Source organism: Coloeus monedula (genome assembly GCF_965178545.1).
Source record: "Coloeus monedula genome assembly, chromosome: 13".
Lineage (NCBI taxonomy): Eukaryota > Metazoa > Chordata > Aves > Passeriformes > Corvidae > Coloeus > Coloeus monedula.
In genome coordinates this window covers 17,538,165-17,610,253 of record NC_138793.1, presented here as the reverse complement: position 1 = coordinate 17,610,253, position 72,089 = coordinate 17,538,165, and the positions used below count along the sequence as shown (strand labels likewise).

Sequence of the window (72,089 nt, the reverse complement as noted above, 5' to 3'; positions counted from 1 at the left end):
ATTGATTTATCCCCAGCTCTGAGGCTCGGCCACATGTGCCAAACCCATGGAATCCTAACTGTAACCTCACGCTTCAAGTAATAACCTAAGTGGAAGAGAATATGGGATTGAGTTTGGAAGTTACATAGTATTTATGACTGTCACCATAGGCAAACTTCAGAGAGTCCAGTGCTTTTTTTTAGTTGATAAAAGCCAAAGTAACCACAGATTTATTTACCCACACCCCCTTGCAAGCAACATGAAAACATGAGAAGGGAAGGGAAGGGAAGGGAAGGGAAGGGAAGGGAAGGGAAGGGAAGGGAAGGGAAGGGAAGGGAAGGGAAGGGAAGGGAAGGGAAGGGAAGGGAAGGGAAGGGAAGGGAAGGGAAGGGAAGGGAAGGGAAGGGAAGGGAAGGGAAGGGAAGGGAAGGGAAGGGAAGGGAAGGGAAGGGAAGGGGCAGAATCATGAAAGAGGTTTCCAGATACAGAGTAGGGTTTAATACCCTCATTTTCCCCTTTATGCAGGAACAGTGCAATACACAGATGTGAAATGTGCACGAAAAAGCAGATTTGAACTGGCAGATTAGCACTGTGCAGCCAAACATAAAATCTCATCACAGCTACAAGGTGAGACTCTGAACATCTGTACAGCACATCATGGTGCTCCTCAGCATCAGACAGTGGGAATATGGATACAACAAAGCGTGGAAATCCATGGGGACGAGGGAATTTGAAAGGTTTTCTCATTCCTTGAGGCAACAAGGGTAAAGCTCCAGAACAGTTCCAAAAATTATTGTTAGCAGAAATAAGACATTGGCACATTCAGGTGAGGGCAGAGGGAAAATTCCATCATGTTTGAGGGGAGGTGGGATAGAAGAAAGAAAACTGCCTCCATCTTAAAGCTGGAGAAGTTTAACATCTAGGGAAGAAAAAACCTGGCAGATTAAGTAAAAAACCTAGTTTTGATTTGCTCATTGGGAGCTCTGCGAGGCCAGGACCTTGTCAGAGCTGCCTTTCTTCTTTAAATATGTGAGAACCCAGCCACAGAATGAGGAGGCTCAGATTTGCTGGGTCAGTTTTGTCTCTTGTTTCTTCCATCATTTAAGGAAGTTACAATGCTCTTTGGTTCCTTGTAACCAAACCCCCTCTAAACAAGGCCCCCAAATTTGGAAGGGAGGAGGAGAAAAAAGTTCTATATATGAAGGAAATGGCATTTCTGAAAGGAAGAAGGAAGCCAAACTGCTTTAAGTGTCAGGCATTAGGAATGCCAAAGCATTTGGGACCCAACCTCAATTACAAGGTTTCATAGAAATATGAATCACAGGAAAAGCTTTCATCAGGATCTCAGTGACATCTACATCCTGGGAGATGTATCCCTCAGAAAAGGTCTCCAAAGTGCAGCTGGAGTGAGATCAAGGACAGAAATTCTTTTCCTCCAAACTGGAGGAGTCACGTGCAGCAGAAGAGTCAAGGGCAAATATTAAACCAAGTTTTCTTCTTCTCAGGGCGATTTAGCTTTTATCCCTGTCCACTGCCAGGCCTGCAACACCCAGCAGAGAAGTTTAGGAGTAGATAAAAGTGAGTAAATGGCCACTTCCCAGCCTCAACGAGTCTGTAGGAGTGATCTAGGGTGTCACATTTCAGAGTTTTGCCAAATAAATACAAGTGGGTTAAGCATGAAGGGCCCGAGTCAGAACCAGGCATTAACAACTGAGCTCTTTCTGTTGTCAGAATAGTCAGGGAACCTGCTGTAAACAAACAGCTTGGAAAAGTGATTGATATCCAACTGATCCAGGGTTAAAAACATTCCTCTGTCTTCATTATAATTCCGGGGTGAAACACCAAAAAATTGCAAAGTCAAAAAATTGCTAAGCCAAACCTTTGTCCATATTGAGTTTCCAAGAACTCATCTGACTCATGTCTATCAGATTTGATATTGATTTAATGCAACAACCTCTGTTTCATTCAAAAAAAAAAAGTGACCAAAGCAGTCCCTTTACAGCTGTGAAACAATAAATAAAGGATCTCAAAGAGGAAAGCCTCTGCTTTGGCTCCTGTCTGTGAAAATAACTTGGGATTGAATACCTACTGCATAATCACTTGCTCCAGGGAAGAAATCCTAAACAAATAGATACAGGTGGGATGTTGTCCACAGGGCAAGCATTTAAAGTAATTCATTAATCTGGGGATCAGCCCAGACATTAATTGTAAGTGGCACAGAAGAAACATTATGAAACAAATGGAAATATGTGAGGAGTAAATCTGTGATGAGGAGCAGCCTTGAAAGCAGCTCATTGTGCCTCAGTGAAGCTGGAGGCTGACAGAAGTCAGTCCTCACTGGGGAAATAGGCAACTTTTCACTTTAAAAACCCAAGATCCTCCACTGAGATAAGAAAACAGTTTCCTTATTCCCCTTACAACGCATTGAATGGTGTCTCTGAAGTGCTCCGAGTTCAGTGAGCTGCAGTTTATCTCCCCAAACACTGTGCAAATTTCTTTTCAAAACTCTCTCAGAAGTTTATTTGGTAAAATAGAAAATAGCAGCCACTTGTACTATGACACAGATATTTTCATCCTTGGTGGAAGACCTGTAGACGTTGATGAGCAAGACCTTGATTTCACCGTGCACACGTCCTTATTTTGCTTTTTGTTTATTTGTTTATTTGTATATCCTTCAAAAGGACAAAGAACATGTTGGACTTGATGATCTTGGAGGCATTTGCAAACCTTAATGATTCTGTGAGAGTATGTCTTAAATACAGATTAGGAATATTACAGCTGAATCAGGTAATTCTTCTCAAATTCACCTTTTGCAGTGACTTTACAGAGTTTAGCCCAAAATACATCTTGGTGCTATTTGATTTTTTCACAATATCCTCACCAGCATTTCTGAATTTAAGTTAAGTTCCTCAAAAAGTGGCAAAACTTTCCACTCTTTTTAAGAGGCCTCACAACCCAAATCACATCAAAAGAAGAAGTGCTGCATTCAGGGAGAACTGGGAAAAGGGATTCTTGTGTTCAGGTGATGCAGTCAAACATTTAACTGTATTTGGAAATAAACTGATAGCGAGGCATCACATCACTCAACTCCTAAATGATAATGCAAGAAGAAAGTGTTTACAAATGACTCCTCCAGTTTTGAATCAGCAGCACCAGATGCACTAACCTGGCAATGAACTCTGGTATTTAAGGGGTAATTGCTTGGTGAAAAAAATCAAAGCATATTTGCATCGATCGTGGGGGCTGTGTGGGGAACACAATTCATTTCAAGAGATAACAGCAAGAAGCTGGAAAGGAGAATTTTAGTCTGCTCCAGTGGAAAAAGAACAAATAACTACAAATAGTCGAGTAATGGAGGAAGCAATTTGCAAATGCCTTTATGATAAAATGTTGCAAATTAGTTCCTTCTATACTTACATTTGTAATGTATGTTTAAATATTTTCTAATAGATACTGGTTTGACTGAAAACATTTATGAACCCTGAAGCTGAAAGAATGGTATTTAATTTAAATACATTTTTAAAATGAGCTTTTTAAGTTTCCATTTTCTTTAAAAAGACTCAATAAGCCAAAATGTAAAATGAAGACCTTTTGAACTCAGTTACCAATCACACAGAAATGTCTGGCTTTGGCCAAAATTCATACTTTGGGGATTTATCTACAAATGCTGTCAATTAATGAGAAATATCAATTAATGCTTTCATATTTCCCCCTCCTTATGGATGAGAGCATGGCAGACTTGCAAGATAAATGACTACATTCATAATTATTTTATTAAGCATCATGATCTTTACTGATCTTGCTCTGAAACAGGTAAAGTCCTCAAGGTCCTTATACAGAAAACATTGCATAAGCCTCTCAGTGATTGGAGAAAAACACCTTTGAGCAGCAGGAATGGAGCCAAGGAGACAATTAATGGAATTACAGCAGCTTGACCTGAAATGACCATGGACACATTGCTCCCACAAACTGGGAATAATTCCTAATTCCAAAGCCACCTAGTGAGGTTCCCACAATCCATCTCCCTGCTGCACAAACCAGCATTACAACCTCTGTCCCCTGACACAGAGGGCTTCAGACCACCAGGAGGAAACTGGAGATTTGGGTGTCCTGGGAAGAAAACATCCCCAAACCTTGACCCAGCACCTCCAGCACAGTCTCAGTGTGGGAGTGTTCAAGCTTCTGATTCACAGCCAAACCACTGGCCCCAAATCCAGCTTTATTTGCAGATGCTGATGAGCCACTGAGCAATGTGAGAGACAGGGATTTTCTCTGGCTCGTGTTCCTCAGTTTGGTGTTTGCTGTTCTCTGCAGAAGGATTGCAAATTATTTATCTTTTTCCCCATCCTGAAGCCCTCTGATGTCAGCACCAACCAAGTGCTTCTCCAGGAGGTGGCTTTAACATTTCCCCACGTCAGCTTTCTGCTGTCACAGCTGGTAATAATAATAATTTATATTCCCTAAAACATCCTTCCAGAGGCCTCAGCCACTTGCAGACGCTGAACCACCCATTAAGGCCACAGAAAGCAGGAACACTGACTCTCCAACTGCACCCCAGTCAAGAAACAGCAGCACATCCTTTATTTGATGCAATTATCATAAAAGTGTGTGGGGTTTTTCTTCCTAATAGTCTGAATGGTTTTGATTAAATGACATTTACTAACGAAGCACTTTCTCACTGGATTGTGGCAGCTTTTCAGTGCTGCTACATCTGTGGAATGGTTTCAAGTTATTCTCTTAAGTAAACATAAGACTATAAAATGTAAACATAAACAGAACAGTTCTATAACAGTAAAAGCATAATTTGAATAAATAGGGAAGCTAATGAAACACCATTACATGTAAAGACTATCATCTCCCTCTATGTGCTAAGCACCGATCTTGCAACTGCAAATTCACAAGTAAAAGAATTCATTTGCCTTAATCTTTTGATTTTTATGTGAGTCACAAAAAAATTTGTTCCTACACATTAGCCAAAGCTACCTTGCAGTTCTGTAACTGTTATTACCTTTTCAGCCTTGACCCACCAACTGAGGGCTGATCTAGGAAGTGAGTAGTTTTTTTGTAAACTTAATCAGGATGCTGGAAACAAGAAATCTCTAACCCAAACTGCAAAATTAGTTGAAATGTAGCAGAATATTTTTAAGGTGTCACCTGGTTCTCCAGCACTGTCCAGGCCTGTCTGCCATGGACAGGACAGTGTTTACAGGAATGTAAAAGCAATCAAGTAACAGCCAGAGAATCACTGGATTAAGGCTGGAAAGGATCATCAAATCCAACCATCAACCAGCAGCACCACCACGTTCACCATTCAACCCTGTCCTCAAGTGCCACCTCCACACATTTTCTGAACATTTCCAGGGCTGGTGACTCCACCACATCCCCATGCAGCCCATTCCAATGCTTGACAACTCTTTCCATGAAAATATCTTTCCCTAATATCTAAACTAAACCTTCCCTGGCACAACTTGAGGGCATTTCCTTTCATCCAGTCACTTGTCACCTGGGAGAAGAGGCTTATGTGCCTTACTCAAAAAATTATAGCCACGCATACATAATTTTTTAAATAAGTAATCATTTAGATTTCATTATGCATTTGGATCAATACTCACGTGGATTTGAGTGCGACAGTTCCATCCTTTAACACATAAAGAATAACTTTAATGTTGAGTCAAGATTACTTTTGAACCTTCCTCTGTTAATGAATAAAAATTCAGAGTTCTCTATTATATATTTAAACCTTTGGTTCAAGTTGTCAGTCACAAGCAGACCTGAAAAGTGACATCTACAAACCCATAGAGGGTTATACATTTTCTCTCTAATAATTCTGCTTCTTCAAGGTATTGATGCTTCTATTTATATTTTCCCAGATGGAAACCACACAGTGGAAGGGAAGTGCATGTGAATGTTCTCCTTACATTTCCTTACAAGAAACTATAAATATGTGGAAAAAGAGAGCATCAGAAGAGTAAGACATCTCACTCTGTTATGAAACTATCAGGATTCTGTGTTACCATGTTTCGATTCTGCTTACAAAGCAAAGTGGTAGAAATCCACTGTTATGGGGACATTTGGGACTGTTTGGGGAAAAAAAAAAGGCATAAACCTGCTACTTTCAGTTAGAGAAAGCAATTTAAATCCTTGGAAATAATGAGATATGAAGCACTAAATATAACTGTTCCTATTGTTTTGATAGCTTTTATCACAGTGATAAATTTGCAGAGAGGTAAGTGTGCTCAAACGGGGTTTTTAAGTGTAACTGTGATTGTCAATTAAAGAAGAGATTATATTGTCAACAAAAGACAAGTGAATGTTTTAAGTGGCAGTTTGCATATGTTTACCTCAAGTGCTGAAGAATCTGAGGCTGGATTCTCCTCATTTGGGTGCTTTACTGTTCAACCAGAATGTAAATTCTAATATGTACTTACCACTGCTTTTGTTGCTCTTTCCCTCGCTTCAGTCTTGAGTCAGAACCATTCCCTACTCATTCCTTTGCTTCCTTTTTTACTGTTTGGATAATTCCACTCCTCCTTTAAGCACAGACACACACACACAAGTAAGAAAAACCTCAGGAAAGGAAAATGTGTTGTGCTGCCTGAAGCCATCCATCACACAAACCCCGTAAAACCTATTGCTCTAAAAGGCAATAAATGCAGCTTTGCTTTACAAAGTAACAGCAGAGAAAAAATAGGAACTATAAAAAAAGTGGAATCTTTGGTACCTTGTTGTCTTTGCAGCCTTGGTGCTTTAAGACAAGTTTAAAGACACTGCTTTATTACTGAATTCTCAAACATGAAATGTTTGCTGTGTAAAACAGGGGAAGGATCTTAACCTGATGAGAAATAGAACAAATCAAGGCAGGAATGACCACCTGCTCCCCGAGACACAAAAATCTTCCCAAGGCAAAGAGCTTTTGCAGAAGATAAAATGCTGACAGTTCCTCAGCTCAGCTGCTGGGATTTCGGGATGCAGAGCCAGAATCTACAACTGCAGCGAGGTTCTGGAACCCAGCTACAGCCCCATGGGCTCTCAGGGCTGCTCAAGAGCCATAAAAATCCTGTTGACAGAGCAGAAGAGGATTGGAGCGCTGATCCCAAGGAGTGGCTGCTGCAGAGAGGAGGCAGATTTGGGGGCAGCCACTTCTTCAGGCAGGGAGAGAGCAGAATTCCTGCCCTTGGGAACTGCTCTGCCTCCTCAAGACAGGCCAGGAATAGCCTGACTTACAGACAGATTAAGGAGAAACTACAAACTCATCAAGCTGAGCAGAAGCTCAAAACTGTTCCTCTTCTCTCTCTGTTTTGCTAGGAAGGTTTTCCTGGCGACAGGAGGTTTCCATTGCAAATAAGACACTGGCCTCAATGTATCTGTCAAAGGAGTAACTTCATTTTTGAAGAGTTCTGAATATTTGTTCAGAGGAAAAGCTGTGGTCAAGGCAATGTTTGCTCTTGGACTTCCCACTGGCTGGGAAGCATGGAAATCCGTGAGAGTGGTGGCTCTGGTTTTTGTATGAATACAATTACTGTAACAGTTGTTTCTCTTCTTTCTTTATGCTTAGGTGACAAAAGTGGATTATTTAGGTTTTGGTTTTTTTTTTTTTCTTTTTTGCTAGCTTAATGCCACTATTTCTACCCATTATATCTTCTTCTGTTGTGAGATTACCACCCTCTGGGGAGACAAATTATAACTCTCTTGCTCTGGTACTAAAACACTTTATGTAAATTGAATACAAGGCAGCTTTTTTATAAGGTATAGTACTTTCTACAAAATTAGAGCAATCATGAAGCAAAGCCTTTCATAACTCACTTGGCTTCACTTCCCCGGCTCTCTCAGGAATATTCTTATTTTTACATCTTTTTTAAACTCTATGCCCATTGAGGCAACTGCTCTCAAACCTTAAAGCCCTTCTGGAGAAAAGTCTGTGAATGTTGCAAATTCTGCTGAAGAGTGATGGTTTATGCCCACCAAATCCACACCTCCATAGGAAAATTAACTGTATCTCCATTCCCAGTACCTGCTCCTCCTGAATTTTGAAGCCCATGACACCTGAGCTGGCAGTGGAGATGTGATTTTACGACTGCCTAAGATCTGTCTGAAGAAAATGTCACTTTTCCCAGTAGAGGTCAGCTAAGCTTCACCTGGCAAACCTTGTCCTTTACTCACAGGGACTCAACACCTTGCTCTTCCCTGTATCAGGAGCAGTTCCTGGCCTGAATCCCAGCAGATCATCCGTGGGATGATTCTGTTTAAAGGAGCTCACTCAGCTGTGGTTTTCTCCTGGAAGTCTCGAACTGGAGATTGTTCTTTTTGTGCAGCCACGATGAAGCTGAATTAACAGTCAATGATCAGATGGGACCCATCAGTTCCCATTTCTCCACCATTTCCATCAGCACAGTGTGCTTCTCCAGTCAGAGGCAACTCTCCTCTGGTGGGATCTCATTTCAGCTGAACACTGAGGAAATGCACATTTATAATTTTTTATCCCAAGTGCACATTAGAAATGATAACATTGGCAATCCCAGTGATGCCCACAGTGGATGCTGACTTTGCAGTGCAGTTCAGTGGCATTTTCACCTGATCTTCCCTGTCTTTTTTTTTTTTTTATTAAGTGCAAAATAATTCATAAAACAAAGAACTTCACAGCAAAGAAGCTATGTGAAGTAAAAAGGACTTTTTACCAGCATTCTCTCTGCTCTATTTAGTGTCACAAAATCCAAGGAGGCCTAATCTGAAGAAGTCATCCCGATGAGACACCATCAATGCACGTTCTCTTTTAGGATCTGCAACCAAACCCAGATTTAAAGTAAACCTGGAAGCATCAGAGACACTTTGGGGCTTCATACTCTTGGTCACCTTAAAGCTCTTCCCTTGCTGGTGTCATTGACTCTGCATTAAGGGCAAGGATCACAGCAAGTGCAGGCAGAGAGGCTCTGGGAGCCACACCTGAAAAGGGCACAGGGGAATTCTGACCTCCCCTAGCCTGGCTTTCCTTCACAATGCTCCTTATCCTGTTGTTGCATGCACTTAATTCATCCAGACACCCTAAATGCTCACTGGCAACCATTGGGACAAAGCTGGCAATCTGTGTTTAAAGGCTTAACCTGATGGCACAGGGAGATACGAGCTCATCCTCTTTATTAGGGCAAGAACAAGACATTGTGCAGAGAGTTAAAAAATCAGAATATATGGGGTTTGTGCTAGTTTAGGGTGCAGTGATTAAGCACTTAAGTACATGGTATTAAACATCAGCAAAAAATGTTCAGCCTTGAGGTTTTGAACTGAGAAAGCTTCCAAAATGGAGATAAAAGAGTAAAGACAGAAAAAGCAATGGCCTTCTGACACTGATGCCACATGGACTTTTTAAATGTTCTTTATCTCCCACCTCTGTTGTTGCAGCCACCCTCCACATCTTTTCAGTTGTCCTGCACACCTTGCTTTCACCTCTCAGCTTTATTAGGTTTGGAAATACCTCAGCTATCTCCTGATTGACTTTTGTTCTTACGTTTTTCCTTTGCACCCACTCAAGATGTAAATTTTATCCCAAGACATCACAAACTCCTGAGGAGCCTCTAGGACAGTGCAACATATTATGGTTTGTAGCCCTGCTCAAAGGCAACAAAAACACCTGTCATGAACCTAATTTTCATTCCAAATCTCCTATAAATTTGCCACTTAGAATTCCCTTTAAAGCTGGCACATTGGGCATTTTGAGTCAAGTGAAACCCTGGATTTCAAGACCGTGTTTTTAAAAGACATAGTATTGAAATTAACACACTTTAGAAAAAAAGAAAAACCCTCCACAAGTTCTCCTTCAGAAATGTTTTGACATTTCTTGAAATCACTCACTTTGACTTCTCTTTCATAACTCCATTTTCCTGAAGTTACTATGGACTCCTGGAAAGTTTCTATTCTGGCAAAACTGGGTTTTTGTTTTGTGAGAAAATGTTCTTGGAAAGGTTTCAGGTACTGATAATTGCACTGTACTTGCCACTTTTTTCTTCTGCTCCTCCAGGTCCCTATTTGGATTCCCGGCTCCAAAACTTGCTTGCTTTTGTAACTGAAGAACCCCAAACCTCACTGAGGATCCCAAAACCCATGTTGGATAAATAAATGCCCATTTAATAATAATAAATGGCCAATGAGATGGGCATGAAACCAGCTCAAAAGTGATTTTAGTGGAATTTATATTAAAAAGACCCAACAGAAAACCAGATTATGGGGGTAGAAAAACAGGCATTGTGCAAATCCAGAGCAATAAGTTCTTTCCCCAAAGTAACATCTCAAATAAAACTGCTTGAAGGGACACATCCATCCATAATTTTGCTGAAATACTGCATCCCCAGCTTCATCCTTTCATTTCAAATAAAAGTGATTAAAGTTCGTGCTTATTCAAGCTTAAATATTTCAGTGTTTGAGGCATTTAAATTTTTTAAAAGTACTTAACTAGAAGAATTAGTTTTAAAAGCTGCCACCTAAGTTCTGAGCTTTCATGCCTCTATAAGAATAACCTATAGAAAATATGCTGTATTTGTTACATGTTGTTGATAAATATCATAAATACAATTAGCAAGGGACCAGGCCTTCTGCTTTAGAGGAATAATATCACAGGATTACAACATGAATAAACAAAAAGACAGAGGCTGTCTGCTCCATTGGCTCTTCTGCAAATACAACATTTTTCCTTTTATAAATCAACAGTTTGTCTTAATCTAATAGAGAAATGCCTATGAATAAATGTGTTTATCACATCACATAAATATCACATTGCCTGCCATGTACTGCACTATCTCTGAACTCCCAAATGCCAAGACGCAATAAATAGCAAACAGTGTTACAGGAATTAATGTCTGTCACAGCCAGAAGGATTTTACACCAGATTTATATTTTTCAGAAGGTTACTTTCATGCAATTGTGCAGAGAAGCTTCTTATTTTATATTGTCATAAGAAGCTCTTAACTGGAGGAGCCATGTCTTCCCCCAGATATGACATCAACAGGGTTAAAATTCTCGTGTAACTGCAGAAAGCAGCTTTGTGAGGCTGCTGAACCCACAGAGAGCAAAAACCCCAACTCGCGGCGCAACAGGGAACGTGTCAGTCCCAGTAAGAGTCACAGCAGTATCCTCACAGCCCTCTGACTTCACTGCTCTGCAGCCAGTGCCTTGATTAGCAAAATCCCTGACCTGCCCTGGGATTAGGGTGAAAAGTCTTCAGCAGTTTGTGCTGCTACAGCCATGGGGTGTTGCTTTTTAGGACTTTGGCATCATTAATCATCCCATGCCACCTACAAAAGCAACAGGAAAATCCATCCAGAATCTCTCTCAGCTTTTACTTCCAGTGTTTTTCAATATCCCACAGTCTCTTCACTGCTGGTTTGTAATTCCAGATGCAACTCCAATATAAACTCATAATATATTTATATATTATAAATTCTGAATTCTTTCAATGTTTGGGTTTCCTCTCACCCAGCACAGGCTGCAGAACATCCAAACCTCTTTCACTTGCCTGTGTGCACCTAATGCACAGTCTGAATGACTGATGGTGATTTCAAATTAACTTCCACGGGGGTTTCATCTCTGAAAGAGCCCCTGACCTCTTTTCTCTTTGCTCTCTTTGCACAGGGATGAAGTCAAAATCTTCTGTTTCTTCTTTGATTGGCCTTGAACTGGAACAATTACAGGTTTTGACAAGAAAGGGGAAGAAAAAAAATGCCCTTTCAAGTAATAATTTTCTACTTCATAAGGATCAAATTCTTAAGATTCCTGCCTTAAAAGAGAGGAACACCACAGGAAAGAACTGAGGTAATGAACATTTCTGTCACTCACCTCACAAACTCATTTTTCTTCTACATTTTATTAGATGTTGCCTTGCTCTCCTCCTTAAACACAAATGACAGATTATATTAGATGCATAAATTATATGGATTATATTTCTGTCACCAGCAAATTAGCTGTTAAATTTAGTTTGCATGCTGCTATTGACAGGCCTCTGATTTAAGAATGTTTTTCCTTTTTAGCAACTTTTTTTCACCTTTTCTTCTTTTCTCTTTCATCAAATTCTCCATCACAGTTTGGAAGAACCCAGCAGAAGTTTCTAATGTGTGTCACAGAGTTACAAGGACACAGAGGCTGCGTTTCTCTTAGAAAGATGGAGAAATGAAGGCTTGTGAGAAAATATTTAAGCCCAGAGAATTTGTGGACTCCCCATCCCTGGAAGTGTCCAAGGCCAGACTGGACGGGGCTTGGAGCAGCCTGGGACAGTGGAAGGTGTCCCAGGGCAGAGGGTTGGAAAGAAGTGATCTTCAAGGTCCCTTCTACACAAACCACTTTGTGATTCTATGATTCTATAAATTAAATAAATATGACATAACCACGCTGGCCGATAAATGCAGCTCTCAGTGCAGTTCTGTGCTTTAGTACACTTATTTTCTTACTTTTTGGCCAAAATTTTCCTAAGCCTAAGGAGTGTTTCTGTCCCAAGTAGGAACCAGACACCTGATACATCTGAAGACTTGTTGAGGTTTAAGCTTTGCTGTTGGCTCCTCAACTCGATTTTGTTTCCAGACCTCAGGGAACAAACCCTCTGCTAAGAAACCATTTCTGCAGATCACGAGCAGCTGCCAAGTTAAAGCACAGTTCATCCAAGCTCCAAAGTTCTGCCATGTAAGGCAGTCCTACTTACTTCAGGGCTGATCCAGAGGGATTTTTACTGGGGCTTGGACTTGCAGAGCCAACACATCCATACCCATTACCACCCATGGTCAAATGTCACCAGTGCTGTATGCATTTGTGTGGTTTGTGTAACTCCTGCCAATTTGTGGCGGTTTGTGAAGTACTTTCTGAAGAGAACAGCCAGAATGTCCCACCCAAAACCCCACACCAGCCCAGCTGGACAATGGCTAAGCCTCAAGCTGCTGTTTCAATAAGTTATCAGGAAGCAGGCAAGCTCTTACAGGAAGAGATGTGATGCCAGATGTGCTCTAATAAGCAGTTTGCTCAAGTTCAGCAACTTGGAAAACCAGATTCTTCGAAAATTTACCAATTCAGCTCACTCTGCACTCCTGTGTTTTCATGCCAAATCTTCAGATCACCTCCCCTTTAATTAAATTGTTGTGGAATCCCCAGGAAGTTATTGATATAATCAAGCTTTGCTGATGTTATTATATTTGCAATCCAGTAGAGTTTCTGTAGACACAAAATTATAACCAAAAGACCAGTTTTGAAGACGCATAGTTTTTCCTGGGGTTCTCTTTATCAAAAATCCTAAGTATTCCATCACAGGAATTAACAAACAGATATTTCATGCTGCTCTTTCTTCACTTGCACAGAAATATTTCTTTTTCCTGGGCTTTCCACAAACTATTGCATAGCCCTAGGGTAACTGTGATTTACAGATGCCACGAAAAAATAGATGTTTTAATGTCTGGGCTGCACTCTGCTCCAACATGCAGTAACAATCTCAAGGCACTTTGTGCTACCTAGAGTTTCTACTCATGGAAACAGCCACATATTCTCAAAAACTTTGACAGCACTGGTATTCCTGAGCAACAAGAGCTGTCAACTGCTCGTGTGATTTCTTGGTGATTCTTGGAACTATTTATGCTGCTTCTGGTTTTCCTAAGAAGGGAAATTCTGTGGCACAGCAGCGAAACGACCAAGGAATGCCCTTGGTAACACACAACATGAAATTGGGACTTTCAGCATCATGATGGAGGAACTGGGCTCCAGGGCTCTTTGTGCAAGGACAGGCAGAAATGCATCGTGGAGCAGTTCACAGGAATAAACACTGGAGGGTGAGAAGGAGTCTGGTTTGGAGCTTTTAAATGAACCTACAAAGGAAACTGCTCTAAAGGTTTGCTCAAGAAGTATTCATCACAAAACCTTTTAAAGTCAGAACCTTAAATGTGGTTTTAGCATGAAATAAGTGCAATAAAATTCTAAAACAAAGCAGCCCAAGTACTGTTGTTCTGTTAATGCTTTCACAAATATTCTACAGACATTTGGCAGGCTCAGCTGTATAAGAATCATCTCTACGCTCTTTTTAGCTTTTATGTTTCATTTTATCAGGAGGTTTGCTTGAACTCTGAACCAGAATACAGACTCTTTTGATCCAGCACAGAAAAACAGGGGCAAACCAGCAGTAACAAGCGCTGATCAAGTCTCTCACCTCATTTAGCTTCCTGATCCTTCACCGTGTTTTACTGGATAAATAGAAACCAACCCCTGCCGTAACCACCCAGGGAGTGAGCGGTGTTTAACCCCTGCAGTTCAACAACAATCCTCTCACTAATGACACACATCCCTTGCAGCGGGTTGGATTTTTTTAGGACTACTCAGATTTTGTTTGGAAGCAGTTCAGCAGCAGAATCCAATTGTACTTGACCAAGAGCCAACTAAAATTATCAACGCAGACCTATAGACAGACATTTCTTAAACCCCTCAAATTTCCACATTGACTCTAATCTTCTCTCAGCAGCAATTTATAGGATGGTTAAAAATAAAGCATGTGTAACTATGAATTTTGAGTCAGGCTCAAGGTTTTGCATTCCCCTTTCACACAAATACGGGGGCATAAGAAAGGAAGCTTTGAAGAGTTTGGCCCTCACAGATGATTTGAAGCACCACAAATTAAAGAGGAAAGCTGAAAGAGAAGAAAAAAAATGCATTTCTTTTGTGCACACGTGGTTTGCTGTGGACAAGACAAGCTTAAAAGAAAGTGTTTCAATTTGCTGCAATTCATGAGAGATACCTGCACATCCTCACTTCCAGGCCCTCTTAAAAATGCTCATCTTTTAGGATTTAAAAAGTAAGTTTTAATCCCGGCTCTGCCAATAATCCTCTGAATGACCTTGAGCAAAACACTTTGCCTCTGTTCTTTCAGGCCGGCTGTAAAGCTGGATTAATTCTCACCCACTCACGGTGGTGTAAAATAAGGATTGTCAGGCACAATTCTGAAGCACCACAACAGGCAAGAGATAAGCAGGACAGACACCAGGCTTTGCATGAACTTTGCAAAGATAAGCTCAGACACCACTGTCTGTGAGGTTTGAAGGAAAAATATCAATATTCTCTCTCAAAAAGGTTTGCATTTTACATTCCAAATGAATCCTAGCTGGAACTCACCCCAGTTTTATTAAAATTTAAGACAGTATGTACACCTTTGATTTGTGCCAATAGGAATGAAAAAACTAATTACCTTTTTTTTGTATTTTATTTCCTTCCTTTCACGACATAAAGCTCTAGATTCACTAGAAGTAGGAAAACATTGAAATAGCTCAATTTTGCAAAACTGGCCATGCAAAGTGAGCACCTGTAGCATGGCAGGACACCAAATGGTGCAGGAGGATGGCGCAAGCATCCACTCATCTCAGTCATTTTTCTAGCCAGCAAGCAATTAATTTATGTTTTGAAACACAGTCACACACTTGTTTTGCAAAATATTCCTATTAAATGCAAAGCTATATTACCTAGTGTTCTCAATAAGAATTTTAATTAAACTGTCAGCTTTTTGAAGGCAGAATTATCTAAAGCCTGTTCTTCCTACTGGTCTCATTACAGCTGGATTTTGTTTTCATTAGTTTCTTTCTTGTGGTGGCTTTATTCTCTGCTCTCATTACAGTGAAGATTCATAGATCAAAATGACACTTTTGCAGGAAACCCCCAGTTCAGCCAAAGCCGTGGTTGCTCATCAAAGATACAAACCTGCTTATCAGGACCTTATTTCCTCTGCATAAATGAACACAGGAGAATCACAGTGACCTGCAGCAGGGGAACCACTAAACATCAGTCATTTGAATGGGCAGAGCCTTGTCCCTCAGGTACTTATCCAAGGGGAATAATGCCCATTCCCACACAGGTGTCTGCAGGAATTTTCATGCCTTTAAGGTGATGATCTTCTGACTTAGCTGTTGTTTGTTTCTAACTAAGAAAGCAGCTGCAGTAAATACCTGAAAAGCAAGCCCAAATTCCCTACACACGTGGGTTATGGGTTATGAAACACAGAGTTTCTCTGCTCACATCTCAGCACACAGGAGGGCCAGAGATTCCAGTTCTGGTACTCAAGGAACTGTTTCACTTGTATTAAAAAATCCTCTCTCAGCCACACTTGGTTCTCATTGTTTGGCTCTATTTTGGTATCTGATCTCAAAACTCACGGATGAGTTATCCTCGGCAGGACCCTGAACACACTCAGGGTACAGCTGTGAGAGTTTACTGAGGGACATGAAAGAAAACTTCTGTAAAGTGAAGAGCTTCAATCATCAGGCTTCATAACAAGTGCATCAAAAGGTCTTAAAACTACCACAGTGACTGAGCAAGATCTCCTCAGTCCCTAAATTAATACAGCTTTTATTTAGAAGTTCCTTTGCCTGATCTTTTCTGTACGAGCCCTTGGGAATAACTGAACACAGCACTGAAATCCTGTGCAGCTTCAGATTCTACTTGAAAGTGTTTTAAAATCTCAAGCAACAGTGTCTCAAGGGAACAGGGCAGAGCCAGCACCAGAATTGCTCTTCTGGCTGCCCCTGAGCTGAGTTTACTGACAAATTTACTGACCTCGGCATCACTCCCTCCCTCCCTTCCCTCCTCTCTCCCCACCTCCATTCCTGCCAAGTGTTACTTTCTTCTCACATCTGCTGATAGAAGCCCTTGAAAGATTGCCCTCTATCATAGTAAATATGATTTTTCTTCTCTTGAAATATAAACTATTTTCCATTCCAACTAGCTGTTGTTCACTTTGAATAGCAACATAAAAAAAATGCAATGGTATTAAATATAAAGTTACAGAAGGGCCAATAATTACACATTAAGGTGCAAAGTTTAAAGTTTTGGGGGCTGAGAGATACAACAGCTCTGTATTTAGATATCCTATGGACTGCAAATTCCAACATTTTTGCAGTGAATGTGGCTCAGCCACACTTTCCATGTGGAGACGCCTCAGGGGCAGCAATAACTGGAACAATTCATCCCTGAAAGGAGAAAAGTCAGAAGGATATTTAGTGTGGAATTCATAATTTTCCAGATGAGGTAATTAGTCTTTTTTCCCCTCCTCTGTATTTGTATTTGTATTCTGTAGAACATAATCAACAAGACGCCATTTGAAGTACAAATATATAAAGAGGAACTTTGGAGACCTCATTACTGCAGAATCTTGGAGGAAGGTGGTGATTTCAAAAGGCATCAAACGAGAGGAAGATAAAACCTTATTGACTTGCTTCTTCAGAAAGCAAACTGAGCCCTGCTCTGGTAAATTAGTTCACTGGGGACACAAGGACGTGTCCTGTGCTAATTCTTGGCCCCAACCTGATGTGGGGACAGGGCTCAGACAATGAGTGAAATGCTGAGCTGGGATTTAGGGGTGCTCTGCTTTCAGCTGCCCACAGTTCAACTGTACTTTCAATTAAGGGGCATTTCTAAAGCCCTGCTGTCACTTGGGGTCAGTGGCAGGAAAACTGGGAAAGTCACCGGGAATCTCTGTGTGCCATCAGTGCTTGTGGCCTCTTGCAAGCTGCTTAAACTGAGCTCTCTGTTTACAAAAGAGCCATTAATTTTCCTCTTAAAGCTTATCTGTGCTAAGCTGCTGAAGACAATGACACTTGGTGATGATCATTAATGTCTGGAAATGTTTTGACCTGAACTTGGTGCATTTTGAGATAAACATTTCAGGAAGAGAACTACCATTCAACTTTACTGCACGCAGGCAGGCAATAATCCCTAAGCAATGTCCTAGGAGAGCTCCAAAGTATGAAAAATGTATTTTTGACATCCTATGTGCATAACTACTTTTATGGTGGCCCTCGAGTGCAGGCATAGTAAACCACTGAACACCTCACAAATAATTTATAGCCAATAAAGGGCTGTGTTGACCTGAACTGCAGCACAAACTTACACGGTGTCCAAGCCTGCTTGCCAAAGCACTGAAACAGTGCTAAAAGTGGTCAAAAAAAAAAAAAAAAACCAAAAACCACAGCTGGTTTCACCAGCATCATAGGAGGGATCCTATATATTTCAGTTTTTTAAGCTTGCTTTGAAGCAAAACCCATGGTTTTTTTCTCTATTATTTTTTAGCTGTGTCTTTGGGCTTGAGCAAAAATAGTCTGTGCGACAGTGAGTTACCACAATGCCCTCGTTTTTTTATATTAATGCAGTTAATGGTGCCTGGCAGTGTAAAAAGAATAAAAAATGGTGCACACTTACGAATTGTTCTCTCCTGTGCAGCACCCAGACCATCTTCACACATTTCAGCCAGCACCACTTCAGAGCTCAACGCAGCCCTCCCTGAGGCCACTTTCCATAGTAACCACCCTAAGTGACGAGGAAAATTCCCCATCAGAGTCAGAGTGAAAGAAACCCTTCTGTTGTTGTTACCATGCTCTGATATATGGCTGGGATGAACATCAACACTAATAAAATATTTAACAGCCTGGATTTCACCTGGCTGGCCATAGGGTGCAGTGAAGCTTTTGACTTGATTAAATATCCCACTTCCAGTGTGGGATGCAGGTTTAGCAGTTTTAAATTCTTCCCCAGAGCACCACGACAGGTTTTCACATAATTAAGTGGGTACATCCAGGCTGTTTACAACTGGCATCCCTGATGGGACTGTTGTCTGAAAACTTTATGTTCTTCTCAAAACTACATAGAGGCTGTCAAGTTCCTTAATAATTTCCCCTGTAGTGGCTGTTCCAGAAAGAGTTTTAAGCAATTTATGATTAAGAAAGCCAAATAGGGAATCCTCTCCCCTCCTTTTTAATTTTTGTTTCTACTTTCTTATTTTATTTTCTGCCACGGGTTAACGGGTCTTAATTACAGAAGTAATTGAGAAAAAGCTAAAACAGAGCTAGCTTAATTTGAGGCATAGAAATGAGCCCATTTTCAATATATTAATCCATGGAATAATTAAAAAGCAAAGGAGAAAACTTTAGTTCACAACTGACAGAGCTACAGCAAAGAAAATTAAGTTTGATACATTAAAAAGCCACTAAATCTGAACCACTGCCACCAAAATACCTGTGACTGTGAGGAAATAATCTAATAGCATATGAAACAGTTCTCTTTTTTTTCCCCCCTGCACAAATTTAATAAGATGGAACAGTTCCTTTATTTACAGGTCTCCATGCTTTAGCAGTCTGCTATCCCCCTGTCATGTCTCGTTAGGATGCAAGCAAAAAAATCAAATGGGAAAGGGGTTTCAAATAAATATTTCATTAAGGAGAGCACAACAGTAGCCAAGGGAGGAAGTCTGTACACAGAGCAAGTCCTGCATTTAGAAAAAAAGGATATTACTGCCCACATTGTCTCTGCTCAGTGACACAGCTGACCCAGCCAGGTGACATTAAGTGAATTTGTTTGCTCCCACACATCTCTTCCTCAGCATCCATGAGGAAACACAGTGACCATGGAATAAATTGCACTTCAATTGCAGGTGATGAATTCACAGCCACAGAGAGGAAAGCAGAGCAGAATGCAACAAACACTTCCAATAAGCAGCAACAAAACATCCATGAGAGAATCACAGCACTGAGCCTTCTTCCTTCCTTCGTGCCACACAAATAATTACACACTTGGAATATTTCCAGAGAGCTTCAGCAATTCCAGAGATGCACTGCTTCCCAACAAGGGTCCTAAATTTCCATGTGCTGATCCCAGCTAGAACATCATGCAGGTGTCAGAATCAGCTGTTCTTCCTACAACCCACCTGGGACATTGGCTTACTGAATATTTTGAAGATAAAAAATACAATGCCATTAACTTTAAAAAGATCATATAATTCATTGTTATTCTGCTACTTAATCTTTTAAGTGTTTTCTTGTCCTGAATGAACATTATAAAATGTACTACACTTCATATTTTCTTCAAACTTCTGTACTAATCTTTGTTAATCCATCCAAACTCACACTGCTGATAAAAGCCTCTACTTTGAAGGAAACATCAAATAGTACAGCAATTAGTATGTAAAACAAGCTTATTTCAGGATCAGCCTCTAGTTCCTATCCCATAAATCACTCCTATCCAGAGCATATGGGCACACTGATCCACACACATCAAAGGTGGATGTAAATATTCCATAGGCAGGAAGGAGATCACTGGGTTATCAATGGGAATTCCTGAGCTCAGTGAACACACCCTGTTACCATGGCCTTGCTAGGGACATGTGCAGCATTGCCCTCTGGAAAGCTGAAAAGTTAAAATCCTGCACTGTCACTGCAGAGAAACCCCAAAAATCCATCAGCCTCAGTCTCTGACCCTTGGAAAAAGTAAGGGCAGGACAACTGCACATCCTCAAGAGCACTGCACATCCTCAGGACCACACCCAATTACAAGGGCAGAGACACACACACACACCAAAACACACAAAATCAGTGCCTTCTGAAGAGGTGCATTCCCCAAAAATCCTTTCCATTTCTAATTTTGTCTGCTGTAAATTGAGGTTGTGGCCTTCACTTATTTTGCTCCATCTCTTCAGAGATTTCACCAGCCACCAGTACAGTATTTGCAAAAAGCCATCTGCAGCACCAGAAAAGTCTCCTGAAGATGCTTCTCCCTCTGATATAACTGTATTTGCTATCACGTTAAATGAAATACAAATCTGCATCATAGAGATTTTTGTGTTCCAGTCTGTGGGTAATTTCTTTGGGGTCAATAATCAATAAAAGCTTAAATGAAAACAATGAACTCTACTCCAGCAGCATTTAGATCTCCAAGCAGTGGCAGAGCAGCACTTTCATAGCCATTAATTTAAATTTCAGAAAATATTCCTTCTTTCCCAACATCCCAGTGCTGCTGAATGCCAGGCTGCTCCTAAACTCTGCTCCCTGTGAAGCACAGAGTGCAGGGCTCAAGGGGAAAAGTGTTCTGGCAACTGGGGACAAGCCCCTCGCATCTGCTGCTCTGAGCTGCTGGAGGAGCTCCTGAGATGGGGAAAAACTGGCTCCAGCCTGACAGCAAATTATTCACAACTCTTGGAAGCTGGCACACTCCAGCACTTCTAATCTCCAAGATGCATTTTATGAGTACATAAACTAGGACGAGATCCGCTGTTGGCAGGGAGAACAAATCTGCTAATTAAGAAAGATGTAAAGGTTTGGTAATAATTACTTCAGCACCCACTGGGCCCTGGCTGATGGATGAGTCCACACCTCCGGTACTGCTTGAGTTCAGCAGCTTTCCCAGGCTTCCTGACACAGCCTCCTCCTCTGGAGCTAAGGGAGAGCTCTGTCCAGGAGCCCTGACTGTGTCCTGCTGATGATAATTATGGGTTTCATATGAAATCCCAGCCCTGACCTGAAGGTGCAAGTGAATCGAGGCTATGTAGTTTGCTTGGATAACACTGACTGCAGAGAGCAGGACCTTCCTACAGTCAGTGGGGACAGAGGAACACATTTAGTGACCTTCTGGAAGAACGTCTTTCCTACCACTAACTGTAGAAATAAACCCAGAGAGATCAGCTGAATGTATTTCCCATTCAGCAGGAACAGTTCCTTTGCAAACATCATTTTAAAAGGTTAGATTAACTGGCCCACAGAGCATTGATTCAGGTTTTTTTTTTTTTTTTTAATTCCACAGTTGTAGAAATGTTAAGAAACTAAACAAGCAGTATGTAGCAAGTGCACAGAAACAACAGAAATGACCAAAATAAGCACCAGCTTTTCCTCACTGTGATTCAATCCTGCAGAACTGTGGGGATAACGTGGAGCCACCTTAGTGGTAATTGAGCTTTTAGAGGGCTTTAGAGCTGGTGACAGATTAATAGGTTGGTCTCATAAATTCTGACATCCTTGCAATTTCTGTATTCCTGGATTTATACACAAACTGAACACTGTAAACACTTCAGTGCCTCGGCTGCAGCATTACACATCTGTTAAGACCACTGGTAACTTTATGAAATAACACCATGTCACAGAACAAGTCAGCGTTCAGCAATTAAACTGAGTCCAGGCACCACAACGATTCCAACAGATAATTTTCCAAAGTAATTGCCTCAAGGAAACTCCAGCAACACTAAAAATCAGGTCTGTTGAAGACAACAGTGTAAAAGCAGTACTTTCATTGCCAGTAGTATAAACACAAGAGATTTTAAAGGGGTTTGCTTCCTGATTATTAAGTTCCATGCTGTGTAAAGCAATTATTACAGCTCTCGATTTCCCAATCTTTGTGTTTATTAAAACTAATGAATACTTTTAGCATACAAGAGACTAAATAAATTTGCATAGGATTATAACAGTCAGCCTATACTCATCCCTGTAGGCTTAAACACTAACTGTAAAAGAAACATTTACCCAGTAAATAAGCAAGCTGAAACCTGAACTCCTCGTCCTTTAACTCAGTCAATGCCTGGAGTTGAATTGGAGTGGGCTGCAAAAATACTCTGATCACGGAGAGACTGGTGATCCAGGGCAATGCCAAGGTCACTCACGGACAATCCAACACTTCCCACATGGTGCAGCTACAAGAAATCAGGCCTTGATGTCCATAAAACACCAGGATTGTCAGTGCTTCAGGTCAGTTATTGCCCTAAGCAGAGCCCAGCTCAGCTCCTCCCTCTGTAATGAGCTATTCATCCACTCCTTTATGATGGAGAAGGTAAAAAAGAGAGAGCAGTGAAAAGTGGAAAGTTCATGTGGGGTTCTGTACTGTTCACAGCCTGAGGTACAGCCCAGGGGAGCTCAGCCCCACAACAGATGAAACGTGATGTCCTTCCCCAAAGGATCACAAACGTTTTGTTGAATTTCTCATCAACTTCAGTGAGATTCCCTCCATATTTGAATCCTGCAGCTTCCTCTTCCTGGTGTCCTCTGTTCATCTTCCTCCTCACTCTCTGCTCCAGGGTGTTTAAAATTCTAATTCTTACTGCAAGCTGGAGAACAGGGAGACAGCTTCTCACTCTTACACCCAGCCTTCTTCCTGTTTCCACAGGCTAGAAGGGAATTTAATTCAGCACTTAGAAACTGCTTTGATGCCCAAATTCACACAAGTGTAAAAATTTGTCTCAGCAACGAAGGAGAAAAATTACAAACATCAATTTAGAAATAACTGTTATAAGGGAGAATTGGCTACTACACTGAATGATTTGTGCTATAAGCATAAAAGTTTCGTGCAGGAGAGAGTAGCTTAATATTCTGCCCTGTAAGATTCTGTCCATCTTCTATTAGAGCCAGACATAAATTAAAAGTATCTGCTTAAATCTTTAGCCTCATTTTCCCCTAATATGCCATCTAAGCCTGAACAGGAATTAATATCAAGGTGCTGAATGAGCTGGTAAATGCTATTAGAAGTTTTATCTGGGAACTGAATCACCAATGAAGACTTTTCCAAGTGAGGAAAATACAAAAGAAGGAAAAAATGAAAGGCCTATTTGTAAAGAGGTGGTGGGGAAACAATTCTGGTTAACATTTACTTTTTATTTTTCATACTAAAAGAGAAATTAGGGATTTTTTGCACTTTTTCATGATACCAACATAAATAGGGGGGAGAAAGAGTGGCTTGAAGCCTCTGTGGGAGCAATCTCTGTGATAATTACAAGGATTCTGTGGTAACAAGGGGGAAGTACACTGACATATAAATTCAAGCACTGTATTCCACTTTTATTTACTATCAACTCTGTAAGAGCAAAATAGAGTATCAGACAATAAAGCAAATAAATTCGAAGTTCATAACAACATTTGCAACTTTCAACATTGTATTTAGGACCCATGGCTGAAAACAAAAAAGTATTAAAATCAGTGTAAATTTGGTAGAAAAAAAAAGACATAGAAACCAGAGTTTTATCATAAAAGTTCTGATTCTACAGAGCCCTAAATAAAAATGCTCAGGTTCATAACCATGATTTCAGACAACTGCTCAAAATAAAGGGATTAATCACTTGAAACAAATATTCCCATGATCTGATCTCTGGTCAGTACCTGGACAACAACTCACTGCAGCCAAATTAAACAAGAAAAACTCAAAGAGCTGGAGAATCAGGAAGGAAATCCTGAACCCAGGTAGCCTTCAAGCAGTACTCTAAAGAAAACTGTGCAGCTGAGAGCACTGAGCTGATTCTGTAGGCTCTGAGTACAAGCCTCCTGTGCTTAAAGCCAGATAATTCTACTAAACAATGTTGTATTTATCTAAAATGAAGATTAAAGCTAAACACTGGCTACAGTGCTGGCGGTGGAACATTGCTATCCCAGTTTAAACACCCAGCTTTGGGAGCTGGAACAAAACCAGCCTCAGAACTGCCTGTTTGGAGGGTCTGAGTAATCGAGGAGCACTAAGTAACTACAGCAAGTTTACTTTTTTCAGTTTCTTATGAGATTTATGAACTCTTCAAAATGGGATAGCCGCTCGTTTAAAGTAATTTTACAACCTCGGTTTCAAGCTATTACAAAATGTGTTCAGAGCTTGCAGCATAGTTTCCCACTCTGCTCTCCCACTGCAAGCACTGCTCATTCACCAACCCTGAAAGGAAAACAGGGGAAGAGACCTTTTATTTCCTCTCATCAGCCTGAAAAGGGCTGTTTTTCAGCTGATCACATAGATATTTAAAAAAAATCTTTGGTGTGAGAACTTAGAAAAAAGAAATCTGTGTATAAACCCCGTTATTACAAGAATAAGCCATCTTTAGGATACGTGGGGAGTGATGTTTCCTGATAAATCTGCCTTGGATGAACACTTTGCAGGCACAAACACAGATTTATTGGAAATCATTGGATCCATCTTGTTTCTTTGAAGTGAACTGAAGCTCTGCTATTCTCTTGAATAATAGCACAGTCAGTTTCTCAGTTCAGACTCTTGTCCTACATATATTTATGTGGCACTCTGCATGTAAGAGCAAATACAAAAAAGAAACAAAACAAACCCCAAGCCACAGGACCGCCTTCATTTCCATCATAAATCAGTTTGTCTTTGCTATAGTGGAATTATTGAGAATCCAGGGCATGTATTTTATTTCTACCTATCATTTGAACAGGTTAAAGAGAAAAAAAAAAAAAAAAAGAGGATCAGATTGACTTGGATCAGATTGACTTTCTATCTTTTATTAGCTTCTCTTTTTGCTCGGAGACAAAATTTACAATTACTGAAGTGCAATTAGGCTCTTTCAATCTCCAGTTTTCTCATAATAACATTCAGTTTTCAAGAATAAACATTTTCAACAGTAAATGTCCCTAGCAGCAAGCAGATCCAGGGAAGAGGGCCTGGAATTTGGGATGAGGGACCCCTGCAGCCCGGTGCAGAAGGGACTCAAACCACCAGGCTGAGCTGAAATGGGGCTCCTGGGCCCAGGGAGAAGGTCCCAGGTGAGGCCACTGACATGTCTTGGTGCCCTCAGGTTCTGACAGAGATGAGTTTTCATTTTCCAAGCAGCAGCTGAAGCAGGTAATGAATTTCCCCGGGTGGAGGGGGGAAAGAAGCAGTGGAAGATTTCAAAAGAAAGGTCTTACTTGACAAAGCCTTACAAGCTGCACCACAGAGGTTTCTGTGGATGAACCACAGTGGTAGCTGGTTTTTATGGCTGTGGGTCATGCAAGAGAGCTCTGCTATTGCAGGAATCCTACCCAAGGCCAATCTGAGAGCGCTGTCAAAATGGAAAGAACAGAAGTATTTCTGTATAGAATTTTTAAAAGGAATTGATCCTGAGGGATGCTGACCATTTTCTGGCAGTTGGAAGGCTTCATCTTCCATCACCACTCTTCCTGTGCTAACATCTCTATCTCGAGCTTTTTGAAATTTCCAGGAATGTCTCAATCAGAAACTGAGCTGGTCCATAAGGTTTCCAATGAATAAAAAGACTAAGTAGGTTCATGTGCTTTTAACACAGTTTTTAGGCTTATGTCAACAAAATCTGCATCAGACTGTAAAGAAGTTTATTATAGAATCCCATCAAACAAACACAGTGGATTTAAAATCATTATTAAACATATAAAAGTTCAATTTCTAGCTGTCCCTTACTAAGAAAAACAACAAGTCTGTCCACCTCTTGTTATGAGGCATGGCCAAAATTGTTTTATTTTAGTTTTCAAATGGAAAAAATTTGTACTTATCTAATGGATCCCTATTTAAAACTGCAGAATTGCTAGGAAGAGTGCATGTGGAAATATCAAGATTTTTGATGAAAGTTCTTACCTACTCCTCTCTCTCCAAAGACATTATCCTGAGAATCTGACATAGAGGCTCTCTTTGGCAGCCCCTTTCCTGGGGAGGTGAAGCAGAAGGACCAACCAGCCAACTTTGAAGGCTTTTGACTTAGCTGAAAATGAAGTTCTAAAGGTGGGAAGGGATTTTCTGAAGCTTAATTCATTGCCAGTGTGATTCAAATGGTTTTTTAAAAGTCTTTTTCATATCTTTTAATGCTTCTGAGTCATATTTTCCCTTTCCTAAGGGTATATTAGCTTAACTTATGACCCCAAATTACCTCAGTTACTGCTCACATGGGGTTTTTTTTCTTTTGTCCCCTTCCTTGGGAATTGCTAACATATTGTTCTAAAATCTGTAATTAGGCAGTGCTCTCTTTTTGTCTCTTCACTGACAAAGAGGGCTTGATTCTTTCCTCAATTCTCATTTCAAATGCTGAGAATCACAATTCCCTGTGCTTTTAAGGACAATTGCTGCTCAATTCTGATCTCGATGACATCAATGTGACCTATGTGTTTTGCTGGTTTAATGTCTAAAGGAGGCAAATACACCTCTGTAAGCCTGAGCTGGGAGCAGGACGGAGATGCTTAACTTCATTCACAAAAGGTCCTGACACACTTGAGAGGACTTTGGCTCATGATGAGTTTTTTGCTACAGGGCCCAAAGGACAGGCTACACTCAGGTCTGTGACCACAAAATTGCACAACCAAATTCATGTGGTTTCCTGCAGTTATTTCAGAGCAAAAACTGCAGCAGGGCTGGCTGGGGCTGTAATCCCTGCCCCTCAGTGCCAGCCAGGTTTCCAGGAGCCACAGCTTCCTCAGGACACGGGGATGCTGCCCAGGAAATTGGAATCATTCCCTGCTGCGCACCAATCCATTAATGACACACTCGAGACACACATGGATTATTTATTTCAGAGTTGTGCAAGCCTGGGTTCCACAAATCCAGCACACCCCACCAGAAAATATGGGAGCCACCGGGGAGAAAGATACAGGAGACAGTGCAAGGTCATAAACTGAGACAGGGGAGGTTCAAATTAGGTATTTGAAAAAATTCTTTCATTGGTTGGGTGGTCAGGCACTGGAATAGGCTGCCCAGGGCGGTGGTGGAGTCACCATCCCTGGAGATGCTGAGGAGGTGTCTCGATTGGGCATTTAAGGGCTACAGCGGCAGCGCTGGGTGAACGCTGAACTGGATGATCCTAATGGTCTCTTCCAATCTTGATGATTCACAGCACCACAAAATCAATTAGGTTGGAAAAGACCTCCAAGATCATCGAGTTCAACTTGTGATGAAACACCGACTTGTCAACCAGACCATAGCGCCAAGTGCCACGTCCAGTGTTTCCTTAAACACCTCCATAGCCGCTGACTCCACCGCCTCCCGGGGCAGCCCAATGGTTAAGAAATTGCTCCCAAAGTCCAACCTGAACCGCACCTGGCGCAGCTTGGCATTGTGCCCAGGGTGATTCTACGGTTCTAAACCGCAGCACAGTGACTTCTGAGGGCCGGGCGGTGTGGGGGGAGCTCCGGGCCATGAGGAACGCCGGCCCCGCCCGGGGAGGGGCGGCCGGTGACCTCGGTGCGCCACACTCAACATGGCGGCCGACACACCCACAGCCCCGCCACACTTTCCTCGCTTCCCATTGGCGGGGCACGCTGTCAGTCTGCGGTCGCAGCCAATCAGCGCGCGCGGAGCGGCCCGGCGGGCGGTGCCGCGGCCTGCGGCGGTGTGCGGGATGAGCCGGCTGTGCCCGCGCCTGGGTCCGCGCTCGCTGCTCTGGGCCGCGCGGGGCCCGCATCGCCTCTCGTCGGGCGCGTCTCCGGGCATGGAGGAGCTGCTGCGCCGCTCGGTGCCGCCGCTGCCACCCTACGAGACCAAGGAGAAGGCGCCGCCGCCCGCCGAGCTCCGCGGCGCGGAGTTCGTGCGGTTCTACCGCGCGCTGCAGCCCGGGCCGCCCCGCGCCGAGCTCCTCACCCGCCTGGCCCGCGACTTCGGCGTGGAGCACGGGCGGGTGGCCGAGGCCGCCGCCAAGGTGCTGCAGGCCCGCGAGCAGCGCAGGGAGCCCGGGGCGCTGCTGCAGGCCGAGGACCGGCTCCGGTACTACCTGAACCCCCAGTACCGCGGGCTCTTCCAGCACCTGGGCCGCCTCGAGGGCGGGCTGCGCTTCCTCGTGGAGCTCAGGGCCGACCTGATGGAGGGGCTGGCGAGCAAGGCGGTGGATGGGGCCCACGTCAAGGTGAGGGCTGGCCTGAGTGTCTCTAGAGGGAGTGTGGGGGGATGTGGTTTGGGGCTTGCTGCTCGTGGTGCTACTCGTGGAGCCACGTTGGGCTGGGAAGTGTCCCGTGAACCCAGTTCACTGTCAGGGTCTCTATGGGTCCCTCAGTTCAGGGAGGGAATGTCAGGAAGGACATTGAAGCGCTGGAGTGGTTCCAGGGAAGGCTTTAGAGGCCAAGACCGATGGAGAGCAGCTGGGGGGGCTCAGCATGGAGAAAAGGAGGCTCGGGGGGCACCGTCTGGCTCTCTGTAGCTCCGTGGCAGGAGGGGGCAGCCAGGGGGGTCGGGCTCTGCTCCCAGGGAACGAATGACAGGATGAGAGGGAACGGCCTCAAGCCGTGCCAAGAGAGGTTCACATTGGACACCGGGAAGAATTTCTCCACATAAAGGGTAATTAAACATTGGAACAGACCCAGAGAGGTGGTGGAGTCCCCATCCTTGGAGGTATTCAAGAAACAACTGCATATGGCACTTAGTTGGTTGACAAGGTGGTGATGGGTCGACGATTGGACTCGATGATCTCAGATGTCTTTTCCAACAAATGATTCCATGATTCTCTAGAGAGACACGAGTGAACACTTTCCCACAGGCTGTGGCACCAGTGAGAGCTGCCCTGTGCTGACGCTCAGGAAGGAAGTGGCCCCTGGTGTGAAGCAGTGGCATTTCCAGAGTGGCAGTGGGAAGTGCTGGCACGTAATACATTGTTTTAAAAGTTAATTTACAGTAATGCTGGGCTTGATTATTTTTCATGATGCTCTTGCAGTTTTTGTCGTGTCTGTATTGTGTTCTTTTCATGTGTTCTGTTCCTTCTTTTCACCACAGGACACTGATTTTCCACTGTCCTTATAAACAGTTGAATTTCTGATGAGCCCTTGCAATGCACAGAGTGAAATTTGCTGAAAATCTGTTTCATGGGTGCAGTCCTTCCTCTTGCTTTTCAGAACCCTCTCACCTGCAACACTTTCTGTGCCACCATTTTCCTCTTGAGATTTGTTACATTTTGCTTGCTTACTTATATTTCAGCCCTTGAAATATGACTCTGGTGAAAAATTCACAACATTATGATTTCAGGTAGCAAATCATCCAGCAATTGCTTTTAAAATATTCTTCATCTTTCCATATGATTTAGAAAAAGTCAGTGAAAAGCTCAAGTTGCTGGCAAAAGATAAGGAAAAAGAGCATTTTTGTCAAATTGATTTCTATATAAACCTGCTTCTGTAATTAAGCAGTGGTTGGAGTGTATTTGTAATCTTGGTCTTGTGTTGGCCTGCTGGAAGACAAGAAGCACCATTATTGTTTAAAGGTTTTTCTATAAGAAAAGTGTTTGCTCTTTGCCTATCAAAAGTCCCGTGTAGCCATTTCATTAGTGCAAAGTTGATTTCAATTCTAACATAAAGACAAATGTGCAACGAGAGTTTTACAACCTCTGTATATTTGTGTCTGCACTGACAAGGAAATGTGGAAATAAAATTAAATGGATCTTCTTGATGCTGGTGGAGAATTACAGAATGCATTATGCGGCCTACTGGGATTTTGGGTTTGCTCAAACTGCCTAAAATATTTCTTAGACAGTCCTTAGTTTTTACTTTGTAATTTGAAAGACCTATTAAAACAAGGATTGCCCATTGTTGTGTTGTAAATATGAAATATTTTTCTATTTCCTCAGCACTATCAGCATAAAAGCAGCTTGGACTGCTCAGATATTGGGTGATGAAGGATTTCTATTTTGTGTTTGTTCAGCAGATTGCAGTAAAATATTATATTTAAGTGATTAAGTCACTTGAAAGTGCTTGAGCACGCTTTACTCATTGTCCAAATGAGCAGAAATGGGGGGGGGGGGGGGGGGGGGGGAGAGAGGGTGAAGAAATAATGGTTTTAATTTTAAGAACAAAATGTCCAATAATATCAACCACAAGAGCTAGGAGAGTTTTCAGCACTGCCATTATCACTGCAGTAATTACTGTTAGCAATAAAAAAGCAGAAACCAGTCCCCTTTAATTTGTGTCACTATTGAATCTTACTTTGCTAGTGGGGATATTTTTGCAGTATCTCACCAGGGATATTCTCTATGTAGATTCTGGAGGTAATTTGTGGGGAATAAAAACTCCGACAAATAAAACCCCCCAAACCCCCTCCCAAAACAAACCCAGTCAATCCCCCCACCACAGCCACCTTCAACTACTTGGCAGTATCAGAGCAGATCTGTAAGTCCCAAATGAAGTAAGTCAGGTTGAAAACTTCAAACATTCCAAACCCATGGGAAAACTCAACTCTTGTGAGGGGTCTTTTATTTAGTAGTTTGAGAGGGAAAGTGAAATAGTTCCCTCATCAGAGAGGCAGCTCTTTGTAATAAAAAAAAATTAATTGGAGTTTTTCATGAGAGTTTTCCCATTTGTTGCCCAAGAAATAGGTACTTGATGTGAAGATTAAAAGGCCTCTAATTTGCTGTCTCCTAGCAAGAACACAGAACGAGAGAAAAATAATCACAATTTATTAGACTTGGCTAATAGAAATTGAAGTATAGCTGGTAATTTGAAATACTAATCTGACTATGTCTCATTGCTCAAATTTAAGACTGGGATGCTGAATAATGAATGTGCTTGCTTTTCTTTTTAATGAAGTGTTGCAGATGTAATTTTTATGACTAAAAAGGCCTCTGAAATGAAAATAAAAAATTACTTACCACTAAGTTTACAAAATAAAAGAACCTGCCACTAAATCTACAAAATAAGAGACCCAGACTTGAGCCTGTCCTTATTGGAGTGAAGCTTTTTGGAAATGTGCTGTACACTGAGATATTAAACACAAGTCAGAATCTTGTTTAGATGACTTGATTTAAACACAGTTTTGGATAGTGAAAACTTCTACGTCCTTCTGCACTAAAAAGTTTTGTCATCACAGAATCATGGAATCCCAGACTGGTTTGGGTTGGAAAGGACCTCAAAGCCCATCCAGTCCCACCCCTGCCATGGGCAGGGACACCTTCCACTACCAGGGGTGCTCCAAGCCCTGTTCAACCTGGCCTTGGACACTTCCAGGGATGGGGCAGCCACAGGTTCTCTGGGTAGCCTGTGCCAGGGCCTCCCCACCCTCCCAGGGAAGAATTTCTCCCTAAGACCCACTGAAAACCTGCCCTCCTTCAGCTCAAGGCCATTCCCTCATGTCCTGTTGCTCCATGCTCAGCTGGGGGTGGACTCAATGATGGTGGCAGGTCCCTTCCACAAGGAGCCATTCAAATTCCTGCACAGTGCCCTGTTGTTGTCTAAAACTTCATTATTTACCACTGACAGGTTGTTTTGAGTTGTAATTCCCCATATACAATATTCCTCCCCAAATCCTTACTGAAAGCACATCTGCCTCACTTGTTTGGTTACAACTGCATGATTTTTCTCCAGCTGCACCCTGGAGCTGCAGTAGCCCTGTCTGAGAACAGCCCTCAGTTCCACTTGCATCCACGTGGAGAATGCTGAACCTCCAAAGGAGCAAAACTCCAATGCTTCCCACTCCTCCATTTTCCATGCAGGGTAACTGGCTCTTTCCCATGTCAATCCGTGCTGTCTGAGCCTTGTTGCTGCCAGGAGATGCAGAGCAGAATGTCGAAATGCTGCCAGCAGCAGTGCAGCCATCCGGTTTCCCCTCTGCCTGCTGGACTGCAGCTGAAACGCTGTTCAAAAAGCACGTGGATGACAAGAGAGCCATAAGGATCTGTTCCTTTGCCCCCACATCTGACAACTCCAGCTCATTTCTCTGGTTTACAGTGTGCCCCTACAAAAGAAAACAAACCAAACAATCCCGGAATGCCTGGAAATTTTCACTACACCAAGGGATATTTGACCGAAGTGATTTATGGTTATTACCTAAAAACTTCAGAGTTGGGCTTCAGAAATGAGAATTCACAAGGGAGGTACCTTAAAGTCAGAATAAAAAAACCAATCAGAATATATTTGTTTAGGAAGAAGGTATTGAAAAAAAATTCATGCATGACAGAGTTGTATGCAAATGAATGTTTCTTCTGGGTTTGAAAATTTTAGTTTTTCTAGTGTGTTAAGGAATAAACCCATTCTTTCATTCAGTCTTGGAATACTTGTAGCAGTTGCTTTGGCCAGCAAAAACCTCCTTTGATGTGTGTCTTTCAACAAGTGCCTCTGCAGCTTTCATCATGGTTAGTTTATAATAGGAAATATTTTTGCTTTTTATGACAGTCCTGAGACTACATCTGAGCTTAATAAAAATGTTTTTGGTTTTCTGATTAGATTTTTTTTTTCCTGTTGTTTTCCTTTAATGTAGCAAGCTAAAGTACATTGGACCTTAATTTTTATCTCTTTTATGTGCAGCAGTAGCTATTTAACAAAGGTTTGAATATAAGATGAAGAGTTTTTGTTGAAGTAAATGGTTACTAAGTTAGTTTCAGGTAAGCCCATGTTTCTGATCAGGCTGTTGGTAAGTTGGTGCTGGTATCACACTGTGTCCTGTGTACAAGGCAAATGGAAGAAAGAAAAACAAGCTCTGGAATCTCTTTTAGGGATATTCATGCTGTGCTGAGTTCAAGAATACTTATTAAATTCAAATAAATTTAGACAGGAAATCTTTAATAATACAGGCAGCAGGAAACTGGTAGGGAATATAAAAATTACTTACAATGATTGTTTCTGAAAGGATTTGACATTGAGTTGGGTTTCATCTCTCATACTGTTCCAAAGCTGGTTTGATTTTTCAGTTCTATTGTCTTATGCTGCTGGTTTTTATTTTACTTGCTCAAAATTTTTCATATTTTTAGAGAAGGAAAATTCTGGAAAGCCCCTGGTTCTGTCTGTATCTTGTTGCAAAATGTTTCCGTGGTATTTAAATCTGAGCAACCGTGCAACTGCAGCCTTGTGGTCAATCAAGGTTGGCTTTACTCACATTCCCATGTTTTACCTTGCTTGTTTAGCAGCTAATTCCATCGTTGTTCTGTTTGCAGGAGATGAATGGAGTTCTCAAGAACATGCTCTCAGAGTGGTTCTCCACGGGATTCCTCAACTTGGAACGGGTCACGTGGCAATCTCCTTGTGAAGTACTCCAGAAAATTAGTGAGTAAGTGCTAGAGGCTGGAAAGAGTCCTTGGTGAAGAGGTGATGAACTGCTTGGGACTGCAGAGATCCACTGTTTTCAGGACTCTGCTTTTCTGAACCATAGGCAAAGTATAATTATGAAATATTTGCATTAACACGCTGTAGAGCCCAATTTTAAAAACTGATTGGAGTAAAGAGTAAAGGGGATCATTTGTGCCATAATTTGATCCTGCAGCTCCCACACTGCACTGGTAGACTGCTGTCTTTTCTTCCAACTTTGTCAGTTTCCCACAGTCCCACATTGCCAGAGGTGCTGCAGTTGTTTTGCCTGGAACTGGTGAGGTGCACAGGATCACGTGTAAATTACATGTGAAGAGAGCACCTTGGTTTTTATACAATGTGCTCTACAACATTGATTCCTGAATTTCTGTCTAATAGTCAAAGTTGTGATGAAGTTGAAAATGACTGAAAGCAAGTTATGTTGTAGGCCACCTTGTTGTATAAAATCTTGAAAAATAATCTCTAGAATGTTCTGAAAGTACGCGACTTAAGTGCTGATGAGGCAAGGAGATCTTGTACAAGCTAATTTTTTTAAAATAAAAATAATTACTAATGTTTAATTAATCTTCAAGGTAATTTGGCAAGCACACTAGTGAGTGGGTGTGCAATGTTCCTTTACAATCCACTTCGTCACAGCTTGCTGACAATTTTATGTTATTCACTTACAGCCTAATTCTCCTTTTTTGATTGGGAAGTTTTGTCACTGACAACAGTGGGAAAAGTGCTGAGCTTGTAGGGCAGCTGACCTCTATTTTTAAATGTAATAATAACAACAATAATAATAATAATAATAATAATAATTCTTTAAAAAATTTTCTCCTTGAGTTCTGAAGCTGTGCACCCTGTCAGAAACTGGGTTGATATGAAGCGTCGAGTTGGGGCCTATAGAAGATGCTACTTCTTTTCTCACTGTGCAATCCCAGGAGAGCCATTGATAGTCCTGCACGTGGCACTAACCAGTGACATCTCCAGCAGCATCCAGGTACAGCCACTGATGCATTTAGTACACAGCAACGTGCTCAGATTGCAGTGTGCTTATTTAAAAATCCACAATTCTGTATAATTTGGCAATATTTGCTTTTGTTTCATCTTTTAAGAGATGAGAGAATTGGCAGGTAAGAATTACAGGGGTCTTTTGTCTATCTTGTGTATTATGTAAATTGAAATTTTTTGCTCAAGAGCAAGAAGAATAAGAAAAGATTAAAAATAAAGTAGAGCAAATGAGATAAACATTTCAAAGTGGTTAAAATTAATTCTGAAAGTTTGAAACCACGTTATAATTTTTTACCTGCACGTGCTAATGTCTAAGCAGCTCTTTCTACTTTTTCATTAGATTTTTATTGTCAATGAATAAAACAGTGGGGAAAAGTGTTAATGCATTTAAAAGTTAAAAAGTAAGACCTCCTCCCCATAATGATGATAATAACTAATACTAACATTTTAATTTTTTAATCCTTTTTTTCCCAGACCATAGTGAAAGAAGTGCCGCCTTTAGAGACAGAAGATGCAGACAAAATCACAACAGCAATTTTCTACTCTATCAGTTTGACTCAGCAGGGCCTGCAGGGGGTGGAACTCGGGACTCACCTCATCAAAAGAGTTGTCAAAGAGCTGCAGGTGAGTGTGGCAGGGGGGCCTCAGGGTCTGTTTGCCCAGCATGGTTTAGTTCCTACCTGGTGTCACTGCTCAGGCCAGGAGCTCCTGGGGCTTCCCCTGGAACTTCTTCCCAGAGCAGCCTTTGGAGGTGTGGAGAGTTGGAAGAACATTTCCTGCTCTTGGTTGATGTCTGCCAGGTGTCGATTCTGTTGCAGAGGTGACATGTTCTGTGTAAACTCCTTGTGTTTGCCTAATCCCCTGTGGGTCGCCTGAAGTCAAACAAGAACATTTCTGTTGAAGGTGGCTTTGACACAGCTTTATTCCACAGTGTGGGCTCTGATGGAATTCACTGTTGCCTCTCAGTTGCGTGGGAAGAGCCTGATCAACATCTTCTCTTCAAAGTACCTGACAGTGCCTTTTCCAAAATCTTACAGCTGCTCCAGGAACAGAAATACTTCCTGTCCATTAATTAGTTCATTGTTTTGTTTGTTAAATTGAATTGCCACTGGTTATTTATGCAGTGTGCATGCATGCCTTGAATACCTCTATTTAGAAAAATGGAGAGAGATTTCTTTGCCCAGGCATGGCTTGCAATATAGTAAAGAAAATGTTTTAAAAGGCAAAAGAATCTTTTACTTTCTGCCAGTCAGTTCTCTGAATTTAGATAATATCATTACATGCTAAGGGATTATTGCTAATAGCTTTAGTACTTGTAGAAACTTCTTCCAAGCCACTGGAGAAAGGACTGAAAATTCATTCAGAGTGGTGTGAGACAGTCGCATTCCTGCACTGAGCACGTTATTTTATTTAATAGTCTTTAGTACTTAAATTGCTGACAAAGCTACCTCTTAAAAGTAAGGATCACTACTTGTGTTTATATTCATTGTTTCACATCTGGATTAGTAACGATGTCTGGAAAACTGTCTGTGATTTAGAACTTCAGTTCCACTCACAAAAATAACTTAAAATTGGATGTTTGAAACTACTACTGCCAGAAAGTGATAGATTACTAAATTGCTGAATCATAGTTGGCTGCCCTGAAGTATTTTATTTTATTTTATTTTATTTTATTTTATTTTATTTTATTTTATTTTATTTTTAATGGATATTTTGGCTGAATTTTGTTGCTTCTTGCTTTTGGAATGGCTTTTAGATTAATTGTTGAAAGTGCAGTAGTCCAGGTATAATTAGACTCTGCCATCTGTCTGATCTTGACTGAGGGGAAATTGGAATAAATTCATGCAGTTATCTGCTTTTGCATCTGAAAAATAATTTCTGGGTAATTGAGTTGCTCTCATAAAATAACCCTATTGACATTGTATCTGACCATCACTAATTGCTTGCAACACCAGCAAAGTTGTGAGTTATAAAGTCAAACAGACACATCATACTTAGATAACCTAATGCAAGATTTAAAATTTGGTGTGTCCAACAGAAGAGTGTGTTCTGTATTTATACTTAGGACAAAGTTTTTACATTTCAGTGTTGTAAAATCCATCCCCTCTTCAGTGTTTATCATAGGAAACTGAGATGCCTTTAAATACATTTTAATCATAAAATTAATGCCTCAATCTTAAAGAACTTCTTTAATATTGAAAACTTGAGTGCTTTCCATGCAATGCCAAAGGTGGAGACCTTCCTCCCTACTCATATTTCCTACATTGCTTAAAGGTGTTGTGAAAAATGCTCTGGTAGGAAATTCTAATGTAGGAATTGGACATGAACTGAGGTGTTAATGTGTAGTCTGGATCTAAAGGTCTAACAACTCCATGCATTGCCTCTACACCGTTCCTGTTTGGAGTGGAACCACTGTAGGGCTAAAGAAAATAGAAAGGATAATCCAGGAATATTTATCCATTGTGGATGTGGCTGTCTGATAGTTTTTTCTTCACTCTTTGATGTTAGTATTTTTCTCTTTCCTGTTCCTCCCACTCCTTCATGCTTCCTCCACCTTCATTCCAAAGTACTGTCCTCGAATTGGTTGTCTTGAATGGTGCAAGAACCATCTCCTATTGCATATTTTATGTCCGTGAAGTGACCCTAAATCACTGTCCTGTTGTTTCCAAAATTATTTGATGCACTTCTACAAGGCCTCCTCATTCAGCTTCAGCTGCAAACGCTGTGCCTCCCATCTCAGTGGGCTTCACCCCTCAGAGAGAAGCCCTCTGTATTTCAGCTTCAAAACACTTCCACTGTGGAATTTCTACAAAGTCAGGATTGTTTAGGGCAGAGGCATGCAATGAATAATACTCTCAGCAGCCTGTGTTGCCTGGCTCCCAAAATTCTGGAAGTCCTTTTTCTGTGGATTAATTGCTCACATGTGCTCTCTTTCTCTCTGGTCAGGTGTAAGCAGAGGACTTTACAAGGTTGTCTCTATTCAGGTTGGACATAATTCTTTGGAGCAGAAGGGACAAATGGTGCAGCAGGAGTGCTGAGTGGACTTGGTGACAGCAGCTGAAACAATACAGCCTCAGCAAAAAAAGTCCTGGGTCAAAAATTACCTCTCATTAAGCCAGTGTCCAGCAGCCTTTGTAAAAATAGATGGGTGAGGTCTCTGATAGGAGGAGGATTTTTTATATCACCTTTGCATGGCTTTGCAATAAACAAATCTTTTTTTTCAAGTGCTGCTAAATCACCAAGTGTTCCAGGTTACAGAAGTTGAGACTCTCTTTAATTTAACTTATAATAAAATGCCTTGGGAAGAGGAGAACATTTGAAAGGGTTGAGGATTTTGTTTTTAATTTTATTTAAATTGATGATTAAGACACTTTTATAACTTGCCCTTTGAGTTAACTTTTGTGGATGTCTGTTTGATCTGCAGAATTCTATTTGATTTATGTTTTCTTAAGGTGCTGCAAACTCCTAATACTTCTTTTATCCTCCAGTAAAAATCCTTTACCTGACTTTTACCTTAGTGTAACCTGCTCTGACACTTCTACCTGTAAGTGCCACTGTAACCTCCAAACTGAAATCCCAGCTGTCATTCTTCATGAGGAAAACTCCAAATTGGACCTGTCATGAATGTGTATCATTAGGTCAGGAAAAGACATGCACAAAGTTAGGAGTGTGCTGAAAACCCCTCTGCACTGAAGCCTTCATCTGACAGGATTTCAAAAAACTTTACTGAAACCTTGATCTAGCAGGTATCTAATCTAAAAAAATATGGCTATGAATTCAGTTAGTACCATACTCCTTAAAATCTCATGAATGCACAATTAAAATAGAATATAATTTTTTAGAAAATTTTTAGCAAATGTTTGCTAATTTGCCTGGACTGGTCACATACTCTGCTCAACATGAGCCCGTGTAGGGCAGCACTCCTCACCTTCAAAGAGTGCCAAGCACTGATTCCCTCCTGAAAGCATTCCTTGCAAATGGGTTTTTCTTAGGATTGTTGGGAAAACTAGTGAGGATTGCTGCACCCCAATGCTGAGCACTGTTAGTCTGAGGCACTGTGTACAAATTGATGGCCACTGCTTTGGGGTTTCATTAATTTAAGCAGATGGAGGATGGATAAAATTGAGGCACAGAAATGGATCCTCAGTGTCCTCTCTTTCTACGTGCACAGTTTGCAGTTGGAATCCTTAATCTTTACGTGGATGTTAAGATTTGGCATTTGCCACAGGAATTGTTCTGTGTAACTGGGTAAAGGGGGAGGAGATACGCTGGAGATCAGAATTGGACCTGGTGTTCCCTACAAAGGGCATCCTGGGAGAAATGGTGCTGCTCTCAGGAGCAGATTATTCCTTTTTTTGGCACTTTCTTGACAAAAGTTTGCTACACAGATAATATAGAAGGGTTTTGTGTACAGGCTTCTGTTGATGTCTGAGCATATCCTGTTGGGATTATTTTGGGATGAATTCATTAGGCCACTGATACCACTTTGATCCCTGTTCTCCCTGTACAAAGCGGGGAATAGGCTGTGTAGGCATTCCTTGCAGTCTCTTGTTTATATTAATGTATATAAAACAGGGAGCAGGCAACAGAAATGATCTCTTGTATTTCTGAAATCCAAGCTTGTGTTGTTCCCAGAAATGAATTGGATTTTGAAGCTATTTCAGACAACTGCAGAAAACCAAACAAACCCCAAACTGAGTGCAGGCAGATCATTTCTAGCAAGCTGATAGGTGCTGGTGAACGAGGAGGTGGATGGATTTCTCATTAGCCAGCCATATAATTCACAATGTGTTTATAGCCACTCTAAACAGTCTGTAGCTCTGCAGAAGGTACATCATGGCAATTCAGTCAGCAGATGACAGACACAGATAACTGTGGTGAAGCCTTTGAGAAAATGCTTAGAATTTTATAGCCTGTGGCATTTGAGGGAGAAAACTGATAGCTGCTGTGTGACTCAATAGAATGCTCAGCAATTGGTGGCAGATTTTAGCTTTCTGCTTGGGCTGTTGATAATTGCTACCTTAATTTGATCTAGGTGACCTGGGGAGATCATAATTTCCAAAACAGGCTTTGATTTCATTGATGAAAAATGTGACCTTGGACTGCAGCTTTCAAGAGTGCAAGAGAGTTTCAGATGAGATATGGATAATGGGAGAAATCTCTGCTTTTCTGCAAGGAAAGAAAAACGAAAACAACAACAAAAAGCAACACTCAAACACAGAAATCTAGCCCGAACAAAAGTTAGCAGCTGTTTCTTAATGTTGTGTGTGGGTTTCTGACAGGAAAGTAAACATTAATGGGTCTCCACCAATAGCCTTGGAAACCAGCACATCAATTTAGCAAAGCATAAATGTGCTCACTCCACTGCATTTACTTATTTTTCCACGAGAAATGGCTGCCTCAGATAAGCTTCTAAATAAAGCTTTTATCAGATAGGTAGTAGTATGTACTGTAGCTTCAAAATGGGGTCACTTTCCCATGTCTTATCTGTCCTAAGAAGTAAAAAACCCCACAATTTCCCATCTTGTGTTTTTAATAGAGTAAGAGCTACTGACCTCCTGTGAAATATTTGGGGCTGTCCTGGTGAATGGGTCACTCCTGAAAGTGGTGATAAACAAGGAGCAGTCAACATTCCTAGGAATCAATGTCAGTTGCTTAATTAGGAACTTTGCACTGGTTGTTATTACTGTACAGAGGGGGGAAGAAACAATTCGTTCTCACTTTTGTCATCTTGGGTGGTGCACAGGTGCCCTCGGGCTCTGCAAGCTGGGAAATGAGATTGGAATTGTTACCCTATGGAAGCAATGGACACAGCTCAGCTCCTGTGTGCAAACCTTGTTAGCTCTGTTCAGGAGCAAAACAGAATTTTCAAACACTGCTTCCTTGGCAGAGATGGTGCAGAAGAGTTCCAGACTTGACTTGGTGCTAAACAGCTTTTTCCCTTTCACCTGAAAGAAGAATTGCTGCCGCTCAAATTTCAATGCCATCTTCCTTCTTCCCCTCTCAGCTTTTAACCCTAAATAGCTGTGAAGAAATCATGAAAGAGACCTTAAGCAGTGTGTTCTCAAAGGCACTATCTTTCACAGGAATAGTAATACAGTTAATAAAAAAAAGGAAAACCTTTAAGGAGTGTAATCCCACCTTTGGGTCAAAAAGGAACACATTCTGTATTCCTTGAATCCTTGCCTAGAGGAAATAGCCTCTAAAAACTTCTTTTTTTCCATTTCTCTTTTCATCCCCACTGCACAGCATTAACATCTTTACTCTCTCCAGCAGCACTTGGAAGATTTCTCATGATAGGTCATTAATTTGAAAACTTTACCCCATGTATTCCTCTCTCTTGTGCTCTATGTGTTAAAGAGGAACTTTAAATCAAAACAGAAATGAACACCCAGAAGAATGCACCCCCATTTTGAGTTGCAGGCTGTTTGAGAGGAGCTGGCTGCTGCTGGAGGATGTGACATGGGAAGGGCACTTCTCATTACAGTGATGGGTTTGTGTTTTTGTGCCTCGAGGTGCATCTGCAGGTCCCTCCCAGCCCAGGCCCTTGCTGAGTCCTCATCCATCATTACTGTGTGGACAGGCAGGAGGGTCCTGGGTCATTGAATCTTCAGGAGGGAGCTGTGGCCTCCCTTCTGGGCAGAGATTCATCCACCACAGCACGAGCTGACAGGCAGAAGGTCACATTATGTGACAACCAAGTGTCTCAGCCGCTCAGCCATGTCCAGGTGCAGCAGAGCCAGCACTGCTCAGCTCTGCACTGCTGGAGGAGGGAAGGTGGAAGTGATGCTGCTCTTACCAACTGACAAAACTGGAAGCCAGCAGCTTTTTGCCCAGGATCAAATACCTTGAAATATTTTTCTGGTGGCCTTGAAAAATTCACTTCTGTGCCATCTTTCTCCCTCCTCCTTGTCCAGCAGATCCCTGGGTCTGTGGTAGCAGTGGTGAGTCAAGGAAAGTGTAGCTGGCAGAGGGGCACCTGAGTACAATCCTCCTCCTCTGCTGTACTAATTAAGATGCTGCTGCTTTAAAGAGAAGTGGATTCCAGATGTGCTGATTAGATGAGCTGCTTGATTGAGAAATGCAATGAGGAGGTGGATGAAGCAATGAGGAGGTGGATGAGACGTGACCAAGGGAGGATTTACTGTGACCAAGGGAGGATTTACTGAGTTTGTTTGACTCTGTATTCAAATTTTATAAAGTTACTTTGAATTATTTCTGGATAAATAGTCCTTATGTCCATGGGGAAGTATTCAGTGTGGGATTGGGAAGGAAAGATGTTTGAAATCTGTGGAATTGCTTTGTTCTGTTCCTATTTTTCCATTTCTTTCACTCCAGATATATATTTTTTTAATTTACTTTGTCATTGCTCTTTTTCAAAAGCAAGGGGAAAACTTTTCTAATGAGTCTGAACTGTCTACTCCACAAAATATTCTTTTAATTAAAACTTCCTTTCAGTATCTTTGCCTCTTATAGCCATGGTCTAAGAACACAACCCTAATAAACTATTTTGTTTCATAAATGTATTCCCTGAAATTCTGCAAAGAGGTGTAAGAGATGTCTGTAAAGGAACTTTTTTATTTTATGAAATGCACATGCAAGGAAACCTCATAGTTGGATCTCACAGATGTTGTAAAAGATAGCAGCTTTGGAATTACTCTTAAGAATAAAATATCATCGTGTCCTTCAGCGGAAACTTGGAAAAAGTTTCTACTTTCCTAGTTCCTACTACTTCACTAGAACTTCACTATCTGAGTGTGGTAGTTGTAGCAGTTGTGAGCATGACCCAGTCAGGATCTCCTGGGAGCTCTGATTATAAAAATGGTGTTTTGTTCAATAAGATACAGAAATGAGTGTTCTTAGGAAATAATTTGCTTTGTTTTCTTTATCTGGTTGTCTAAGGACCTGAAATGAGGCATTTCTTTGTAACTTGATCTGCTTTTCCTGTCCCTTCCTGGTCCCAAAAGAATTCTTTGGCTGACACGTCTGTGTAACAGTCAGAGAACTCCAGCTCAGGGCAGCCAGTGATTTTCTGCAGGTGATCCAGCTGTAAGTCACCAAACTGCACAGCTGGCTGTGTGCCACTGTGCTGGAAGGCACAGGACAGCAGGGACGTATTTGGGAAGCTCCTGTGGGAAGGGAAAATGTGTTGTGGATATTAGAGATGGTGCTTGGCTGCAGCCTGTGGGGAAGCCGTGCCAGGCCAGCATTCCCTGGCCCCTGCACCCTCCCGGAGCAGACTGCAGATGGCAGCTGTGTGGAGCTCAGCAGTAGTGAGGAGCTGCAGCTCTCACAACCTGGCAGCACCATCTGAGCCCTGATGGCTTTTTAATGGTTACCTCGGTAATCCTTGAGGTAGAAAAAGTGCCGTTTGTAGTCATTTAAAGACAATTTTCTGCTGACATTAAGATGCGTCTGTAATGTTGGAGAATGTCTTGGTTCTTAGCACTTCTTCTGTTGGAGCAGTAATTAAACCAACACTGGGGTGCCTTCAGCTCAGTTCTCTCTTGCCTCTGTTCCTTTGCCCCCCACTCCTCCAGCAGATTTGCCTGATGTATTTTGTGTTAATTCCAAGTGAGTTTATTCTTCGCACTGGTGTGTCCCAAAACTAATACACAGTTTTCCTGTGTGTTTTGCTTTACACATGATTTCATGGTTAGCAGGGTTTAATCAGAAATTAGTAGGAGTACAGAAGAAATTTTACTTGGTTAAAAAGTGTTATACTTGCAGTAAAAAAAATGTTCGCACACTGTATTTCTTACTGATTTAGGGAATGTCATGGAAGGTAGATGGCCTGTGTAAAGAACTTCACTCAAAACTTCAGGAAATACTTCTTTCCATAAAAATCTACAAATAGTACCTCATGATTTTACAATAGAATGAAATAATAAACTGTCCTTGATTTAACAAAAAGAGTTATATATGAAAAATAAATAGCATTTAAATGGTTTCCAAAGCTTGTATGTCTATTTTAAGAAAAGATTCCCTTCAGAATCACTTCTTTATGGCCTGTGATTCTATTTGTTTATTTCTGCCTATAAAAGGATAACAGCAGAATGCAGTGGTGGTAAGCACTGCATAAGTACTTTTATAGAGATTGTGTGTGAGGAATGTCATTCAGTCACTGTTAAAGTTTTCTGGGTGTTCCCAGTGCCTTCTCATCACTAACCTGTTACTGCCAGGGTGATATTTCACCTTTTTTTTGTGTCCATGTGTATCAGTTCCTTCTCAGAATCCATGGTCTCCACCTGCCATAAAGCAAAGGCCATCAGCTGCCCTTTCACTGAAACTTCTCTGTGTCAATCATGACCGAACTCATGGTTTGTTTTTTTTTTTCCTCTCTTTTTGTCTGCAGAAAGAACTTCCTCAGATAAAAGTTTTTTCCACACTTTCACCTATCCCAGGATTCACAAAATGGCTCGTTGGTCTCCTCCCCTCCCAGGCAAAAGAACAGGGAAGGAATGAACTTTTTACAGAATCCGAATGGCAGGAAATCTGTGAGATCACAGGAGACTCCACCACCGAAACACTAAAGAAACTCTTGAACACCAACGAGTGGGTGAGGTCAGAGAAGCTGACTCAGGTGCTGCATCCCCCCCTGATGAGACTCTGTGCCTGGTATCTGTATGGGGAGAAGCACCGAGGCTACGCCCTCAACCCAGTGGCCAATTTCCACCTGCAGAACGGCTCGGTGCTGTGGAGGATAAACTGGATGGGGGACACGAGCCCCCGGGGCATCGGGGCCTCCTGTGGCATGATGGTCAACTACAGGTACTTCCTGGAGGAGACAGCCTCCAACAGTGCCCTGTACCTGGGCTCCAAGCAGGTGCGAGCCTCCGAGCAGGTGCTGGCCTTGGTGTCCCAGTTCCAGCAGAACAGCAAGCTGTGATTCCGTACCATGGGCACTAACAATGAATGCTGCTCGCTGTAAAGAGCTGTAATCATCTGCAGTGTCTTTACTCAAATCAGAATGTACCTTGTAAAACAAGTGTACTCAGAGTTACCTGGGGTATCAGGGTCTTGCTTACGTGGCCGTAAGCAAAAACCTCATTGAGTCACCTCTGGTTGGAGGTTTGTGTTAAAGGGAGAGTAAAATCCTCTTAAACCAGTTACAACCCAGGGATAACTTGAATGGAAGATACCTGAGCCAGCATTATTCTGTTGGTAATAAATTGTATAAGCTGTCTTTGAAAGGAGCTGCACTTCTCTGTCATAATGCTGCTATAGATTGTTCAGAACCAAAGTACCTGGAGTAAAGGTAAATTTTGGGTCAAATATATTATCAAAACCATAATCTACAGTTTTATTTCTATGATATCTATCTTTTGCACCTTCAGAAAAATCTCATGTAAAATTTCCTGGTATTTTCCTGTTTTAATTACACTAAAACTCACTGAATCCTTGCTTTGCTGGAGCATGGAAAAGCCTTGCATTCATGTTGAAAAATCAGGATCTCAGTAGGATGTTATGTTATATTTGTGGTTTTTGGCTGCTAAAATATAATGAGCAATAAGGAAGTGTTCAAATAGGAGAGGAGATCAAGCCAGACTGTTCTTTGGGAATTAGTTGAGAAGTTTCTAAATATATATATCTTATATTTTGGCTCTGGTAACGTTTTAAGTTGATAAGGAGCTTTTTTAATAAAGAGGTAGGTGTGATTTATAAACCAATAAAATAAACTTTCTCAATAAATCATGGCTTGTGGATTTCAGCATCTCTCCTCCTTCACTTAGTGACCCTACTTGATAACAGTTTCACCACACAAATTACTATAGAACACTCCTGGTTTTAGCAGTGGTCAGGGGATGGCTCCATTCTCTTGTTGGGCTTTCTAATCTTTCTGAACTGCCTTAGAATTCAGGTTTCAAGGTGAAATTTAGCTGCCTGTATAAACATGTACAAGGCATTCTTGGCTGGCAGGAATAGAGCAAGAGAACTCTCTCTCTGTTAAGCTCTTCAAGTTTGAGGAAACCAGGTCACTTACTTCAAGTGAAAGAGTTCTGAAATTGCAATGGTTTTGAAAGATGGTTTTATTTTGAAGCAGGAGGAGCTGTGGGGGCAATTAAATGTGCGTCCTCCTGGCCAAAAAGAGCTAATGCTTCTGCTGTATTGCAGATGGAAATACAACATAATCCTATATTCTTAACAGCTGGACTCGAAGGATAATGAGTTTTTTCCACTTGGAGCCCCAGACAATTGTATGAGAATTGGTTCAGTGACATGAAGTGATAGTAGCTTATGAGGAAGGAAAAGCAAAGCTGCTAATGCTTCGTTAACACTTCAGTTATTTCCCAGACCTCTGCCTGCGTAGATCTCACACAGCAGCACAGCTCTGCTCTCAGCTCACGGGAAGCAGGCTTCTCTCTTTTTTTATTCCTACCAATCTTCAAATCAGGATAATTTGTTTGCGATCTGAGCATGGCAAACAAATTCACACCTGCACCCTGTGGTTCCAGGAGTGGTTTCTCAGCTACTGACCCGTGTGCTTTGGAATGTCATGATCAGGTCTGTCCCTGTCACCTTGTGCAGGTGCCACGTGTCTCTGGATGTTGAATTACCCAGTCACCCCTGCATTAGCAGCCAGTTTAATTTGCTGGTGTTCCCCGGAGTTGTGATGTGGGGCTGAGAAGGAGATTGCAGACAAAGTTGTAGCAGCCTCTTCCTGGAGCTCTTGTGGACGGGTACATTTGTTACGTGACATCTGGTCTCCATCAGAGCCGCAGCACCTGCAGAGTTGTTTTCTTTGCAACAGTTGTTATGGTTGTGGTTATTGGTTGTGTTGTGCTTTCTGAGGTCACATCATCTGTTATATTGATAAGTTAGCAATGTGAGGCCAGAACTCCTGCAGTGAGTTCTGTGTCAGAATCACAGCACCAATGTGAGTGCAAAAGGATCATTTGAAGATGAAGGTGGGACAGGCTGCCCATAAAAGCCTTCAGTTGTTAAGTGCTATTAGTTTTCTTTCACTGGCCATTGATTTTTGTCTTTCTGTTGGATTTTCCAGCTTGCTACTAAAGAGAGATTTTAGCGTGAAAGATGCTGAGGAGAAAAAAAAAAATTCACCATCTGCACTACTTACCAGGACAATAACCGTCCCTGGAGAGGATTGTACTCTGTCAGAGGGAGTCTTCACAACAGGGAGGAAGAGAGAAGGCCAGTTCCTTTCTGTCACTCTCAGTGAGTGCCACTGCAGTGCCATTTCTGAGGAGCACAGAATGTGAAAGGACACCCTCTGTGACCGTGTGTGGAGAAGGAAAAGGGAGGCTGCTTTCAGTGGCTCGCTCCTCAGCGAGCAGTGGGAGCTGCTGTGCTGGAAGGGGGTGCATAGAGAAGCATCTCAGTTTCACAGCTGCATCCTGCCTTTGAAAGCAAATCAATAGAAATTATGTTACTTTGTCACTTAGGCTTGTTTATGATCAACTTAGGCCGTTTTTCTTGTCACGAGAGCGGGGCCTCCCTTTGTGCCAGTTGTATGGGGTTGAGTGGGATCTGTGCTCTGAGAGGAGCCCTGCGTGAGCAGTGAGAGGCAAAACAGTGCTTGGCTGGGGGATGTTCAGTTTTCAGTTTGTTTGCAGGTGCTGAGCCATCAGAGAGTCCTGCTAAAAGAAAGGAGTAAGTGCTTCTTGAAGCTGACAAACTTTCCACGTATATCTCTGGAGTTTATTTTAGTCATTGACTGTCATGAGCTACAAAACGTGCCTCCTGTGGGAATTCCTCCTTGGGGAAAGGGGTACAAAGGTGTAGTAAAGATAGAGTAAGGTAAGGGCAGTGTGATTCTTCAGCCTCTTGGTAAGGAAACTCCCCTGGGAAGGAGGGATCAGGGTTATGCTTGGCATGCCAGGAGCAGTTAAAACACTTTCAGCATTGTTTTCTGTAGAAAATTAGGAATGAGCCATCACATTTATTGTCTGGTCTTTTTACTGCTTCCAAAGCATTTGAATTTTTCAGGAAATTTGAACCCAAACCTTTCTCAAGCAGAGGTGTCAACCACTGGGGTGTTGTATAAATGTGCACTGTTGAGTACCTGTTTTCAAAAAAGGACTCATAAATGGACCCAAAGGGATGTCGTGACCCTGTTCAGGTGTGTTCCAGCTGTTACCCAGCTGAGTGTCTGGTGCTTGGTAGTTTTCCACATGCAGCTGCCACAAATCTTCCATCAAGGCATCAACCACAGGTTATGGGGAAAGCTGAATTACCTTGGTGTGTCACTTCCAAGATGAATGCTTCTAGTTAGGGAATTACCATAGCATAAGCCGGTTATATTCCAGGTATTTTATAGTCAGTCTTAAGCTTTGTGTTTTACTGAGGATACCCAAAACTGTTCACTAAAAAAAAAAAAAAAAAAAAATCACTTTTTGCCACTAATAGCTAATAAATTAATGTATACTTATACATCTGTAGCAGGACTGAGACACAGCTGGGTACGTTATTAAACCTCACTCTGAGACTGCAGCTGGGAGCCAGAGGACAGCTCGGTGAGGGGCTGCGTCTCCCAGTCCCTGGTTTCCCCCTGGGGGTTGTGGCAGTGCCTGGGAGCCGCTCCCCACCGGAGAAGCCCTGCAGGGAAGGGCAGGGAAGGGCAGGGCAGCTCGGGCACTCGCGTCAGCCCTGCTGAAGCTGCCGGCACTCGGTGGGCTCGGCACCACCCTCCTCATTGCTGCCCCTCTGGGAAGAGCTTGGGCTTCCTGGGGCTCTCCCGGTTCCCTCAGCGCTGCCGGAACAGCTCCCGGCGTTCCAGCCAGCTCCTCGCTATCAGCAGCCTGGTGTCGGCTCCAGAGGCTGCTGTCCCTGCGGGCTGCTCCGAGTGAGGCTCAGAAATCCCCCGGTTAATCTGGTTTGCCAAATGCCGCAATCTGCTGGTTTTGTTCGAGCGCTGCCCTTGTCGAAGTCGATGGGAGATTTGTTTCCTGGAAAAAAAAAAAAAAAAAAAAAAAAAAAAAAAAAGTGGGATTTGGGCTGCCTTGATTGTTTTGTCACGGCGACAAAAGCAAACCCGAGATCTCTCTGCTGCCAGGGCTGTCGTGAACACGTGCAAATGCAGATTTCTGTGGTTTTTACAGAGGAGCTGCGTCCCTTTCTCCGTGTGGCTATTCCTGGAGATGCCAGAATTGCCTGCAGGATGCGTTAGCTCCCTGCAACAGCTCGGTATGGAAAACCAGAAGGCTGTATGGCGTTTTTATACTATGTGTAATACCGATCGATATCCTCCTTATCATCTCTTAATTGAGGGCAGAATTAACAATGATAATCTCTGGAAGGCAGCACCTGCAGCTGTAGCTGAACGAGATAAATTAGGCAGTATCGGGTCAGATTGTGAGGAAATAAAAGATATGCTGTTTCCATTTTTAAGAAATGGCAAGCAAAAAAGTAATTTTTACTAAATTGTTTAAACTAATAGGCCTTTCTTCTTTTTAAAGACTGAAAAGTACAAAGGAAAATTAAAGTAACTCATTTAGTGAAACAGATTTGCGAAATTCTCTGCTAAATGTGACTTTTAAACCAGACAACTCATTAACCCAAGTACTGGGAACTAGACTGGAATTATTTACTGAACCAGGGTCAGAATTTGGGAGTGTTGAGGGGAGTGGTGGAGAAAGGGAAAATTGAGAATTAAAATGACACATGTTGGTTTTTGCTTAATTACAAAAGAAAAGGAAATGATGCCAGAACTTTAAATAGGGGAAAAGTCATTATGTTACTACAGTCTGTATCTAAGAATACACTTAGATAGACTTCATGTTCCAGAATGGTATTTAAAATGCAATTTAAATATTTAAAGGATGTTTGCTTAAATTTTTAAAACAAATGTTGTTGTGGGTTTTTTTTCAGAGAATATTCTCCTGACAAGATGGCCTTGAAATTTCATATTTTTACTGCAAGTAACGTTCTCCTAATGAGTTATGTTAGAGTTAAGAGGATGACTTCAGGCAAAAGATAAAGTTTTAATTGGATTTTTGAATAATCATCTTTTGAGCCCTACCAAACTTCAGATTGTGTTTGAAACACAGTTTGCACCGTAGATCTTTGATGCCATACTCGGAATGTGCAGCTCTCTGCTGTATTTATGGCCCAGCCTCCCTGCATTTGGAGAGTGGTGGGTTTTGTTGGGGGGGACCTTAAAAATCACCTGTTCCACCCCTGCCGTGGGCAGGGACACCTTCCACTATCCCAGGCTGCTCCAAGCCCCTTCCAGCCTGGCCTTGGACACTTGCAGGGATCCAGGGGCAGCCACAGCTTCTCTGAGCAATGAATAGTCCCATTTTTGCCCAGCTGTTTATTCTGTGTTTGTGCACCCCAGGGCAGGATTTGCTCTCCTGGCTCCCAGGACACACCTGACTCTCTGATCCTCCTTCAGACCTGCACCCCCAGATCCCTTCCTGTGGGGCTGCTCCTCAGCCTCTCTTATCCCAATCTTTATACCCCAGTAAAATTCTTCATCAGATCTGTGAATTTCAGCTCCTGTTGCTGATCTTGCACCACCACTCTCCTTTTGCTGCTTTTCTCTGGTTTGGCTCCCACTGCCTCATGTCCCCTTTTATTCTCTTGGTGACCAGCAGCAGGACTGGTGTCACAGGAGACAGTTTGCTGCTATCCAGCTGAAGTTCCCAGAGCTTTATCCTGCTCTGGGTGTCAGGGACACAGCTGCAGAGGGAATTCTTATTCAGACCCTGCAAGCCAAGCAGTGGAGCATGCTGGGGACAGCTAACCGCTTCAAAGAATTTGGTGCTCTGATTGCATTTCCCCTGAGCCTGTGCAAGCAAAGACTTTCAGAGGCTTAAAATCAGGACAGATTTGTCCAGCTTTCACAGGAACCTGGTTATCTCCCAGGTTCATCAGCAGAGCACTGAGGGGAGAAGGTGTAAAGCATCTTTGTGAAGCAGCAGTAACACACAGCTGAGCACAGGGATACCTGTTCCTCCTGACTTTGTTCTCAAAGAAGTACTGAAGGTGTTTGTCCCTGCTGAAAATTGTTACTAACCCAGGTACGGTGGTGTCACAGGTGCACAGGAGCTTTCGAGCTGGATGGACTAAATTTTAAAATAATACTAGGCTAGCCTAATTAGGGACAACTGTCCACTGCTTCTTTCCCACCTTTTCCCAAGCAGCCTGTGGAGGGATGCTTGGCAGATCCATGGCGGAAACACACAGGTTACATGTGATGATAAGGAACTGTTCTGTGAGGCAGAGCAGCACAGGTGAGTTTCTCTGTTAATATGCATCTGATTTAGATAAGATCACACAGAGAAACCATAAACCCAATAAAATGTGGTGCTGTAAACTCCAGTTACCCAGCTGGATCAGGAGCCTGCGCGGTGCTAGGTGAGGGAGAGCCTTAACAGAATGAATGATGTAGGAGTGAAAGCTTTTAAAACAGAACAAGGCTCTTCTAGCTGCTACACAGATTTATCATTTCTTTTCCAGAAGGAAATAATTCTGAGGATTTGAGTCTATTCAGTCTGACACAAGTGGTTGAGAAAGGGAGCATTGAAAGAGCAGGTTTTTGATATAAAATATATTGAAGTAAGATATGTGAGCACTTTTTCCCTGAAGTGCTCACTCCTACGCTTAGGCCATTGTTAACATGATGAAATTTATTAATTAAGAGGAATTTATTCACTATGTTGGCATCTCATTTGCTGTTTCTCTTCCTCCCTGGGGCAGAGTGTGTCTCTACCAGTCTGTATTCCATGGGCTTTGATGCATACATAAAAGTAGGAGGTAAGGAAACATTCACGTTGTCATATTTATAAAAACATTCTCAATGAGAATAAGCCAGTGTTCGAGGCAAATACGTGTTTGATTCTGTTCCATGAAGCAATCAGGCCCTTTTCTTTCCTTAGCCCATACTAAACTCCAGGTTACAGGTTTATAGAAGGAAAATAAATATTAGAAAAGAGAATGGATGAAATCTGAACTATTACCATGTTCCACTTCTTTTTCTTTTTTTTCTCAGTGAATTTATTTATTGGCATATCAGTGAGTGTAATTCCCCATAACCAAGTTCATAAAGTCAGGGAGAAAAGAACACTAATTAGATAATCTCTGACTTTTATAGGATTAAAACCATCCTGCCCACAGATAGACAGCTGAAATAGTGGCTCTGTTGAAATCATCACTGAAACTCCTAATGGCTTTCGTGGAGGCACTGGTGATTTGTCTGCCTGTTTGCTCATTTGGACTATCTTGATTTATCTCTGGTTTGCTCTTCCTGTGTGTGTTTATTGCTCTTGATGCAGCCTATCAAGCCATGCAGCCCCCTATGATAGCTCTGTGGAGATATATTTAATTTGATTTGCTGCTGTCCCCAGGAGTTTATTCCCTGTCAAACAGCTGCCTGTTGCGGAGAAACCTCAATATAGAAGCACATAATGGTTTATGGATGGAGCATTTAACAACCACCAGTGAATGGCATATGTCTGGAAAATATGTCCCAAACAACGGCGTGTTCAAGGAGCATTGTTCTGCAGCAGCTACAGGGATCCATCCACAAATGCAGCACAATGGAGAATTAGCTGACAAGTGCATTCTGGAGTTTATAAACACCTCTGCTGTTTGAATGCCTCTGTGCTGTGCATTTTAGTCCATTACTCCTGAGCAGGTTCTTTATAGAAGGAGAAGGTCCTTTGGCATTCATTCCTGTGCTTTGTTACTCTGCCATTCTTCATCTCTCCCCATCAGGGCTTGTTTCTCTCTCTTTCCACTCCCTCCAAAGAAAAAAAAAATCGACTGCTTAAATGTCTACTGGGCATGGCAAAAAAGAACCTGTGTTAACAGGGAATTAACTGAGGTTGCTAAAACAAGAGACACAGCAAGGCACATCATTTGCATGCGTTAATGGGAGTAAGGGAATGAAAAAATGGGAAGTGCCTGTGCTCCATCACTGCCAGAGCAGTCACTTGGAGCCACCCTGACACTGATCTACTGCCACTGGCTCTGTGCCAGAGTACATCCAGTAAGCGAAGTCCTGCCCTTGGTGAGACTGCTTGCATATGAATTTCAAAGGGTTTTTAGGCGCTTCTTTTAACTGAGTGATGAATTTGTGTTATTCCAGTTTGTGTGTGGCTTCTCACATCCTCTCAGAATCATGCAGATGGGCAGAAAACCTGAAATGGACACGCTGGAATGTCAGGTGAGAATGACATTTGCCACTGGGGTTAAAAATGCTACCTTAAACCTTAATGAGGTTCCATGGGAGCTGGATGCCACACTCCCTACTGCCCTGCCCACTCTCTTTCCTTGAGGTGCCATCCACCCACATTCCCCAGCACTTGCAGCAGTTCCTTCCCCCTGAGGCTCTCCAGGAATATTCACACACATATTTCAGGGCTCTGAAGACCTCTCTGACATTTAAACTCTTTGAGCCAGACAGTTCATTGTGAGGAAATAGCTGATGTGTCAGGAGAGGTCCAAGCTCCAGCGTGAGAGTGATGGAAAGGTTCAGGTAACCCCTGGAATGGGAAGAGTTTGGGTGAAGAAGCCCTTAATATTGTCCTCTGAAAATCCTGACCCCCTGGATCAAATCCTGGCATCACTTGGAGCAAAGGACATGGTCCATGTCTGCAAGGACACTGGAAATGAAGTTGAGCTTTGGGGCCAGATATTCTTAAATGGTTTTTGGTGAATTCCAGTTCCCAAAAGGCCAGAATTCTAACAAGCACTCTTGGAAAAACCCCAAACCCCGAAACAACAGCAACAAAACCAAAATGGTTTCTTTTCAGAGATATTTGCCATCAGAATTTCGTTGGGGTGAGGAAGAAAAACTCGCACTTCCTCACATGCTGCCAACCAAGTGACTGACACATCTTCCAGTCTCAGCTGAGCTCTTCACATGAAACTATGGCCTATTACTGTAAACTTCCAGGGAATTGCCCTTTTTAAGGTGAAAAAAGAAAGGACAAATGATATTTGCCTTCTCTCAGCAGGGTCTGTGTGTACACAGCCAGCACATCCTGGAGTGGTCGCATGAGCTCTGGCAATGAGAGGCATCAAGGCTTTTTGAGGGGAAAATCTTCAGAGAAACTAATCCAAGTAAATCAGAAAATAGCCATAATCAGTAATAAGATTAAAGTCCTGATCCAGATCTTCTTCCATAATTTCTGTAGGCAAAGCTGCTGTATCAGAGTATCAGCAGTGTGGCAAATACCCACGTCTGAATCAAGAGTAGAGGAATGACTACAAAGAATAACAGCTACATTTTCAGTTAATTTTATTTTTATTTTAATTTTTTTTAAACTGTGTGAAAATATCAGCTGTCAAGCTCTCTCGTGTCTCCTGGGGTTGTCTTAGCCTGCTGACCATGTGCAGGTTTTGAAAATGCATTTTTAACATTTTTGGAGCCCTGACAAGCTGCAAATCTGAGTGCCACGAACAGAGGCTGTTCTGAGACCTGCTGTGGTGCCTCCACACCCTGAAATTCCCATTTGCTCTCCATTCACACCAAGATTCACCTTTCCTTTGCAGAACCCTTTGGTTCTATCCCAAATCTCACAGAGGCTGCCTTAGCTGAAGCCCCCAGAAGATGTCTATAGATCGTGACAGAGTTTGCAGTCTATGGTAGCCCTTAAAATTCTCTCAGATGTGTAGATTTTTGCTGTGCACTGAGAAATAATGCTTTGCTACTCTTTAGTCATTGTTTCTTGCAGTACTCCAGGCAGTAAATTCTCCTGTAAATTCACTAAATCTCTCTGTGTAGCAGTAATGCAGTGTCATCTTCTGGAAAATTACTGCCTGTATTTTGGTTTTGTGGGATGTAGGTACCCCCTGGAATAATGAGGCTGTGGTTTGTGTGTTCTCAGTTGTGTTTTGTGCCTTTGCTGCTTCTTGGAGAGTACAGAAACTTCAGGGTATGGCAAAGAAGTCTCAGAAACATTTCAAAATACAAATCAAGTTATTGACAGGGAATAATAAGCAGTAGGTGATTGCAGGAGAAAACTGGATTAAAGTGAAATTATCACAGGTCTCACTTCTGCTGGGTCAGTACCAGCCTGCCCTGGATCTTCTGGTGTCCTTGAAGTTTTTCTTGAGGAATTTGGAATGTTGTTTTTTCTGTGCTCAAACAAGAAATGTACTTATGTTTTTTTAAACAAGGTGTGCTCTGTCTGGGCGCATTGTTCTGAGGAGAATGTTGCTGTGCATTTCCAATGGGCAAAGAATCCAATTAAAGAAGCATGAGGAGGTCTGATAAATACAGAATCCTGCTTGAAGTGGGAAATGAAAAATGTCTGGAGGCACCGACCAAGCATTCTTTTGAATGCTAACAAAAAAGACATTTAATGCTTTATGGTAAACCCATCCATATATCCAAGATGCTGGAGAGGACATGAATACATGCTCAGGTTTTATGTTTGTTGCAGCTCATTATAGGAGTGACCTGCGTTGTATTTTGAAGCATTTCTTATGAATAGACCCATGCAGAAGAACGTAATAGGTTTAGTTTGTAAAAATACCAGCTCTAGAGTGAAAATCAGCAGAACCTTTAGAGGAATTAACACCTTTTAGATTCAGTGGGACTTTTGCAGCTTAACCTGGATATAGGATATAACTCCCTGAGTGTAAAACCCACATCACAGCACGTGGAGATACGAAATAAAGCAGCGCAGAGGTGGTTTCTGCAGTCCCTCTCTGGGTGACTGGGGGTTACTGTTCTATAACAGAGGAGTTTATCTTGGAACCTGTCCGAAGGGATGGGGAGCAGCTGAGCATGGAAATCACCAGAAGGGAACAAGTAAGGCTTAAAATTCCTAACCTCTGTTCTCCTCACTCGCTTCCCATCAGGAACCCAAGGAAGTCTGCTTCTCCACTCATTTCTGCACCATGGCAGCATTTTGGTGGTAGCTATGTGCACTAAAACATGCATGTTTGTAGGGGTTTGATTTGTCCAGTGGTGTCTGTAATTCTTTCTAATCTCCTTAAGGGATTTAACCAAAGCAGCACCATGAGCAAGAAGGAGTAATGCTGTTTTTCTGTCATGGAATAACAGGAATATCCTTCAATAAGGGTAATGTCTATGCTTCCATACCTCAGCTTTGCTATCCTGTACCATTTCCTGCCTTTCTGCTCTTTGTTTTCACTTTGGAATTGTGTCAGTTCTCTCCATCCCTGTTTGTTTGCATGATCAATAATTCAACATGGGATATTTCCCATGCAAACCCCTGAGAGAGATCTGGGTGGGACTCACCACACTGCCAGGGGATGTCTCAGAATCTTCATTGTCTCAGCTGCAGTGCCACAAACTACGTGGGCGTGTGCAGAGTCTTAATCCTGGGAGTGGTCCCATTTCTTTGTCCTAATTACTGATGTACCCTGATGAATTATGGCCAGGCTGTGTCAGCCTGGGCATAAACTGGCAGTGATCACCCCAGTGCAGCATCAGGCTGCTGGCAAACTGGGAGGCTTCCAGACTGGTCAGCACTAAGGCTGCTCTTCCACGCCTGGTTAAACCCCCTTCAGAGGCAGAAAACACATTTTTTGCTTCTTTTCAATGCCTCTGCAAAAGATTCACTATTGTCCCTGTTTGTAGGAGACAAACAGGCCCAAAGGTTCCAAGGTTTGATCTGCCTGTTGAATTTACAAACCCACAAGTACAATCCCTCCGTGCCCCACTGAGCAGCTGGTGCAGACTCATCGAACAGCAGCGTCTTTTTGCGCTGGCTCTGCCGTGTTTGTGGCTGTCCTTCTCCCTGAACAGCTCTGCTCACTCCACATTTTCCCTGTTTCCAGCCTCCTTTCCTCTATTTACTCGTTATTTACACTTCAGTGCCTCCTGGTTGGTGAGATGTTTGATGCTCTGCTTCATGTAATATTACCTTTGATCTAATGCCTGCTCTCGCCCCAAATGCTGTCGTCATTCTCGGCTTCCCACTCTTTGATATTCCTGAACCACTCTTAAAATCAACACCTTTCCTTAATTGCACTCCCTCCCTTGCCCCTCTGCTTTGGAAAACTTCTGTTCTGATTAAGGCAGCCTGTTTTCCTGTCTGCTCACTTTCCTTTGAGGTCTCAGCCTGTCCCATGCACATTTGGACACAACAATCTGGGTTAGTGTTATTGCCCCCCTGTGAACCAGCTGATATTTAGAAAGCCTTCATGTTCAGCTTTCCCCAGATGAAAGTGAGAATCAGCTTATGTGGATATTTTACTACTCCTTGACTAAGCAGTTCTTTCATCTAGTTGGACAAAATTAGAAAAAGTATAAATGTGCTGTTGAGTGGTTCTCCTGTAGCAGTGTAAGTGTGGGTGCAAGTGTACTGCTAAATATATACACATAAATAATCCTTGCTCTCTCTCTTCTTCCAGGCAACATATTTTTCCTTTATAACTCATCCCTGGAGAAAGGTTCATGAGTGAAAAATCATTGCTAACTTCATTTTTTGCCTTCACTGTGAATTTCTTTCCTGGAGCAATGATAAGAAGTAATGGATGCAATGTTTTCCTTCAGAATCCATACTGTGCAACAAATTGTCTGGTTTATTTGTTGTTGCCATATTTAATTTCAGTGTGATAATTTTTCTCCTTGGCTTATCTGTTACATTTTAAGTTCAAAGGCTCTTCCAAACCATTTTAGGAGCCAGATCAGTTTTGTAGTTAGATTTGGAAAGTAAGATTCAGGTCACAAGTCTCCCACTTCCTCCCTGGATTGTAAAACAAAATCAGTCAGAGGCTACAACTTAAACTGGCACTAGAGGAGAGATGTTTTTTTGGTGTCCCCAAAAATCAGGCCAGATGAGCCACAGAAATTCAGTGTTTGTTGGTTTTTATCCCTATATTCTCAATTTACCTTTCTGTAATATCTAATTCCCAGGGGAGAAATGTTCAGTCTATTTAAAGGCTGCCAAGCCTTGCCCAGCTCTAAGGGGATTGCACTTGATGAGTGCTGAGTTAAATGGTGATGTCTCCTGTCATTGTGAGATGGTTCTGCTCGAAGAAGATTTGGAGAAAATGCCTGGCTGGCCAGATTCTTTTGTCACATCTGAGCAAATTTAGCAAATCTGAGGACAAAAGAATTTCCTCGGTTACATCTTTGTGGCCCTGTGTTCTTCATTAGTCAGAAGAGGAGACATTTGTAAGAGCACAGGGCATGAATAATAACCTTGTGTTCACCTTTTGGTTTGTGGCTCCAATTTATTTTGGCAGGTGAGGAGTCTCATTAATTAAGGATGGGGAAACGGAGATTAGGGAATATTAAATCTGCACTGTCTGGGTCAGGCTTGCTGGCCCTGCTCTGTGCTGATAATTGGTGCCCACCTGGGCAGCAGGTTGGGGGACAGAGTGAACCCCGGGGTGTGAGGCAGTCACGTAACTCCAGCCATCCTCGCCCAGGGGTAAAGGGACACTGTGACATTGATCCTTGCTCTGTGTCAGTGGCACAGGACACCCCTCAGTGCCCTTCATCTCCAGCTGGACACCCAAACCCATCCATGCTGCTGGCACCTAGGCTTACCTGTTGCTCAGCAAACATCAAAACACAGAGCAGATCTTTTATGTGTGTTAAAAAAACAGGTTTGCAGGAACACAAACTACCCTTTGAGAGCACTCTCAGAGCTCTTAAAAGCAAAAAAAAAAAAAAAGTAAATAACATGATAATGTTGGTTTAAATAGTCTTTCCAGTATCTCTTTAGATCTGAAGAGGATCTATCTGTTGTCATTTTCTATTCTGCTCCTTTGGGTTTTTGAAAATGTACAGCTGCTTGCTCACCAGAGGTAAGGGATTTAAGGGCAGGCTTTCCTGATTATGCTGCAAATAATTGAGAACCCTTCTCCTCGTGGTGTTCTGCAAGGTTCAGTCTGACAGAACCTCTGTGAATACAGAATCACTGCCTGGGCATTTCATCCAGCAGAGGGGAGCTCCCATTTCATGGCCATATTGAGCAGTGAAATGCAGTTTTTGGAGCATCAGCATGGGAATGGTGACTGCTGAGCTCCTCTGTTTCCAGGCTCAGCTTGGCAGGGGGGGTTTGTTTCCTCGCTTCTCCCTGCCTAATATTTGCTGAGTGATTTTTCAGACACTGTTTAATCTCTTTTGGCTGCTTTGCAAAAAGGGAAGGGTTCTGTTCGCTGGGATCCTGGGACTAAAGCTGCTTTGTAACCTCAAACCATCGTGGTTCAGCTAAAAGTGAGGCAGCACCGTGAGGTAGGGAGGGTGCTGAGGATGGGGACTGAGACTCTGCAAAGGGGTTTTCCCTTTTCCCACATCTACATGACTTGTTCAGGCCCCGGTGGATCGTTCCAAAACTGACAATATTCCAGTGTCTCAATCCAAGCAGATTCTTAATAAAGCAGGAGGATTTGAGGTCTTCATCTGCAGCATGGTTTTTAGTATAGATAATATTTTATTTATTTAACTCCCATCCCAGATGGGAAAGCTCTGCCTTGCCAGCTTGGTTTGTCTCTCCAGATAGTTCTCACATTACGTTTTTGATGGTGGTAATTGTAGTTTATACTAAATGAGATTGCTATTATACTCTGCAATCTCTTTAATTTCTAAATATCTTCTTATAGCTGCAAATCAAAAAGACTCTGTCTTTCTTTTCTTGTGGGAATTTGAACATGTGTTTTACTGTTTTGTTATTAAATGTCACTTATGTTACTCCACTCATAGTAGGCAAAGAATGGAGCCTTTTAAAAATCATCATAATAATAAGATTAATAATAATAATAATAATAGTAACAATAACTAACTTACCCTCACATCCAACCTAGGTGTAATCTTTATTTATTGCAAAAATATTTGCAATAATCTTTTAAAAATTTACACATCACACACTTTTTCTGTGTCACCTACAGGTATTTGATATACTTTGGGGCTTCTAAAGCAATATGTCTTAGGCCAACAAGCTCCCAGCTGTTCAGAGCAGACTTGAACTGATGTTCCTGGCCTGTAGCTAGCAGGGTGCTTCTCATGCACAACAGGAACAGTAAATAAAAGACAAAGAAATAACCTGGGAATACAATCAAGAGAGAAGGAAAGCACCTCCCTTAATAAAAAGGAGATTGCATTACACAGCCATGCCTCCAAGTGCCATTAGGATGCTGGGTCTCCATTATCTGTAATTCCCAAAATATTTAATTTGCAGCTGTGAGCAATCTTTAATGCACAAAGAGGCAGGGCTCATGCAAAAGTAATTTCAAAGTAGCTAAATGCTCCAACTTTCAGCCTCTCTTTATTGCCTGAGATAGGGCTGCTGTACTTTAGAATATATTTTTCACGCTGGCATGTTCCTTATTTGCTTTGCTGTGTAACTTTGTCTTCTTTCCCCCTCCTTTTTTTGTTTTTAGGTCTGTAACAATCCAGAGCTGGTGAGTTGCCATGAAAGGAAAGACTGCAGTGCCATAAAGAAACCCCTGTGAAGCCAGGGGCTGTGCCAGGGCATTAATGAGAGGGTTGGGTATGAAATCAGGAGGTCCAAATCAATGAACCCATTTTACCAGACGAATATTGCCCAGGATTTTCCACCCAGCCTTTTGTGTGCAGAGCCACGAGGAGCTGACACAGGCTGAAGGGCTTCATTAAATTCCCACCCATGGCATCAGTGGGCACCTATTGCTGTGCAAGATGCAGCTCAGGACAGTAAAACATTCCCACAGGGACCTGGAATTCCTGTTGTACTACAATATTCCAGATTTTACAAGTTTGGGTAAAAGTGGAGTTGGGCACCCTTCGCAGGAGTGCCCAGGAGCGTGTGCATGGGAAATAAAGAATTTGCTGCTGCAGCACAGGTGGGGTTGTGTGGTTTGATGTTTGTGGTGGGGATCCTCATGCTGGCCCCAAACTGTTGGAGTGTGCCTCACTGCTGCTGATGTCTCCTGAATTTCCATGGGTTACTCAAACTGGGGATCCAACCCTAGAACTTGGAGGAAAGATTATTCCCCTTGGTGGAGCCAAACCAGAACAGAACTGTGACAGTGAGGAGCTGAATTAGTCAGAGGTGATAATTCAGAAGCACTGGCCTGAAGCCCTGCTGGGGCAGTAGGGAAGAGGATCCCTAGTCCAGGGCATCACACAAATCTTCATGCAAGTTGTGCTGCTGGAAATAAAGCTGTGCTGGGGGTGTTGTGTGCTTTTAACGTGCAGTACACTGATGTGAGAAAGCAGGGGGATGGAAGTGTGCCTGTCAGAAACCTCGGTCAGTCCGTGAGGTTTATGATGTGCTTGTAAAAATATACTGTGGGCTGTGGGTTTATGGGGCAGCTCTTAGGACAGAGCCACAATTTTTAAAATAACTGATACTTAAGTTAGAGGAGAGCAAGTCATAAAGAAAATTGCATGGAGATAATTTTCTCCTGCTAAAAGGCCTTTAGCAAATGAAATGTTTCAGCCTCCATCAGGCAGCCTCTGATTCTGTACATATTTATTCATCTGCTTAACCTTGGGCTCTGAATTGTTCCATCGAGAGCCCCTCTGGTGCCCTGCTTCAATATCAGTGAGTTAAACTGAGTAACAGCAAGAAACCCTGGAGAGAGATCAGGATGCTGCTGCACAAAATGCTGCACAGACACACAGTAAAAAAGACAGACTCTGCCCCAAAATCTCCCAGGTAAAGCCAAGAGAAAACAGATGGGTACTGGAAGCAGGCTCAGAGGAAGTGCCAAAATGTTATGATCAGTCTGAAAGTCAAAAGTCTACGCAGGCCTGGCTTTTGGCAAGCTTGAGCTTACAGAAGGGTTCAAAAGAAGAGGAATAAGAGGGGTGCATGGCTTGGGGGTGAAGCAGGGAGAAGACAAACAGAGGTTCCCCCTGGAAAACTTAAACCAGTGGGATGAAAATGATGCATATCCACAAATCTTTGCAAGACTGGTGCCCATGTGTTCAGGGTGATTTTTCATATGTTTCTCCTTATGTGTTTGGATTGTGTAGTCAAATCCTATATGCTTGTGTGTGGGAAAATAATTGAAGATTAATGAACATATTCAGCACAAGAAAATTCTAATTATGAATAGGCTGAGTTCTTCAGCTTGGAAAAATGTTAAGGACAGATATACAGAACAGTGTGAGAATAATTTCTGTAAGACTTGTATTGCTTAAAGGCAAATAAAACTTTCACTATTTATGACTCTTCTCTCAGATGGTTGCTTTGGGTTTTTTTGCTTTTTTTTAACAGTATTTCCTAATTTCTTTCCTTCCTATTCTCTCTATGCCATGGTTGAGGAATTGCCACTATTAATATTTCATAACCTGCAGAGTATGTGCTAAAACCACAGAAATGTAGAAACAAATCACCTTTTGGTGTTAATGCAATATTGTGTGGTTCTCAAGGCTGTGCAAAGAAAGGATGAGACTTTACAGGGGGAGAAAACGGGGCAGTAAAAATGTGTCTGGCAAAGCACATTGAGAGTTTTTAAACAGTTTAAACAATTTTATCACATCCTGTAGTGACTTATTAACAGTGCCTTCAACCTTTATATATTCCAATAACAACCCGATGTCTTCATCTTATCTTATGGAACTATAATTGGCTGAATCCAGGTACCAGTGCCTGGAGGCCACACAGCCTTATAGACTTTAATGGCTCATTAGGTATTTATTCACTTTAACTTAAACAGCTCAGCCATTTGTGGAAAATGAGCCCTTAAAATAGAATTAGGGTAGGTTTCTTTTTTTTTTTTTCTTCCCCTAAATGTAGTGTATAACTTGAACTGCCACTGAGTTTAAATTTCCAGATCTGCCAGTTTAATTTGGCTTTGCTCTCTTCCCTTTTCAAAATGGGTTGTGGTTTTGTAATAACTTATACTGAAGAGCTATGCTGGTGGTACTGAGCTCTGCTTGAATGAAACAGAATGCTTCCTTTAGTTGGAAACCAAGCCAACCCCCAATATAATGGGGTCTTCTGATAACTCACACTGACAGGTGCCATCTCTGCACGCTCTTTCAAGCCTTTAATCATCAGAAAACAGAGACTGGAGGGGTCCTAATTAATCTGAATTTTAGCCAGGGTGGTGGGTGGTTCTACTTCGCTGTTCAAAATAGCACAAGCCTGGTGCTACACACATGGTGCACCTTGGGTGGTGTCCAGAACCAGGAGAGAAAAAGGCTGTAAAAGGTAACAGAGGGTGGGGAGATTGTGATGGTGAGTTCCTTAATGGCTCCAGCTGAAGCCTCACTTGGTGTGCTGAACAGGCAAACCCAGTTCTCCTTTAACTCACTGATCTGGAAGGCCCAGCACAGACAAAAATGTGGTTTTTCCTGGGGGAAAAAAAAAAAAAAAATAGTTACTTCAATGAAAACATACCATAACCACAATGTTGTTGAATGGTTTTGTTGCAAATTGCTCTGCAAGGAGAATTTCACTTGGGCTTAAAGGAAGATCATTTCTGTAACGGGGTGGATCATTTCTTTGTGTGGCAGCCCCTGGCAGGTTCTCAGTGCCTGCAAGTTTTGCTCAGTTTTACTCTTGTCCTTCACTGCCCAGCAGTGCCACGTGAGGTGGGCATGGGCTTGTGAAAAAGAGAGAATTTTGTGCAGGATGCCACAGAATTTATGGCTGCATTTGGCTTCTTGGGTCACCAGGGTCTCTGTGGGAAGGGAGAGCTCCTGCTCCTTGGGATGCTGGCTCTGGTGGATTGGTGATAATGAGAGGTGAAGATTCTGTTCTAGAGCCAAGCTGCACAATTTTCCACCCTAATAGCTCTTTTTCTTTCCCGTATCATTAGGCTCAGGCTCCCCAGCCTAAAAAAAGTTTTATTTCATGAATGCATAAAAAATGATCTGGAAATTGCTTTTAAACTGCAGTTTTTTCATGTTTCCTTTTTTCTTTTCCATTATTTGGAATGGTCTGGAAATGTCTGTATTTGCTCTGTTTTGTTGAACAATACACTGTGTATTTTGCTGGGGGAGGGTGGCTTTGTAAAGGGAAAAATTATAAAGCTCTTAAAATACTTAGGAATAAAAATGATGCCTTTAATATGAAGAGATTGTGATGGACTCTGAACAGCAGTGGGAGCTGAGGGCTAAAATAAAGCATTGTGAGAGTCGTGGTCTGAAGAGTGAACAAGATGAAGCTGAGGAAAAGCAGGAGCTGCTTGTTCCTCCATGGAGAATTAAAGGAGCAGTAAAATACTGAAAGGCTCTGTCTGTTCCAAAGGCATCATTAAGGTGAGTTTGTTACTTTAATTCACTTAGAGTGGTGCTTAAGGACAATTTGTTCCTGATTCCCCCTGCCAGCTGAAGCTTTTTTTTCCCCTTTTTACCTGATGAGAGCACAGAACGGGTTGTGAGAGGGAATGGCCGGAGACAGGAGCCTGGCTGCTCAGCCAGATCCCCTTTCCATCATCCCCTGGCTCTTTTCTGCACGCTGAACGGTGCCCACAGCTTCTGATACCCCATTTAAATTGATCTCAAGCAAGTGCCAGGGGATGCATAAGCAGTGAGCTCTGGTTTGTGATGGGAGCTTGGTTGCCTTTTCAATTGCAGCGTTTCTGCTGCTCTGGGGCTGCCCCCATTGCCCAGCACCTTTGACCAAAGAGCCTGTTATTGTCTGAGTGAAATGTCCATTATTGTCTGTCTGAAATGTCCATTAGTGCCTGTATGAAACGTTTCTTGGAGATTTTTTTCTTTGAAAAGCAATATAAGTCCATGATTAACCCCTGGACAGCTCTTAAGACTGTCCCTCTCCCCCAGTGACATTGTTAAATTTAGAAAAGCTGCCTTGATGTTTAATTCCTGAAGAGAGCTGGGCTGATGTCCCTTGCCTTGGCTGCTGAAGAGATGGCAGGGAGAGCAGGATCAGGGCTGGAGCTGAGATTCACCCCCATCCTGCTCCATCCCACATGGGATCAGACAGAATGGACCCCACATCACACAGGGAACAGAGGGACCACAGTCCCTAAGCCTCCTCCCTTGCCCTTCCAGTAGCTCCATTCTGAGAAACATTACTGGGATAATGGTTCTTCTGGGACAGGACACCACTGAATCAACATTTCTTCCTAATGAATCCCAATATTCCATGGAGCTCCTGAGCTGGGACCTCTTCTTCACGTAAAGGAGCCGTGTTGACATAATATATTTAGACTTGTCTAATGTGTTTGACTTAGCACTGCACAACATTCTGATTAAAAACAATTATCGCTGTGCAAAATCAGTGTGGCACACATTAAATGCTCCCAAAGTGCCTGGATGACAGCTTGCAGAGGGGAGGAATCAGCACTCAGGGGAAGTTTCCAGTTCCCTCTGCCATGGGTTGGGCACAGAAACTCCAGTGAAGTTTTGCTGTCCTGGTTTGGGCTGGGATAGAGCTCATTTTCCTCTGTGCTTGGAGTTCAGTGTGAGGATCATGTGGGCAGCACCCTGATGGTTTTGGTTGTTGCTGCGTGGTGCTGACCCTAAATCAAGGACTTCCCAGTGGCTCTGCAGTGAGGAGGTGCAGGAGGGGCCAGGAGGGAGCACGGCTGGGACAGCTGGGCCAGATGGATACCAGACATGGGGACATCCCACACCACAGAGCATCCTGCCCAGTACAGGAACTGGGGGAAATGGATCTGGGACTGCTGGGCCAGACTGCCCCCAGGAACATCCCACACCACAGAACACCCTGCCCAGTACAGGAACTGGGGGAATTGGATCTGGGACAGGCTGGGCATCGCTCAGGGGGTTATTGGCAGCTGTAGTGGGCATCCCTTTTTTTTGTGGGGTTTTATCTCTCTCTCCCTCTCCTTTTTACCACAATTTAATTAGTGGTAGCAGCATACTTTACACTGTTTCAATTATTAAACTGTTTATCTGTCTTTATCTTGACCCTTGAACTTTTCCATCTCCTTTTCTCCCCCAGTTCTGCTGAGGCAGAGGATTAAGGGAGTGGCTCAAGGCCAACCAACCTCTACTTCCTTTCTGAAAAGCTTCAGAACAAGTTGCTGATGTGGAAAACTCAAGGTAATCATGGTATTATCCGGTTGGGAGGAAGGTTCTGATGTGCTTTGATTAAGACCCACGTGAGGGAAGAGCTTGAATGAGACACAGCAGACATTTGCTTAATTTAACAAGCCAAGGAAGGATGAGATCTAGTTAATTTTGCTTCACCTATAATGACTCATTCCAATTGAAGTTATGGCCCTGCAGGTCAGTGGAAAAATAACTGCCCTGTGTTGACTTTGAGCCAAAGCACAGTAACTCAGGGATTGAAGGCAGGATGGGACCTGTGGCAGAAAACTGGAGCCAGCAGAAATCCCAGTCAGGCTTCAGATGCTAAAATTTCACACAGAGACCTATAGCAGAGTTTTCATTATTTCATTTTATCCTCTTAAAACCTGCCCCAGCTCCTACCACAAAACATGCTCAGGATGCAGGAGTTACCCAGTGACACGTTTTGACCTGGATTATACTGGGAGGCACATAGATGAAGGTAGTGTTCACTTCTGGTATAAAAGTTCCATGAGGCTGAATGAGATCACAGCCTGTAATGACAGTGCTCACTGTCTCCTAGCACCACAAATGATCAGAAGCAGAATTATAGCATGGTGATTTCATGTCAGAGGACAATGCTTTATTAGAGTTTGATTTACTTGGTAATTTAAGTACGCTGAATCAGAGCAGGGGAAAGTGCTTTAGAAGTAATTTTTTTCGTTAGCTCAGTTATTTTTGTTTTGTTCTGTCTTTATTGTGACCTTCATCAGAGTGTGACGGATCCTGGAAAACAGGAACTGGGTTTTTTTAAGCTGTTATTCACCCAATTATAACGCTGGTGAAACAGCAAAAAGGACAGAGAAGGTCTAAGGGGCATGGAAAGAAGCTGATGACCTAAATATGAACGTGGAACAGGTTCTTTTCCTGATTCCCATGCAGATGATAACAGCTCCTGTTGATTACCAGCTCCCCACTGCTGAGTCACATCTAATTACTCAGGTGGGAATTTACATCACTTCATTTTCCCATGTTTGAGGTAAAACTGGTCTGATTTAGGAATGTAGGTTCTGCACGGAGTCCAGAGGAAAGAATTAAACATCTCCAAAGATGACCCTCCTGTCCTGGGTTCCTGGGAGAGGTGGGCTAGCACAACTGCTAGAAATATCCGCATTCCTACAGATGATGAGGTGCGTTCTGACTCCTGACTTTGGGACTCCAGCAGGAGAACCGCTCAGAGCTGGTGTGAGCAGCCCTGTCCCTCTGCCTGTGGGTTCTCATTCCCTGCTGCCCATTCCGCAGCTCCAGCTCTGTGTGGAGCTGTGCACGGTCCCTGCCCCAGGGGTGGGCTGGAAGGATGGGAGGGGGTGGCCAATAATCAGAGCGAGATGGGCAGGCAGGGGTTGCTGCTTAGGAAATCTTTAATTTATCCTTTTTTCACAGGCGCATCCATTCCGTGCAAACACATCCTCTGCTATCGCATTTCTGTCAAATTAACGCCCCAGCGCCCCACCCTGGGAGGTACCACCGGTGTTCCTGCAGCACTGTGACACCACCCCTCAGGGAATGCATTGCCCTTGGGGACACCAGGGGCTAGTTAAGCAGCATTTCTGCATGTTTGATTACCAATTTGAGTTAATTAATGGGCTGCATGTGATCTCTATTAATTAGAGCATGCTCAGGCCTTGATGAAGTGTGTGTCCTTCTAGCTCAGCATAATGGCTTCACAAAACCCCTACAAACTGTGGTTAATTAGAGATGCATTAGGATTTCAGTATTTGAGGGGGGAAAAAAAAGGTAAAATACCTTTTTTAATGGCTGTAAAATGGGTCTAAGAAAAGCCTTCCATGAAGCGAAGGTAAGGATGGGGTTTTTTTTAAAGATGAAATGATTTGGTGGAAACGATTTTTCCTTAGTTTGACAGCTTTGCTCTGACTGTGTTATCTGTGGGAAGAACAAGCTTGGGATAGAAAAAAACAGGCAGGGGGACACATTGCTTCAGTGGAGGGGAGGAAAGGCAGTAATCTACTGTTGCTGTTTCCTTAAATTTGATAGTCAGCTCTACCCAGCTGTGTAAACTCCCCAGGAGGGCTCAGCTCCCACTTCTCACAGCCCCAGCTCCCACCAGAAACCCTTGTTTTGTCCTGCAATTTACATTTCCTGCTCGTTGTCCTTGGTTTCAACCCATTTGATGCTGCCCTTAGAGGCAAACCCTGCCCAAACCTGGCAGCAGGGCTGTGCTGCCCACACTCTTCAGGCTGAAGACTGAACACTTGAAAATAGGGACAACTAATTAACCTTTCACTGGTAGTGAGTGTTTCCTTATTTTGATTTACCTGCCATTAGGGCTGAGAGCAGGATTATCAGCTCAGTCTCTGTGTTTGTGCCAGTTTGGCCCCTGTAACAAAGTTCCTGTGATTGATGTGGGCTCCAAGCAGCAGCTTCCCAGTGAATATTTGTGCTGCATCTATAGAAACTTCCACATTTTTTTCTTTTTTGTATTGATCCAAACCCTGAAGTTCTTTGCACTTACGCTGGCACAGCTGCCCTCACAGCCTATGAGTGTTTAGGTTGAGCACAGAGAAAGTCTTTTTTCCACTGGGTTCCATAAAATTCTTGAAAAATAATAGCACTGAGCACTGAAGATAAAGGTTAATATATTTTCTGTTTACACATACATAAATTTTACATCATATTTAATAAAATTAAAATTTTATGAGCTCTGTGGAACTGGTGATGTTTAAGTGCGAGTTTTGCTCTTTCCCCTCAGTTATCTGGAGCACAGAGTCCTTCTGCACCATTAGGAATTGTGTGTTTACACTGATTCCCTGCGGCACCGGTTGAACTCTTCAGCAACTCCTCTCCCAAGGATGAAATCCTGTGGTGTGGAAACTCCAGTGCAATGGTAAACTCAAATATAGATTTGAAATAAATATCAAAGCGGATTAAAGAGTATTTGCTCAGCTGTTGTCTATCCAAGTCATTTTGCAGGGCGTGAAAAGCAATCAGCTTTGTTTTAGGAGGGCTCTTTCACTTAGCAAGTGTCTTGATTAAGACGGATGCAAATGCAGCTCTGGCTATGTTTAAAATGGTGGCTGATCATGATTCTTTTAATCTAAGGCCTCATTTCAAATGACTACAGGAAATGGAAGAGTTTCTGGGGAAAAGTAGCATGTGCTGGGTGGATAAAGCATTTGCCTGGGTAGACAAACAGATTTTAAAAAGAAAAAGGAGGAGAAAACCAGAAAAAAAAAGTAGCAAAAAGGAAGAATTAAAAAAACCCCTGCCACCTCAGTAGCACCCGAGATTACTCAATATTTTTCCCAACAAAGCAGGAGGAACGATTCCCAGCGCTGCTGAATCAAACCATCATGAAAGACATTTTAGTGCATCGTAAAAGCAAGATCAACTTTTCCAGTTCCCTGCAGAAACAAGTGTCAGCCTCGCAGCACAGCAAATTTCTCCTGCTCTGACTTCTTCTCCTCAAACCTCGCTGGAGTGTGGCCAGCAGCAGGACACACACCTGAGCCACCTCCCTGCTCACAAAGCACAGGCGTGTTCAGAGCATCTCCTTCCTCTGCGCGTCCAGCTGGGACATGGGGATTTCTCCCTTTTCCCTGGACTAGAAAGGTGGGAAGGACCAGCAGCGGTTCAGAATTCACCTGTCCCCGCAGCAGCAAGAGGGACAGCGAGGGGAGGTGGAGGTAGATGAGGAGGGGTTAACTTTGGGAGCTGCGAGCAGGAGGAGGAGGCAAGAGCACAGAGCGGCGCTTCCCAGCAGATGGCTCCGTGGTATTCCAGAGCCTCGCTTGGTCTCCATCAAACCCTTAAACTCCAAACAGATGCTCGGAGCTTTGCCTTTTCGTTCGGGCACTGGTGTCACGCTGAGGTGTCTTTTCTTTTTTATGATTACTGCTTTTCCCTCTGATCGTCAGGTGCGAAATGCCAGCAGAAACCTCCACGGCGGAACCCCAGGGCACAGAATAACCCAGCCCTGCACTGAGTGGGGACCAACAGCTGATTCAGCCCTGCTGAATTATTGGCTGCACGTCTATCCAGATAGGATTTAACACAGCCAATTAAACCTCCAGTGTAACACAAGGATACTTCACAAATGCTATTCCCAGATTCAGAATTTTTGTTGTTTTGTTGTTTCGGTTTTGGGTTTTTTTTTTTTTGCAAAGAGCACAATATGGGATTGATGAGTCTTGTTATTTTGCCTATAAAGAGAGGTCTTAAATGCTCTACAAAAGCCTGCCAAGTGCAGCCATTCAGTTCTACACCACAGAACCCGATGAGTTTTGCTCGAGTTATAAAATGCATTAATTCAAGATTATACCCCTGTATGCTGTGGAACATATGTAGGTACAGCACAAAGCTGACAATTTGTCAGGCCCTTTTCCAAGCCCTTTTCATGAAGAATGAGGTCCCATTTGGATCAATTACAAGTGAATAGGCATTACACACTGAAAATCATGCCTTTGTTGCTTAACAGTGCAAAATATTGTTGGTATAATTATTTTTGTGTAGTCCTCTTGCCCTGTGGCACTGATCCAAATGTGATTCCGGCTCTACCTGGCTCTGACCCAAGACCACTCCACATCAGGTCCTCAGGCTCCTAATTCTCTCATTCAACTGACTATGACCAGTGTCTGTGTGGTTTTGGTTCAACACAGACTGGTATGTGCAGGGAAATCCGAATATTTTTCCAGTGTCAGTGGTGTTCTCCAGAAATTGCTCACATCTCCTGTGCCATGCTGGTTCTTCATGGATTTCTCCATTTGTATCCGATGCACTTTTAAATTCTAGATTCCTGAGTGTCATTTTGTGACACTGTTTCTCCACTTTGGCTCCTGATATTTTTGGGGCTCTTTGATCATACTGATTTTAAACCCCTGACTACACACAAGTGGCCAAACTACCCAGCTTTTCTCAGAAATAACTTGCAAGAAATGCCTCTCCATGCTACACAACATAAACAATTGCTAAAATATGCGGATCAGGAAAACTAATGATGTGTAAGACTACAACGTTTTACATGTCTTAATTTAGTTTATAGGCACTCCAAAAAAAAAAAAAAAAACCCAACCCACTTAGGGAGCCAAGCATCAATAACGTGAATCTGCTCTAGCTGAGTAATCACCTCTTGGTGATGAATTCTTAAATATTAATTTGCTGTGTGCTATTCATCATGTGCAACAGTGAAGGCAAGGCAAAATCAAGGCTCCAAAAGCAGAGAGTATATTTTTTTTCAGCCATGGTGCAGGGTTGCCACTTCTTTAGGCTGGCATGTCCCCCTCTTCCTGCCATCCAGGGATCTGACCCAGCTCCCAGAGCCTGTTTGCTGGCAGGGGAGGGGCTGAGGTGACATCCCTGTGTCCCCTTCCTGAGGTGCAGGAACCAGCCCGAGGTGCTGCTCGGTGGGAGCAGGAGGTGTGAACTCTCACAGGTTTGTCCATGTGCTCCTGAATTGCTGCAGCATTCCTTGTGAGGTGGCCAAAGAAATGCTGATGGGTTGATTTCTGCCCTCAGCAGAGAAGTGCAGCTCCTGTCAGTGGAGGGGTCAGGGAATATCTCTGCAGAACAGCTCCTCTGTGATCAGCGTGTGTTTGAAAAGTGCAGCGGATTAGAGATTTAGACCCAGTTAAACTCAGCTGAGGGAGGTCAGACACTAAAGGTACTTCAGCTGCAGCCCTATACAACAACCCTAATTCACTCTGTCTCGTAGACTGTATGGAGAAAACCCAAGCATTTAACATTGAGTCCTTAAATGTCATATTTATAATGAATCTAAGATTATTTCTCATGCTTTTCCACTTCAGTCCTTTGGACTTCATCCCTTCCTTGTGCGGTGAGAGAGGCAATCAGTACCTAAGACAGATAAGCAGAAGGGAAAAGTGATTTATTTCATACACCCCGAAAATAAAAGGAACCGATTTGGAGAATTTTCTCCTGTCCCAAGCAGTACTGGTTGGGTCAGGGGTGTTTTAATGCCCAGCTGCTTTCTGCTGCTGTGGTTCTGGTCATGCTGTGGTCACTCTTTATTGGGGTTATGCTGTGGTCACTGGGTTTTGCAGATCTCTGAGTTGAGGGAGAGGGAAATGTCAGCCCTGGTGGAAGTTTCTCATTTTGCTATCAAGAAAATTTCTACAAGTACCCCAGTGTGCTTAACAGACAGTGCCAGTACACACTGGGGTGCAAAGCAAAAGGAATTCTGCCTTTGCTACTTATTGGTGTGGGATTATTGAGAAGTGATTTCAGCCACTCAGGGCCTTAAGGGTCTAGTTAAAGTGACAAGTTTCCACAGAGCCTGTGATTTTACAATACTGAGTGGTAGAAATAGGAATAAAAATCACTCCTTTTCATTGCCTTCCTGTTAAATGTGTCCATTTGACAGGAGAGGGGCATCAGGGTGGGCGTTTTCTTTCATTTGGAAAGCAGTGGACACCCAAAACTGGGCAGAGAGAACGCTTGCTCATTTTTTATCTTTCACAAGGGTTTATCCTGTAGTAAAATAAGGATAATTCCAGCCACATTCTCATAGGAGTTCTGTGGAGTGCAGGAGTTTTCCAGGGTCCTTCACAGATTGCCTGCAGAGTTTTCCATGGTTTATAAGCCAAGCTAAGGATCCATGGGTGGGGGTTGAGTGCTTGCAGCTCTGTACCAGGTTTGGCTCTCCTCCCCTTTGGGGTGCAGTTGATGACAAAACTCCAGGTAAAGTCTCCAGGAAAAGTATCTCCACACGGGCTCAGATTTCACATCTGTGGCCTTTTATCAGAGCATTTCCATCC

The 72,089-nt window shown here is 42.6% G+C and overlaps 1 protein-coding gene across 1 annotated transcript; it reads left to right on the top strand.

Moving 5' to 3' along the window:
• Window positions 1-27,826: 27,826 nt before the first annotated feature.
• On the top strand, window positions 27,827-45,149 carry MLYCD (malonyl-CoA decarboxylase; the record flags this gene model as incomplete). Its single annotated transcript, XM_082289819.1, has 5 exons — window positions 27,827-28,327; window positions 33,326-33,438; window positions 34,302-34,458; window positions 34,944-35,093; window positions 43,825-45,149. 5 exons carry the CDS (start codon window positions 27,827-27,829, stop codon window positions 44,356-44,358), a joined length of 1,455 nt encoding a protein of 484 aa, XP_082145945.1. The 3' UTR covers window positions 44,359-45,149.
• Window positions 45,150-72,089: the final 26,940 nt, after the last annotated feature.